This window comes from Narcine bancroftii, chromosome 13 (genome assembly GCF_036971445.1).
Source record: "Narcine bancroftii isolate sNarBan1 chromosome 13, sNarBan1.hap1, whole genome shotgun sequence".
Classification (NCBI taxonomy): Eukaryota; Metazoa; Chordata; class Chondrichthyes; order Torpediniformes; family Narcinidae; genus Narcine; species Narcine bancroftii.
The window spans coordinates 35,905,199-35,977,287 of record NC_091481.1 but is presented as its reverse complement, the minus strand read 5'-3'; the positions used below and the strand labels follow the sequence as shown (position 1 = coordinate 35,977,287).

Genomic DNA, 72,089 nt, shown 5'->3' with positions numbered 1-72,089 from the left:
GGGGGTGATCACTGTTGGGGGCGGGGCAGTGGTGAATCTAAGGCGATCACTGGAGGAACGGGGAAGTGGTGATTCTGGGGGTGATCACTGTGGAGGGACGGGGCTGTGGTGAGTCTGGGGGTGATCACTGTGGAGGGATGGGGCAGTGGTGAGTCTGGGGGTGATCACTGGAGAGACGGGGCAGTTGTGAGTCTGCGGGTGATCACTGTGGAGGGACGGGGCAGTGGTGAGTCTGGGGGTGATCACTGTGGAGGGACGGGGCAGTGGTCAATCTAAGGTGATCACTGGAGGGACAGGGCAGTGGTCAGTCTGGTGGTGATCACTGTGGGGGGACGGGGCAGTGCCGAATCTAAGTCGATCGCTGGAGGGATGGGGCAGTGGTGAGTCTGCGGGTGATCACTGTGGAGGGTCGGGGCAGTGGTGAGTCTGGGGGTGATCACTGTGGAGGGATGGGGCAGTGGTCAATCTAAGGCGATCACTGGAGGGACGTGGCAGTGGTCAGTCTGGTGGTGATCACTGTGGAGGGACCGGGCTGTGGTGAGTCTAAGTCGATCACTGGAGGGATGGGGCAGTGGTGAGTCTGCGGGTGATCACTGTGGAGGGACGGGGCAGTGGTGAGTTGGGGGTGATCACTGTGGAGGGACGGGGCAGTGGTCAATCTAAGGCGATCACTGGAGGGACGGGGCAGTGGAGAGTCTGGGAGTGATCACTGTGGAGCGATGGGGCAGTGGTGAGTCTAAGGCGATCACTGGAGGGACGGGGTAGTGGTGAGTCTGGTGTGATCACTGTTGAGGGACGGGGCAGTGGTAAATCTAAGGCTATCACTGGAGGGACGGGGCAGTGGAGAGTCTGGGAGTGATCACTGTGGAGGGATGGGGCAGTGGTGAGTCAGGGTGATCACTGTGGAGGGACGGGGCAGTGGTGAATCTAAGCCGATCACTGGAGGGACGGGGCAGTGGTGATTCTAGGGGTGATCACTGTGGAGGGACGGGGCAGTGGTGAATCTAAGGCGATCACTGGAGGGACGGGGCAGTGGTGAGTCTGGGGGTGATCACTGTTGGGGGAGGGGCAGTGGTGAATCTAAGCCGATCACTGGAGTGACAGGGCAGTGGTGATTCTGGGGGTGATCACTGTGGAGGGACGGGGCATTGGTGAATCTAAGGCGATCACTGGAGGGACGGGGCAGTGGTGAGACTTGGGGTGATCACTGTGGAGGGACGGGGCAGTGGTGAGTCTGGGGGTGATCACTGTGGAGGGACGGGGCAGTGGTGAATCTAAGGCGATCACCGGAGAGACGGGGCAGAGGTGAGTCTGGGGGTGATCACCGTGGAGGGACGGGGCAGTGGTGAGTCTTGGGGTGATCACTGTGGAGGGAAGGGGCAGTGGTGAGTCTGGGGGTGATCACTGTGGAGGGACGGGGCAGTGGTGAATCTAAGGCGATCACTGGGGAGACGGGGCAGTTGTGAGTCTGGGGGTGACCACTGTGTAGGGACGGGGCTGTGGTGAGTCTGGGGGTGATCATTGTGGAGGGACGGGGCAGTGGTCAATCTAAGTCGATCACTGGAGGGACGGGGCTGTGGAGAGTCTGGGAGTGATCACTGTGGAGGGACGGGGCAGTGGTGAGTCTAAGGCGATCACTGGATGGACAGGGTAGTGGTGAGTCTGGGGTGATCACTGTTGAGGGACGGGGCAGTGGTAAATCTAAGGCTATCACTGGAGGGACGGGGCAGTGGAGAGTCTGGGAGTGATCACTGTGGAGGGATGGGGCAGTGGTGAGTCTGAGGGTGATCACTGTGGAGGGACGGGGCAGTGGTGAATCTAAGGCGATCACTGGAGGGACGGGGCAGCGGTGAATCTGGGGGTGATCACAGTTGGGGGCGGGGCAGTGGTGAATCTAAGCCGATCACTGGAGGGACGGGGCAGTGGTGATTCTAGGGGTGATCACTGTGGAGGGACGGGGCAGTGGTGAATCTAAGGCGATCACTGGAGGGACGGGGCAGTGGTGAGTCTGGGGGTGATCACTGTTGGGGGAGGGGCAGTGGTGAATCTAAGCCGATCACTGGAGGGACAGGGCAGTGGTGATTCTGGGGGTGATCACTGTGGAGGGACGGGGCAGTGGTGAATCTAAGGCGATCATTGGAGGGACGGGGCAGTGGTGAGTCTGGGGGTGATCACTGTGGAGGGACGGGGCAGTGGTGAGTCTGGGGGTGATCACTGTGGAGGGACGGGGCAGTGGTCAATCTAAGGCGATCACTGGAGGGACGGGGCAGAGGTGAGTCTGGGGGTGATCACTGTGGAGGGACGGAGCAGTGGTGAGTCTGGGGGTGATCACTGTGGAGGGACTGGGCAGTGGTGAATCTAAGGCGATCACTGGAGGGACAGGGCAGTTGTGAGTCTGGGGGTGATCACTGTGGAGGGACGGGGCAGTGGTGAGTCTAGGGGTGATCATTGTGGAGGGACGGGGCAGTGGTCAATCTAAGGTCATCACTGGAGGGACGGGGCATTGGTGGGTCTGGGGGTGATCACTTTGGAGGGACGGGGCAGTGGTGAATCTAAGTCGATCACTGGAGGGATGGGGCAGTGGTGAGTCTGTGGGTGATCACTGTGGAGGTACGGGGCAGTGGTGAGTCTGGGGGTGATCACAGTGGAGGGACAGGGCAGTGGTCAATCTTAGTCGAATCCTGGAGGGACGGGGCAGTTGTCAGTCTGGTGGTGATCACTGTGGAGGGACTGGGCTGTGGTGAGTCTAAGTCGATCACTGGAGGGACGGGGCAGTGGTGAGTCTGCGGGTGATCACTGTGGAGGGACGGGGCAGTGGTGAGTCTGGGGGTGATCACTGTGGAGGGACGGGGCAGTGGTCAATCTAAGGCGATCACTGGAGGGACGGGGCAGTGGTCTGTCCGATGGTGATCGCTGTGGAGGGACTGGGCTGTGGTGAGTCTGGGAGTGATCACTGTGGAGGGACGGGGCAGTGGTGAGTCTAAGGCAATCACTGGAGGGACGGGGTAGTGGTGAGTCTGGGGTGATCACTGTTGAGGGACGGGGCAGTGGTAAATCTAAGGCTATCACTGGAGGGACGGGGCAGTGGACAGTCTGGGAGTGATCACTGTGGAGGGACGGGGCAGTGGTGAGTCTAAGGCGATCACTGGAGGGACGTGGTAGTGGTGAGTCTGGGGTGATCACTGTTGAGGGACGGGGCAGTGGTAAATCTAAGGCTATCACTGGAGGGACGGGGCAGTGGAGAGTCTGGGAGTGATCACTGTGGAGGGATGGGGCAGTGGTAAGTCTGAGGGTGATCACTGTGGAGGGACTGGGCAGTGGTGAATCTAAGGCGATCACTGGAGGGACGGGGCAGCGGTGAATCTGGGGGTGATCACAGTTGGGGGCGGGGCAGTGGTGAATCTAAGCTGATCACTGTGGAGGGACAGGGCAGTGGTGAATCTAAGGCGATCACTGGAGGGACGGGGCAGTGGTGAGTCTAGGGGTGATCACTGTTGGGGGAGGGGCAGTGGTGAATCTAAGCCGATCACTGGAGGGACAGGGCAGTGGTGATTCTGGGGGTGATCACTGTGGAGGGATGGGGCAGTGGTGAATTTAAGGCGATCACTGGAGGGACGGGGCAGTGGTGAGTCTGGGGGTGATCACTGTGGAGGGACGGGGCAGTGGTGAGTCTGGGGGTGATCACTGTGGAGGGACGGGGCAGTGGTGAATCTAAGGCGATCACTGGAGGGACGGGGCAGAGGTGAGTCTGGGGGTGATCACTGTGGAGGGACGGGGCAGTGGTGAGTCTGGGGGTGATCACTGTGGAGGGACTGGGCAGTGGTGAATCTAAGGCGATCACTGGAGGGACAGGGCAGTTGTGAGTCTGGGGGTGATCACTGTGGAGGGACGGGGCAGTGGTGAATCTAAGGCGATGACAGGAGGGATGGGGCAGTTGTGAGTCTGGGGGTGATCACTGTGTAGGGACGGGGCTGTGGTGAGTCTGGGGGTGATCATTGTGGAGGGACGGGGCAGTGGTCAATCTAAGGCGATCACTGGAGGGACGGGGCAGTGGTGGGTCTGGGGGTGATCACTTTGGAGGGAGGGGGCAGTGGTGAATCTCAGTCGATCACTGGAGGGACGGGGCAGTGGTGAGTCTGTGGGTGATCACTGTGGAGGTACGGGGCAGTGGTGAGTCTGGGGGTGATCACAGTGGAGGGACAGGGCAGTGGTCAATCTAAGGCGATCACTGGAGGGACGGGGCAGTGGTCAGTCTGGTGGTGATCACTGTGGAGGGACCGGGCTGTGGTGAGTCTAAGTCGATCACTGGAGGGACGGGGCAGTGGTGAGTCTGCGGGTGATCACTGTGGAGGGACGGGGCAGTGGTGAGTCTGGGGGTGATCACTGTGGAGGGACGGGGCAGTGGTCAATCTAAGGCGATCACTGGAGGGACGGGGCAGTGGTCTGTCCGATGGTGATCACTGTTGTGGACATCAATTAATATTATTGCCAATGATGTCAGTGGATGCATTAATCATATTTAAATAAGATCCTTGGCAACTTAGTGTTGGTTTAAAAGGTGTCTTCCAATTAAAAATGCAGTTGGCAGGATGGGCAAGAGGCAGTATTTTAATTAGCTCATGTAATTTCTGCCTGCTTAAAGGTTGTGTGGATTAATACTTTCATTATACAAGCTCCCTTCTCTGCCCCTCTTGGCATTGGACTTGGGCAGGTACTTTATTTATACAACATCTTCAAAACTCTCAGGATATCTGTAATGGATTAAAAATATTTGGGATTTTGGTAAGATTAGTGAGTTACATTCATACACACATTTTAAAACAGATTTTATTTGAAAGACTGGAGAATTCATATTTTGTAACGTTGCAGGATCTTGGGAGAATGTGATGCACATTTCACAAGTCGGTGCTAATTGAACTGATATCATAAAATGAAAGACCATTGTTTTGGAGGATACAAACTGGCTACAAGTACCTCTCTGCAAAGTGCTCACAGAAAGGTCACTCCTGGGTTTTGTTTCTCTAAGACAACATCTTGACCAAGGAGAAGAACTCCTGTTGTTTGCTGAAGAAGGTGGGGGGGGGGGGTTTGTAAGTGAGAGAGTCACATGGGCTTTCGGGCAGTCTCAGTTGGATAGGGGAAAAGAGAGAGAGAGAGAGAGGGAGAACACCCCTCTCAGGTAGTGTGTGGGTGACACTGAAAGAGACTGAACAGTCACAGCTGAAACAAGCCAGGAAGAGCTGTTTGGAAACAAAGTTTCAAAGCAGTGGATGGCTGGAAGTGCTATCTGTCTGGTGTTTCTCTTGGAATAAGAGGAACAGAACGGAATTCTGTGGTGGTAGCCTGAAGAAAGAGGTTACCATCTGGAAAACCCTGATGGGGCAAGTTTCATCAGCGAGATCTTGAGGTGACTAATGGTGGTACCTCAGTTGTGGAAATCCTGGAACAACAAATCTCTCTCTGCAAACCCTACAAGAACCTTCCTCAGCGGTAAACATTTACCTTTCGAGCACCAAAGCCTGGTGAACTTTATCCATGTTAAATTCTGTGCACAGTCTAAGAATTGCCTGCATTCAGAGAACTTGGAAGAAGGAGAAGTGAGATTGAACTGTGAACCAAAGAACTTTTTTAAAAATTATACACACATTACATACACGGGCACTTAGAATTAGAAGGAGGATAATTTGGATTAGTTGTATAGAGATAAGTTAAAGTTTAATTCTGTTTTCATGTTTAAAATTGATTAAAAATAACTTTTGTTTTAAAAACAACTTGTCTTGGTGAATGTCTACTGCTGCTGGGTTTTGGGGTCCTTTGGGCTTGTAAGATATCTAATGAAGTGTAGAACTGTTGGAAACATGGCAGTGAAGATGTGAACAGATAACATTCCCAAAGCAGCATTGTGTGATCATGAACTGACACTGCTCATTGGTAAGTTGATGGATAAACCTGGCTCACACCCCAGCAAAATTCCTCTCCTCCTTAGATAGTGCTGTTGTCAGTACTTGGAAGGGAGACTGCCTCAGAACACCAGGTGCTGTCAGTTTCTGTGAGGAGCGCGGAACAAAGTGATGACTCTCTGTCTGCCTTACGGTAGACAAAGGTCAAAGAATTTCATGTGCGATACATACTAAATGTAGTATTACATGACAGTAATGGAACCTTTACCTGTAGGATTGCTTACAGCCATGTGCCGACAAGCCTCATTTGGCATAACAATTAGCGCAATACCTTTACTATGCCAGCGACCAGGACTGGGGTTCGAATCCCACACTGTCTGTAAGGAGTTTGTACGTTCTCCCCATGACTGCATACACATTTAAAACTGTGGAGCAAATATGTCTTTGTCTCAAACCTTACGGAGGGCACTGTGAGGGTCAAAAATGTGTTTTGCCATGTTGACCTTCATCAGTTAGAATATTCAGTACAGGAGGTCAGGTAGGAGTTGTATTAGATATGGAGAGGCCTCATTGGGAGTATTATGCTCAGATTTGGTCACTGTGCGAGAGGAAAGATGATGTCAAGCTGGAGGGGATGCAGAGATTTATAGGATGTTGCCAGGACTTGGGGGGGGGGGGGTGGCCTGAGCTACAGGGAGAAGTTGAGCAGGCTGGGGCTTTATTCCTTGGTGAGCAGGAGGATGAGGGAGGGGAATCTCACAGAGATGGACAAAATCATGAGAGGAGTAGATCGGGTGAACGCAGTGAATCTTTTGTCTAGAGCAGGGGAATAGGTCAGCATAGGCTTAAGATGGGGGAGGATAGATTTTATAGGAACCTGAAGGGGTAACTATTTTTACATAGAGGGTAGTGGATGTATGGAATGGACTAGCAGAGGAGTTGGTTGTACCAGGTACCTTTGCAATGTTTAAGAAAAAAAATTGGATGAATAAATGGATAGGATAGGATTTGAGGAATATGCAGGCTGGTGGGGCTTGTATGGGTGGGACATTTTGGTTGGTGTGGGCGTTGGGCCAAAGGGCCTAGTTCCATTGAATTTTACAGAATTCTGAGAAGACTCAACAGGCTGAATTCGGGAGGGGTGGGGGGTTGTGTTCAGTAGGGCCAGTACTATCAAACCAGGGGCTATCATCTCAGAATAAGGTGTAGACTATTTAGGACTGAGATAAGAATAAATCTCTTCTCACAGAGGATGACAAATCTTCTCCAGAGGGTTCTACAACTCCACTGAGTTCATTCAAAATGTAGCTTGGATCGGAGGGGAATGGGCATTTTGCAAGAAAGTGGAGATGAGTTAGCTTGTGATGAATGTTGGGGCAGCTTCTGACCATGTGGCCCACAACTTTTCCCAAGTTTATGTACTTCTCTCAGTTGTAAAGATTTTGCTAACTTGCCCAGCAGGGAGCTGATGAATTAGGACAGTGGTTTGCTTCACACCTGATCATCAGTTGCTTCACACTATCCACCTGACCTTCCATTTCCAACCATCCATCTCTCTTCCATCTTAAACCTGCCCCATTGTGGCACACTGTTAGCCAGAATCAGACACACATAGATAAAGACTGTACAACAGGCTTTAATCCACAAAAACTTCCACAGAGCCAAACTAGCTGTGGCTGCAGCAACTCTGAGTGAGGCCTCGGGAGGGAGACCGGTGCAGGCTTATATCCCGGAGGGTGATTGACACCCGACCGGGTAGGGCTTGATCCATTCAGGCCGACTGATTGACAGCCGGCTAGGTGTTGTCCTGTCCCCTTACACTCCTCCAGGTACAGAGGTTTCCCCCTGCAAAAGACCGGTGGTCTACACCTTCTACGTCATTTTCAACCCAACATCTTGTGGCTTTTGTCCCCCAGACCTGCCTCTCATCCCCCAAACCCTGCTCACAGATCAGTCTTGAACTCGCGTCGCAAGTGCCCAAAATCATCTGGCATTGCCCAACCTCAAGTTATCTCTCGCTCCTTTACGACTCAAGTACCCCATTGCAATGAACAACTAATCTGTGCCTATTAATGGAAATTGTGACAATTTGCTCGCGTGGTGTTGTCCACTCATTGTAATAATACATGCATGTAGCCTCCTCTAAATGCATTCTACCCTGACCCACCTCTCCACCCCAACCTGTCTCACACACATCACATCTAAAATTGAAAGTCACAACTTAAAAGGGTCCATGGCAGAGGGATTTAAACTGATTCAGTCCTACTAGAAATAAGTCAACATTTGTGCCAGAGGCATGTATTTAGTATGTTATCAGTTTTTTCAGATGAGATGTTGGACTTGAAATATTTGCTCTGCTTCTCTCTCAACAAATGCTTCCTGGCCTGCCGAGGACTTCCAGCCTTTTTAAGTTTTATTTCAGTTCCATTTTTTATCCAGTGTTAACCAGCAGCAGACTTGAGGTGAACCATGAACCAGACTGTGCATTGCCTCGGGAATGGAATAGAGCCACGTGTTCTCACTTAATGCAAGGCGGAACATATCTTATTTCAGACTGAACATTATAGAGCTAAGTGAACCACACAGATGTCAGCAGAATGAATGTTCATTGTAAGCATTTCCCACTTTTGATGTTGATAAAAGAAAGACTGTGAACTGTGACAGAGTATATTGATAAGTTTTTGGGAGATAAATGGGGAAAGGCTTGTTAGAGTAGCTCATATACAAACATTTTAAAACAGATCCTGTTCAAAATACTGGAGCTCTGCCCCATGCTAGACATATCAGCTCCACAGCTTTTGCAAGAGATTTGAAGAGTGCTCAAGAGACTTCACTAATGGATTGTTGTTTGCAAAAGGCAACAGATGATCTTGTTGGAGCTGCAGATTGTCTGGAAGAGAACTTGTTGTTCTAAGAGGGTCATGTGATTTTTGTAAGCAGAGAGAGTCAAACAGGCTTTCTCTCAGAGAGAGAGAGAGACACACACACAGATCACTTCTACAGTCTTACAGCCAACAGAAGCAACTAGGACTAGAACAGGACAAGATGGCAAGCTTAAGGAAAGCCCCACTTGGAAGACGTCCTGGTCAAAGCCCTTGTAGATCATACAAGAGGAGAACACTGGCTGTCTAATGTTTCACTTGGAATAAGAGAAACAAAAAGACGCTCTGTGGTGACCTGAAAAAAAGAGGTTATCTTCTGGAGAACCCTGAAGGGGCAAGTTTCATCAGCAAGACACTGAAGTAACTGATGGAAGTACTTTTCTGAACTTACACACAGATTACATAGAATTAGAAGGGGGTTAGATTAGGTTAGTTAAGTCAATAGTGATAAGTTATAAGTGTATTCTGTTTGTATGTTTAAAGATAATTAAAAGCAACTTTTGTTTAAGTAACTATTTGTCTTGGTGAATATCTATTGCTGCTGGGTTTATGGGTCCTTTGGGCTCATAACATATCTCAATATGTGATCCTGCATGTTATAATATTATCTGGTTTCACAGAGCACTGTGTGATCCAATATTCCTGGATAATCCAGGTTGACTGCTGTCTGTCAACAACCGCACTTAAGATTTCATTTCAAATTCCCTAAAACATATTCTAGAATTAGGACATTAAAAAATGTTGGGTTAATTTGGATCGCAAACCAGTGTTTTCAAAGAGCAATTAACCGATGCTTGTTAATCAATGTGGCAACTCACTAGCTAATGCTACCTATTTATTGGAATTATTTCAACACCTACAGAATATAAAGATGTTTATATAGACACACATAGATAACACATAGAGATGTAGGGAACATCTACAGGGAACGCTGCCATCGGAGAGCAGCAAGTAACCAAACCACCCAGCATGGGCTCTGTTCTCGCTGCTTCCGTCAGGAAAGAGGTCTCAGTGCCACAACACTCGCACCAACGGGTTCAGGAACAGCTGCTACCCCTCCACCATCAGACTCCTCAACGTCAAGCTCAATCAGGGACACATTTAAGGACTCTTCTGCACTTGATTGATTTTTTAATTCTCCCTGATTGCAGTCAGTTTGTTATCTGTTTACAGTTCTTTATCTGTTTACATGGGTGCATTGTGTACAGTTTTTTTTGCACACCCAATTAGTGGTAATTCTGCCTGGCCCGCAGGAAAAAGAATCTCAAGGTTGTATGTGATGTGATGTATGTACTCTGACAATAAATCTGAAATATCCACCACTAAGTATCTTGCTGATCAGCTGGCATCCATTGCCAGCACCTCTTTTAACCAGGAGCGTTATTTAAGGCAAGCCTCTTAAAGAGGAGGAGTTAATGTGTCTGCAGCAGAGTCTGCCATGGAAATGGCCTGGTAACATGTGGGAGAGGTGCCGTCTCAGAGACTTGGTGAGGTTGGGAGAGTGACTGTATTTAAAGGATGCCTTCCACACAAGTGTTCAAAAGCATTGAGGGCAAATAGTTGTAGAGCTCGACACCAGGACTCCTGTAGGTGTAACAGAGTTTAAAAATTCACTTTATTAATTCTTATTCCCAACTCTTATTTGCTAATTTGATTTCCTATTTAATGATTTTGTATTTGTGAATTTTATCTCAACGAGTTATTTTTATTTACTGATATTTTACTAATGTTTCCTGTGGAGACAACTTTGCTGTGCAACACCTGTGCTGTACTTTCTAAGCTTCCGTGGCCCCTCCCCTCCTGCTCCTCACAGTGCCGATCTGCCCCTACTGTGCTGTTTTACGGGTTTCTTTGGAAAATGAACTGTCCATGTTGTCAGCCTTAATGCATATTGTTCATTGTTAATATTATTATGTTGTACAGCTGGTGTTGTATTGTTTTGACCGTTAATGTAAATTTTGTGGATGCTCTCATTGAACTCTTTTGTTTGGCGCCACGTAGCGTCACAAAGATATGAGCAGAGGCACAGGAAGAAAGAGCAGAAGGCATATTTATCTTTGTAAAATATTTTCCTTTGTAAAATATTATAATTTTCGTTGTCCCTGTTTAATCACTTATCCTCTTCCCCACCGGGTGTCACTGTTTTCACTTTCATACAGTATGCAGTTTTTCATGGCTTGAGAAGATTTGTTCAAGTCGAGTCATGTTTATTTATCATTCATACCATAAACCTTCCAGTGTACAGTGAAAATGAGATAGCATTTCTCTGAACTGTGAAGCTAGTTATTTACATGGATAAAGTACTCAAATATTTTTATAAATAACATATCATAAATAACATATCACATTAAATATCATGTTACATAAGCTGTGTTCCCGGAGTTCAGAAGCCTCATGGCTTGGGGGAAAATCCTGTTTCGTAATCTGGTCGTGAAGATCCAAATGCTTTGGTACCTCTTCCCAGATGGCAGGAGAGAGAATAGATCGCAGGAGGGGTGTGTGGAATCCTTCACGATGTTTATGGCTTTCTGCAAACAGCAGCTGTTATAAAATGTCCATCGTGGCAGGGAGAGAGACCCCAATAATCCCCTCAGCCATCTTTACTATCCACTGCGGGGCTTCTGTTCTGGGATGGTGCAGTTCCCGAACTGGGTGGTGATGCAGTTACATAGGATGCTCTCAATGCATCCCCTGTAGAATGTAGCAAGGGTGGAGTTGAACTTTCCTTGTTGTAACTTAGTTGAAGTGTTTTCTTGTCAATCTTAACAGTTCTCTGCTAATATTGTGTACACTGAGTTGCGTACATACTGAAATATTAAAATAAAGTATCTGTGCACATTTTGAGAAAAAAAGAATGAAATCAGACAGTGATGTTTCGCATTGCTGAGGGAGCAGCGGTGTAGGAAGAAAGACCAGAAGTCAACTGATGTGTTATATTTTCCTGAGTCGTCCCTTTTCCTATGCCCTATCCAAGCCTGTTATATAGGCGTGCATGTTCTGCTACAAGAACCACTGATGTTGCCTGTCCTGTTCTCACACTTTTGTTTTTATTTAACATGTCTAATATTTGCAATAACTTGTTTTAGAGCAGAAAATGGTGAAGATATTTTATAAAAATCTATAATCTCATGGACTACATCTTATTACTGTTTTCAGAGAGGTCACCTGAGCAGATTTATTTATATTTTCCGAAGTGGTGTTGGTGTGTCTGTGAAAGCAGTCTGCAAAATACTTTTTCTCTGAGGTTAATGCAGTCACTACTTTAGTTGCCCATTCAGAGCCAGCTCTTCAGCGCTTGACGTCCTGCTTTGCGGAAACTGCCAAAATGTTTGGCCTGGAAGTCAGCCTGAAGAAAACTGAGGTCCTCCATCAGCCAGCTCCCCACCATGACTACCAGCACCCCCACATCTCCATCGGGCACACAAAACTCAAAACGGTCAACCAGTTTACCTATCTCGGCTGCACCATTTCATCAGATGCAAGGATCGACAATGAGATAGACAACAGACTCGCCAAGGCAAATAGCGCCTTTGGAAGACTACACAAGAGTCTGGAAAAACAACCAACTGAAAAACCTCACAAAGATAAGCGTATACAGAGCCGTTGTCATACCCACACTCCTGTTCGGCTCCGAATCATGGGTCCTCTACCGGCACCACCTACGGCTCCTAGAACGCTTCCACCAGCGTTGTCTCCGCTCCATCCTCAACATCCATTGGAGCGCTTACATCCCTAACGTCGAAGTACTCGAGATGGCAGAGATCGACAGCATCGAGTCCACGCTGCTGAAGATCCAGCTGCGCTGGATGGGTCACGTCTCCAGAATGGAGGACCATCGCCTTCCCAAGATCGTGTTATATGGCGAGCTCTTATATGGCGAGCTCTCCACTGGCCACCGTGACAGAGGTGCACCAAAGAAAAGGTACAAGGACTGCCTAAAGAAATCTCTTGGTGCCTGCCACATTGACCACCGCCAGTGGGCTGATAACGCCTCAAACTGTGCATCTTGGCGCCTCACAGTTTGGCGGGTAGCAACCTCCTTTGAAGAAGACCGCAGAGCCCACCTCACTGACAAAAGGCAAAGGAGGAAAAACCCAACACCCAACCCCAACCAACCAATTTTCCCCTGCAACCGCTGCAATCGTGTCTGCCTGTCCCGCATCGGACTTGTCAGCCACAAACGAGCCTGCAGCTGACGTGGACTTTTTACCCCCTCCATAAATCTTCGTCCGCGAAGCCAAGCCAAAGAAAAAAAGAACTTTGTTTCAAACACAAGTTTTATTGCTTATTGGAACAAGTTCTGACCATTCCTATAGTTAGATAGGAATTGATACAGAAAGACCTAACAAAAGGGTCGTGTTCTGGGACATCTCAAGGCGCCTGGAAGAGCTCTGGGGACTTGGCACAGGACTTTCTAGAAGAGCCTGGAGCCAATTCTTTTCCATTGTATTAATGTGTCCAATTCTGTTTACAACTATGAACCCAACCTTGATCACTAACGCCACAGCTCAAACATCAGATTACTGGTGCAGCTCATTGCAAGTGGCCTATCATCCTCTCACCAGTAGATGGCACTGACCCTTGGGTGTCCACCCTTCCACCATTACCCATGCTGCGAGTGCTTACCAACCACTCTGGACAACACCATCTATCCAAGAAGAGCCCATCTAAATTCAGGCCTTTGAACTCTGAATTCTTCATTTGAAAGCAGGCCACTGTGGTGATTGAGTCAGGATTGTGTGGATGCATTAGGAAGCAAAGGGACATGGAGGAAAGACGAGGAGAATTTGTAGAAAATGATTTTACTTTTGCATTTGTATGATCTCATTTATGAATGTGTTTTGGAAAATGTATTTTTAAAAGGCATTTTGTGACCAAGGTGATCACTGGCACAAGACAAATGATGTATGGAGTGAATATAAAGCCTTCTTCAAAAAACATGGCCTCCCCCCCCCCCCCCCCCCCCCCACTGCCATCAACTTAGCCCTCACCTGCATCTCCTCCATTTCCCACCCATCTGCCCTGGCCCCCTCAGCCTCTAGAACAAGAACAGGATTCCCATCCAAAACATTATCCTCTGCAACTTCTGTCATCCCGCTACCAGGCACATCATCCCCTCTCCTCACCTCGCTGTCTTCCATAGGGGCCGCTCCTCTGTGACTCTCTTGTCAACTCATCTTTTCCCACTAATTGCCCCCGTTGCACCTTTCCCTGTGGCTGCAGGAAGAGCCTCACTTGTGCCCATACCTCCTCTCTCTCCAATGTTCATGGCCCCAAACAGTCCTTCCAAGTGGAGCAACACTACACTCATGAATCTGCGGGAGTCGTCTACTGTATCCGGTGCTCCAGTTGTGGCCTCCTCTACATCAGGGAGACTGGACACAGACTGGGAGATCACTTCGCTGAGCCCCTTCGCTCAGTGACAGGGATCATCATTTCAATTCCATGTCCCACTCCTGCTTTGAAATGTTTATCCATGGCCTCGAACTATCAAACCAAGGACACCTGTGAAAAGGGCTCTCTCCAACCGGACTTCTCCGGTTTCTGCGAGCCCACTCCCCGTTCCCTCTCTTCCCCATTCCTCCTTCCCTACAACTCTCCACCCCCTCACCTCTCCATTCACAGAGCTATCCCGTTTGCCCTCCCTCCCTTATTACCTCCCACCTGTGGGACTGTGCTCCTCGCCCCGCTCTACCCCTCCATCATTTTATTCAAGTGCTTGCCTACATTTTACTCCACAGCTTGATGAAGGATTCAGGACCAAATTGTTGGTTATGTGTCTTTATCTTTGTTATATAAAGGACACTGTTTGACCTGCTGAGTTTCTCCAGCATTGTGTTTTTACAGATGTTGTATGGGATATTTAACTTGTATTATTGGTAGTTCTTAAATTTTTTATTTTTTTTTAAATTTAGACATAGAGCACGGTAACAGACCATTTCATCCCACGGTCCGGTCCGCCCAATTTACACTCTATTAATGTACACCCCCAGCCAATCTTGAGCCAGACCCAGCCATCTGCAGCCCAGTGTGAATCCCTCAACTGCACTCACCAGCAGCCTGCAATCTGCACGGGTACTTCACCTCGTTGCCAACAGCCCACCGCCTATGTGTTCATCTGCTGCAGAACCCCTCATTGGCCCACCGCCGTCACTGTCCTGTGGGTCATCTCCTCTGCTTCTCCTTCTCAAGTGGGTGTGGGGGGGGGCATTCTCCCCATTTTATGGTGCCCTGCACCAGTCATTGCTTCCCCAGAGTCCTCAACCTTCTGTGGGCCCTGCCATCTTGGGTGCAGACCCTGCTGTCTCGTGGCCGCTGCCAACCATAGGCACCACCATCTTGGGTGCAGTTTGAATGGTGGGAGGCAACCAAAGTCCCCGGGAAAACCCATACAGGCATAGGGAGAACATGCAAACTCCTTACAGACTGGGCGGGATTCGAACCCCTGTCCCAATCGCAAAGGCGTTGCACTAACCATTACGCCAATCCTTCTGCCATTCTTGATGTTGAGGCCAGGGAGTAGCCAATTCTTCTTTCATCTTCTCCAACTCCTGCTTCTCAGCCTTTTGCCACATAGTTGGTGTCATGGGTTACCTATTCATGGTAGGAGGTTGTGCAGTGCACACGGGACCACGATAGACCTTGCACCCCCCATATCGTGCTCTTGATCACTCAGTCACTGATTGATTATGCTATGGCACAATCTTCACTGTCTGATGGTGCCCATGTGCCCTTTTTTTCTTTCTTTTAATCATTCAATAAGTACGTGTTGGCTTACTCAAATGAAGATGGCACAGTACACGGCAATGGAATGATGGACAACCAGACTGAAGTCAGAACACTGGGCAATGAACCTGCACACATTGGATGTCGATTGGTGTGGAATCTCTTTTGGTTTCCGTGCTGGGGGGAGGGGGGGGTTGGTTGATACATGGTGCCCACAATGTCCCAATACCAGCACATCACACCACAGGGAAGCCTACAATCCTGGTGTTTCATGCCTGCTGGTCTTTGCTATTGGGGTACGAAATACAGTTGGCTTTCTTTGAATATTGGGTTACAGTGCACTCCTTTACACAGCTGTGGACGGGAAACTGCAAAATGTTAAAAATATCTCCAACTCCAAGGAGCAGGATGCCAAGTAAACCGTTGTCAAATTCACCTTGGCAGCCATTGGCAATACTGCCTGGAGGTTGTGGCTGTAGTGGGTGACAACTTTCATTGAGGACTTCCCACTAAAGCTCAGCCAACCATACGGCTCAGGTAGATTTGTTGCCTGGACATCCACAATGCATTGGTCCTCAAGCTGAGCCGTTCTCCTGCTCCTTCGCCTGCTGCCAGGCAGCTTGTCCCGTTGCCTATGCCATGGGACTATTCAAGGTTCCATTTATTGTCAGGAAATAAAGATATTACAGTATTACACAAAATTTGTTTTTGTCTGCCATCATTGCCTGAAGCACCTCTCACAGTCAGAGAAAGAGAAGCAAAACGAGAGTCTCCTCAGTGTCCGTGGATTCGCCTCCAGCACTGCCACTACTCCCGCAGCCACAGAGTCCAGGTCAAACCATCGGCAACCCAAGCTTCAAATCTGGAAACCTTCAGCATCCTCGGCACCCTCTCGCAGCTCTGTTCCAATACCTGGTACCCCTACAGCCAGTCTTGAGCCAGACCCAGCTATCTGCAGCCCAGTGTGAATCCCTCAACCACACTCACCAGCAGCCTGCAATCTGCACGGGTACCTCACCTCGTTGCCAACAGCCCGCTACCTATGTGTTCATCTGCTGCAGAACCCCTCACTGGCCCACCGCCATGGTCACTGTCCTGTGGGTCATCTCCTCTGCTTCTCCTTCTTGTGGGTGTGGGGGCGGGGGGCATTCTCCCCATTTTCTGGTACCCTGCGCCAGTCCGCTGCTTCCCCTGAGTCCTCAAACTTTCGGGGGCACCGCCATCTTGGGTGCAGATCCTGCTGTCTTGTGGCTGATGCCAACCATAGGCGCCACCATCTTGGGTGCAGACCGTGCAGTCTTGTGGCCACTGCTGGTCATAGACACCGCCATATTGGGTGCAGACCCTGAGTTTGCAAAACTTTCAAAGAAAACCATTAGTTCCATTTATGGGCTGTTTAAAACCTGTACAGAGCTGACGGCAGTTGGACTAGACAGTCAGACCCCGCAGGAGCGCTATGTCTCCACTCCCGGTGGCAGTGCTGCCGTTACAGCAGCTGTGCCACCATTTTTCTATTCTCATCTTGTGTTCCAAGGTGGCACCAATGAGAGTGTTGAAGCCTTCAAGTTAAGACAAAGCCGTTCAGTGCAACAATTTCTTCTGCCAGATGCCAGAAGAAACCAATCACTAACCTGTAAGTGTTGGAGGATTCCTTCAGCTGGTTCCTGTGCTCTTTGTTATCCTGTTGCCTTGTGGTGTTCACGTCTTTCCATGTGTCATTTTTTTGCTGTAAATTAGTTTGTAATTATCCCCTGCTCTGCAGAGTTCCAGGGGATGGTTGCTGGGCACACGTGACGATTTTAGCAGTTGGCACAAGCATGCAGAAGTGAGTGCTCATAACAGATGCCATTTGGTCTAAAACATCATGTGAGTGTTTCCAATCAATGGTCAACTTGTTTTAGCACTTTTCATATCCTGCCCAAATGTCTTTGTGGAATTGCTTCAAAGAAACTGTGTGTGGTGGTCAGGGATGGAGGGTTACTGATTGGGAGGGATGTGTAGCATCATTACATCAATATTTGATGACAAGGAGAGCTAAAAGAAAAAGGTGGGGCCAGTGTTTGGAGATTCAGATAGGACAGAGGGAGCGCAGAGAGTTACCAACTAAATATTTGGCAGATTTACCTTGTCTCCTTTGTTTATCCCACATGAAAGAAAATTTAGATTTTGTTAAATTGAAGTCTCTGTGAGTTTGGAGAAGGCTTAATTCCAGGAGCTGGGAAGTCAACCTCTGACATGGACTCGTCACAGATACATTCCCACTGCTGAAGGTATCAAAACTCAGTCAAATAAAAATGATCGATCTACCATGTGGATGCAAAACATTTATAATCAAGACTATGATTCACTTTTTGCGGCTTTTCTCAAAATCCCCACCGTGACCACTCCAGTTGTCAACTGTCCCACGGCTTGACGAAAGCTTCATATTGTAAAGAGACTGAAAACTCAGCCAGGATGAAGGTTTAAGAAAGAGAGGGTGAGGCGGAAAAGCTGAGAGATCAGTGGAGGTTGGTCAATGAAAAATCAGTAAAGGGCAGGAGACCAGAATTCAAAGACGATGGCAAACTGAACAACTGAACACGGGATGGCATTCAAGCTGCAGAGTGGAGAGCTATAGAAGGGCGGGAGGGGAGGTCAGCCCACGAGTTAGTGCTGGTGAATGTTATGGCAAGGTCATCAAACTCCACATTTGAGATGGTCATTTGTGTTTCAGGAATTAGATTTGCCTCTCAGGTCAATCAAAGGCTGAATATTGTCCGGGACTTGCTGCTTGAGGGCACTGTAAATGGGGAGGAAAAGCCCGTGTGATCAGTAAACATCTCCGCTTTGATCTAGTGATGGAGAGAAGTTGATGGATGAAGGAGTTAAATTGCACTGGCAGCAAAGTCATGCTACAAGGAGAAGGATGAGATCTAGGCCCAGATGTCAGAGCGAAAGAGGGCGAGCTGGTACATAAATAAATAAGAGTTGTAGAGTTGTGCATCAACATGTTATAATATCAAAATCAAAACCAAATGATTTGTTACTTCTTTTATCCAAACACTAAAATCATTAAAGAAAGTTAACGACAGGGGTAATACTAATTAATACTTATTTTTCAAGACCTTTCTGAGGTTAGATTCCGACAGATCAGAACCAATTAACATTTTGATTGAATCAATTTTGCTTTTGCAATACCCGAACATCCCATTCCAGGTAAACAATGAACAAAACAACAGGGTTGAGAGCACCAGCCAGAGGTGAAAATTCTACCAAAATAAACAACCAGAGATGAAAAGTTAGGCCAGTGGTTCTCACCCTTTTTTGTTCCACTCACACACCACTTTAAGTAATCCCTATGCCATCGCTGCTCTGTGGTGAGTAAGGGATTGCTTATGGTGGGATGTGGGTGGAAAGAAAAAGTTTGAAAACCACTATTTTAATCGTATCTCATTAACTCGTTATGTGCCCAGTTTCTCCCAAAGGAAATGGCCCGATGACCAGTTTACTTAAGCCAAGTATTTCAGTAGCAATTGTGTCTAGAGGAGGGATTCTCAACCTCCTCTTCCCACCTGAAGCAATCCCTTACTCATCACAGAGCACCGATGGCATAGGGATTACTTCAAGTGGGAAGGAAAAGGCTGTGAACCACTGGACTAGGGGAGAGTTCCCAGCTGGAACTAAATTTCTCTCTTTGACCTCCTTCCCTTTTAAAAAAGTCTTAAATCTGATATTTGTATTCCAGCAGGTATTTCTTCAGTTTAGTTGGTAAAGGAAGTTCATTGATTTTTGTGGTTGCTTTGTGGATATTAATACGGCAGAAATGTTGCAGGGTGGGAATCTGATTGTACAATGGTTTGATCAGCTGAAGCTGCAAACCACTGTTTCGGGGATGTGGACAACGAGCATTCTGTATCATCTGACATAAGGTCACGTAGTGTTCCACCAAGTGGACCACGCTGTCAAACTGCTGAACCTTTGGTTTCGCAACAATCATCGAGTCCAGTCGAAATTTGCCATCTTGGTATTCAATTCTCAGGTTGGTTGGTCCCCAAACAGTTTTCACTGAGATGGTGAGAAAATAATTGTGATGTGAACTGTCCCTCACCAAAAACGTTCCTTCAGAGGCTTCCTTTAACTTCTCATTCGCTTCATTAGCTTTAAGAGCTCCCCAATACCACCCTGCGATAAACAAGACATAAAAAAGGTAAGTTGTATGTGTCTTTCAAAAGCCTCAAACTGATACCAGCATCATTTAGCACACAAATGAATTCAATGTAAGCGACATTGATTGGAAAAAGAAACGCACAAGATGTGGTGAGGAATTTTCACTTTGGAGCAGAGAAGGATGAGACTTAATAGACAAGATTCTGAGAGACATACATAAGGTAGACAGACAGGGTGGGAGTAGCAAACCCCAGAAGACACCTGATGCAAAGTTAAGGGAGGAAGGTTTACGGGAGACATCAGGGGTATTTATATTATAAAACAACAATAGTTGCAGGTGCATGGAATGCCTTGCCAGGGATGGTGGTGGAGGCTGAAAATAGAGACATTTAAGAGACTCTTAGGCAGGCACATGGATGCCATCGATTGTCTACCAGTCAACTCCAAACCAACCATTAAGGACCTCAGCGAGGCAATTGATAGTCTGGCATCAGGGAAAGCTTCTGGCAATGATGGGATCCCTCCAGACATGATCATAAACCAAGAGCTCACTCATCCAAGCTTTACACGAGGTCCTCTGTCAGTACTGGAAGGAAGAAGCCATACCACAGGATATGTGTGACTCTAAAATTGTCTCTTTGTACAAGAACAAGGGTGATTGGAGCGACTGCAACAACTACAGGTGAATCTCCCTCCTGAGTATTGTTGGCAAAGTCTTTGCTCGTTGACAACCTCTGGCTCATCTACAACCTCTGGCTCGTCTACAGCCTCTGGTAGAATGGGTCTACCCTAAGTCTCAAGGTGGTTTCCACACAGGGAGATCAACTGTCGACCTTATTAGCAGGGATGGGCTCTTTCAAATTCTTCCCAAGATTGATTGTCCCCCGAAACTCCATAATATCATCGTCATTCCATGACGACATAAGGGCTACTGTTCAGTACGACAGCAGCTCATCAGAACCCTTCACTATTTATAGTGAAGTAAAACAAGGATGCATGTTGGCCCCAACATTATTTGGCATCTTCTTCTCTCTGCTATTGAGGCACACACTTGGGACGTCAACAGAAGGCACCTACGTGCACTCCAGGTCTGAAGGGCGGCTGTTCAATCCTGTGCACCTGAGAGCAAGTACGAAGGTGCAAAAGATCTTACTACGCAATATGCTCTTTGCCAATGATGCTGCTATAACCAAGCAGCAACTGCAAACTCTCATGGACAACTTCTCTAAGGCATGCAAGGACTTTGGACTTATCATTAGACTAAAGAAAACAAATGTCCTTTCCCAGAACGTAGAGGAGACACCAGTCATTACCATCGACAACTACAATCTAGAAGTGGTCCATGATTTCATATACTTGAGGTCAACCACTAGCGACACCCTCTCCCTTGATGCTGTAATCAATAGGCGTATCGGCAGAGCAGCATCAATCCTTGCTTGACTCTCCTTGCAGGTCTGGGAGAATCAGAAACTTGCTGCAAAGACCAAGACTGCTGTGTATAATGCATGTGTTATCGGCACCCTCCTGTATGGAGGCAAGACGTGGACCACCTTCTCCAAGACGGAAAGGAAACTCAATAGCCTTTGCCACATCCTTGGAATCATCTGGAGAGACTTTCCCAAATTCTGAGGTCCTCTCCCACAATGGACTTCCCACAATGTTCACACTTTTAAGACAATGCACTGGTTGGGCCACATCCGTCGCAGGAAGGAGGGTAGACTGCCAAAGGACATCCTCTGCGGAGAACTAGGAATAGGCAAAAGGAACGTTGATGGACCTCAGCTTCGCTTCGAGGACCTCTGCAAGGTTGACAAGCCTTAAAAATCAGCACAGTGCTGGGAGGATACAGCAGAGAGGTAGGAGAAAGTGTTTGGCATGGACTAGAAGGGCCAGGTTGGCCTGTTTCTATGTTGTAGTGGTTATATAGCAGATGACCAGTCACCAAGAGCTAGAGGATCAAATATGTAGAGAGATGCCAATCTCTGAAAAAATAGTAAAGCTGTTATTGTAAGTCAGTGGTTCTCAACTTTTTTTCCACTCACATACCACCTTAAGTAATAATTTATTAAGCACAGACCACCAATGCTACAGGTGCTCTGTGGTTATTAAGGGATTACTTAAGGTGGCATATGAGTGAAATAAAAGGTTAAGAAACACAGTTGCAGATGATTTTAGCTTCCCAAACATTGATTGGAAACACCAAAGGGTGAGAGGATTGGATAAACTGGTTTATTCCGTATGTCCAAGTTTCGGCCTACAAGGGAAGGGGGCAATATCGGACTACATTTGGGAAATGAAGGTGGTCAGGGAACACTGTGGGACAAGTGACCACAGTTCTATTAGTCATTGAAATTGGTCTTCAAATTTAATCCTAAATTGGGGCAAAGGCAATTTTGACCAGATTAGGTAGGAGCTAGTAATAGTCAACAGGAAGTCAATGTAAACAAGTAAAAGCATGACTGCCAAATAGGAGCCATTTAAGAGGGAGAAAAGGAAGGTCCAGGACATGCATGTTCCCAGTAGGAAAAGGGCAGAAATGACAAGGTGGTTTAGTGATAGGAGTCAGACAGTGGTGGCATGGGACTTTTTTGCCAGGACCTTTGCTTTTTGTAATCTATATCAATGATTTGGACAAGAATGTTTATGGCAAGATGTGCAAGTTACTGATCATACAAAAATATGTGCTGCGGAGGACATCCAAGAAGCTTACCTGAGTTTCCAATGGCATCTAAATCAGATGGGAAACTGGGCAGATGCAGTTCAACTTGGAGAGATGCAAGGTGCTGCATTTGGGTAAATCAAACCAGACCAGACTTTCTCTGTTAACAGCAGGGCCCTAAAAAGTGTTATTGGAACAGAGGGGCCAAGGGGTGCAGATACATAGCTCTTTAAAGATGGCAGCCCAAGTAGACAGTAGTGAAGACAGTGTTTGGGAAGCTTGCCTTCATTGGTTGGGCCATTCCACTGACATGAACCCATATTTGGAATATTATGTAAAGTTTTGTCACCTAGGTATGGGAAGGAATATTATAAATTTGGAAAGAGGTTTACAAAGTTGTTGCCAGTATTGGAGAAGTTCAGTTCTCATGAGAGATTGGAAAATCTAGGCTTACTTTCTGGAGAATGCAGGAGGTAGAGAGGAGATCTTATTGAGGTCTATAAAAATTATGAGGGCCATAGATAAGATGAATAATTGTCTGCATTGTCTTAATTATTCATCTTAATGAATGTTTCTTGGAGAGAGAAAATCTAGATCAAGAGGGCATAATTATAAGGTGGGGGGTTAGAAGGATTGTGAGGGGACAGTTCTTCACTCAAAGGCTGGTGGGAAAGTGGAACATGCTGCAAAGTCGTGGAGGCAGGTATGGTTACTTCCTTTAAGAAAACCTTGGATAATTCCATTAATGGGAGGGGAGGGGATTGGAGGGTCTGGACAATGCAGACAAGTGGGACTAAAGCAGGAGGGCATATTGTTTGGCAGGGACATGCTGGGCCTGTGAGCCCGTTTCTGTGCTGTTGAACTCCACTACGTGAAAGGATGTCTGCAAGTGGCAGAGTTTTCATTTGATTGGACATCACGTTCTCATGAACCAAAGAGCTCCAGTACTCCACTGTCTTGCAATTTCTAAGACTATCAGGGAAACTGTACTCAAAACTTGTCCTTCAACCAACATTAATAAAACAAATTATTTGCCATTATCACAGTGGTGCTCATTAGACCTTGTTCCTTGTTAAATGATTGTTTAATGTTGTACCAGGATGTGCATTTACTGTATCAAGAGGATCAACAGTCATTTTCTTTGGTAAATCTTGAGGTTGTACACTGTAACCACTGTCTTTCTTCTATTCATCATCCTTCAGTCAAAATGCTTATATAACAACTCAATTTAATTGAATAAGCAGCTAGCTGAGGTGAAGTGTCTGAGAAGATTCCATCTGTCACCGAAGACTCTCATAAACTTCTACAGGTGTGCCATGGAGAGCATTCTGGCTGGTTGCATCACTGCCTGGTATGGAGATGCCAAGTCTCAGGATGAGAATAAACTCCAGAGGGTTGTTAACTTGGCCTATGACATCACAGGTGCGATAGTACAGATTCTATCACCAATGTGTATATGTACCTATGTATAGATGATAGTGTAGGATGACTGTGATTGGCTGAGAGTGTAGTCACACCTTCTGACAGGTCTAAAAGGATTGCTCCTAGCCAGACCAGGTCATTCTGGATTGGTCGACCTACTTGTGATATGCTCCAGTCTTTTAGTTAATAAAAGCCTTGGTTTGGATCAACAAGTCTTTGGTTATTTAGACGCGCATTACAACAGACACCAGATGTCACTCCATCGAGGACATCTACATGAGGCAGTGCCTCAAAAAAACAGCCTCTATCCTCAAGGAACCCCCCCCAGGCCATGTCCTCTTCGCTCTGGTACCATTGGGGAAAAGGTACAGGAGCCAAAAGAGGAGCACTCAGTGGCACAAGGACAGCTTCTTCCCCGCTGCCTGAATAATCAATGAACCAAAAACACTGTCTTACTTTTTGTGCCCTATTATTTTTATTTTTTAATATATTTATTGTTGTAAAATGGTTATAATATGAATGTTTGCACTATGATAACTACCACAAAAACACCGAATTTCGTGTCAATAAATTCTGATTATATCAACCAAAAACAACTTAAGAAAATTTCTCCCTTGACTCTCATGCAATTTAATCCAGTCCTGGAGATGACTTGGGCCAATGTTTTCCCTGAGCCACTTGGTTTTAGCAGATTTGGGGGTACAAAGTCATTAGCTTGCAAAAGTTCACGTTGAGAGACATGGAGTCAGCGATAAAAACCGCTCACTGAAGACCAGCAGTAGATGGGTCATGAGTCATGGCGGGGATACCCTGGCTGGAGGGGTCTGGGGCACGGTGGGAATGCGAGACCACCCAGAGGATCAACTAAAGGGGATTCAACTTTGTTTGAGATGGGGCCCAGCGTCGTGATAGGCGTTTTAGAATCCAGATTAAGGATTAGCTTGGTTTGCTTCTGTTAGGATTGTTTTAGTAACGATCTCATATATGACGTGGGTAATTGAACAGAGAAGTCAAAACACCCTTATTGGGTAGAGGAGGAGAGTGAATGGGCAGAAAGATCCAAAGATGACACCTTCCCCATCAAGACAGTAAGTAGCAGTTTCCAGTACAAGCTCCCGTTTATTAGTGTTATTTCTACAGGTTTCATAATCAATCCAGGCGAGTTCAGTGGGAACGAGATTCAGGTGAGGCTTTGACAAAACCATCAGATGCAACATGCAATAACTCGAGTTGAAATGTCCCGCACGCGATTGAAGTCAAACTAGCTTCATTTTAACAAACAGTAGCCAACCCAAAAGAAAAATGTCCCGGAACCAAATACTCGCTCCTTTTACGCTTCATGTTCGAGCCGTTAGCCAGGAGCCGCTACTCCAGCTTTCAGGGTCCTCTCTACCGGCAGTGGTGGGGGGGTGGGGTGGTCCCGATTCCTCCCGCCTTCCAGAAACCGGGCTCTGAACAACGGAGGAAAGGCCGCGAGGGAGATCGGTCCACTTTATTAAACGATTTGCACTTAAGTTTATTTACGCCCACTCAGGTTTAAGTGTAAATTGATCCATTCATTGTTGAGTCTTTCTTTCTGTATAGACCAGTGACCAATTCTTCACCGCCAGTCAACTAATAGAACCCCATGAAGTTGGTCCAGAATATTTTTACACTCAATGGTATTGGGACGCAAGCGCCCAGCAGAGCTGAAGGGTTCAAGCCCGAAACATTGGTTATTGCTGTATAAAGTTTACTGTTTGACCTGCTGAGTTTCTTTTACTTCAATCACGGTGCAGACTTTTCGTGTTTTCCTCCGTGTTTGGGGACGTCGGCGGTCTCTCTTCCAATAACCTCACCAAGGAAAGGAGAAGTGGAAGGGCCCCGAGTTACCTTGTGGCCCCAATGCAGCAAGTCCTTTGGACGGAGAGGGACTGAAGCCGGGAGGACAGTCGCGCTCAGGGTCGGGCAACAGATGGGCAAAGAGAGAATCATCTACCTGCCTTCAGTCGCCTCAGACGACCCCTCCGATCTGTTCCACTTACACGTGGCATGTCAGAGGCCTCCCCACCCCAACCCCCACCCACCAGAACCCATCTGGTCGCCTGGAAAACGGCTTGTCGCTGGATGGGGTGTTTCCCGAAAGCAAGACGCCGCATCCCTCAGTGGAGCCAGAAAACGTTGAGAATCAAAAATGTGAGCGCATCGTTAAACAAAAACCTTTATGTATATTTTAACATGATTCAGATTTATAGTTTGGAAGGTGGAGGGGGGGGGGGTTGATATTTTAAACTTTTACCCCAATCTGGTCAAAACAAAGCAGCAACTTGTCGGATCCGCGGGTTTGACAGCGCACCCGGCCGGGCTCCCCGCCCCCGCCCCCGCCTCCACTCTCGTCCCGTGTGCCCGTCTTCGGTCTCCGTCTCCTTTGGAAAATCTGACCACCCCTGTTTCTGAAGATCATTTGAAATATGTATTAATTTTACACCTAACCCTCACCGGCTCGTCCGAAGCCTCTGTTTTAGTTTTTTTTTAAAGATTTTACTTCTTAAACAAAGTAGTTGAGGTTTTTTTTCGTTCGTAACCCCCCCCAGATTGGAAGAGAAATCGTATTCCGACATCAAAACTCCCGTCAGCGGCTTCGACCCCTTTTCCAAACTGGGAGCTTTGAAAGGTCCCATCGTTCCCAGTCAGCCAACTCCAGCAATCCTGGACGTTTTAGCGGTCATTTTAATACGAGGGCCCGGATTCATTCTCAACGCCCAATCAGTCGGTGGTGCAAATAAAAGTGTTTCTAAAACTCCGAACTGGACGCCGACAGAGCAAAGGAGCAGAATTTAAAACCGTCTGTTGTAGACATGCCCGGGGCGGGGAATGTTGGCCTGGGGACGGAGGGCGAAGGCGAGCTTGATACCTGTCCTCTGAAGATCAGACCTGGCTGCCCACAACGCTCTCGACTCTCGCTGGGGTCCCTGCATCGAACTCGCACTCTCTGTTGCTGCCTGGACCCGGGGGGAGGGCTCCAGCGAAGTGATGTTCGCCTCGCTCGCCGCCTTGGATATCTGGAAGGAGAAAGGGACGGGGGAGAAGTTGTGTCCGTGACCGCCGGCGGGAGGCCGGGTAACGTCGCCGTTCGATGCCCGGGGCCAGATCTTCCTGATTGCGTGGGCTGCGTCTTCCCAACCCAATACACCTTCCCCTGTGCGGGGAATCGCCAGGCAGTCCCCCCATGCTCCAGTGGGGAGAGCGGGTCCATCAGCGGGCGCTCCCCCGCACCAGCCCGCGGTGTCTTGTCCTTCAACCGACTGGAGCAGAGGACACTCGCCTCCCAGTGCGTTCCCTTCCGCAGAGAACTGCGCCGAGTTTACTACAATCACGGCGTCTTTCCCTTCCTTCAAGCAATCCCGTAACCACTGGAGCTTTCCCTTTAAGGTTGGGGCCGGGGTTCGAGTCCCGGGGTGTCTGTAAGGATTTCGTACCTTCTCCCTGTGGGGGTTCCTTCAAATTGAAGTTTAATTGGGTGTCTAAATTCAAATCGAATCTGAAGTTGGGATTTTACATTTACAATGTAAGGGACCACTGGGTTTTCTTTCCCACGAGAGAGTTGAGCCCGCGGCGTGTCATTCAAATAGCAACATCGCTTCGTCCCACCCAGTCAATGGCGGGGAAGAGGCGGCGGGGGGTGTTCAGGTCGGGGGGAAGCAAATGATGGCGGGGAGGGGGCCCAGGAAAGCAGCTACTTTGGACTCGGACCTCCTGTGCCAAGTCCTGGGTTTGCAGGGGAGGGGGAAGAGAAGGGAGGGGGAAGGGAGCCCTCCACTTTCCCAAATTAAAAACACGCAGGCCACTTTCCTGGAACTTTCCAGGAACCGGGCCACGTGGCTGCGGCCACAAACCGGGGGAGAGGCGGCCCGTCCTGTCCGCTGGAGGCGAGCACGTTCACGCCCCCGCCGTCTCGGTTTCCACTGAGGTGGGGGAACCCCTGCCATGTCAAACTCCTCTCCCAGTCCAGCTTTCTGCTCCCTTTAAAGCGGGGTCCGGTCCCATGGTATTTCCAAGAATTCCTGGAGATGGGGAGGGGGAGGGGAGAGAAATATTCACAACAGCGAGGGAGGGTGGAGTGAGACGGGTTTCATTACCAGCCCGTCAGTCGAAAGGCCCGCAACTGAGCCGCCGAGTGAGACATTGGGCAGAGCTCGGACCTTCGCGCCGGTCCAGACGTCTCAATCCGCATTCATGCCCGAGTGACGAGCAGGGAGTCGGTGGAGGACGACACCGCAGGATCTATCGGCAGTGCGAGGCTGCTACCCCCCCCCCCCGCCCCCCGAAACACACACACACACACACACGTTGGGAACTCTCCGCGGGTTCTTGTGATGCAAGGTCACTGACCCGAACCGTTTCTCTGCCCCGGTGCCTCTTTGCAGCATGTTTAGAATTGTTTTTAATTTAAATTTCGACCTACTGCACAGAATCGGACCCTCGAGCCCGTGCTGCCCAATTACAGCCAATTGTCTAGGAGTTTATACCTTCTCCCCGTGGGAGAGCTACTCTTTTTAAAAATTTGTTACATGACAATAAAAAGAATCCTGTGTAATGATAGTGATCATGTTTGCATGGCCACTAGCAAGGCGTTGATTATATTTGCTGTTTGATTAGACTTAGCTGACATACAGTATGCAGAGCTGTAATGTGCAGCCTCAAGTGCTGTTTATATCAACTTTAAAGTAAAGAACCTTTTACTTCATCCATGTGTCATCTAAGAACTCACACATACGAATACAAGATGAAACTGATGTGGGATGAAGGAAATTAAAAGGAAATATTTTTAAAGGTAAAATCTAGTCAGCAACAGATCAGTGAAGAGAAACCAACAAAGTGAAAAATGGAAGGATTACATCCACCAACGTAACCTCAGCTGACAGGTAATGTGGCTGAAAATTAGAACAGATTTAAACAACGTTTTGGATTTTATTTGGTGACAATCAAGGAAAGTGATAAAGTGAAGGCATCAGTTTTCTTACATGTCATGGGTGATAAAGACCTGGATGTGTATAATAATTTCACATTTGCTGTAAAAGAGGCAAAATGAAACTGGAAAAAATAATGGAACAGTTTGAGGCGTACTGCATCCCTAAACATTGCATGATGTTTGAGAGGCACAGATTTTTCACATGTGTACAGAAAATGGAAGAAAGTATTGATCAGTATGTGACTGAATTGAGAAACTGAAGCAAAACGTAGTGGACTGACCGACTCGCTGATAAAAGACAGACTTGTATGTGGTATTCCAGTTAATAGTCAAAGGGAAAGACTGCTAAGAGAGCAAAATCTAGACCTGGAAAAAGCCATAGCACTCTGTAGGGCTACAGAAACTGTTAAAAATGCAGACAAAAACTGTTCAGTGAAACTAGCTGCAACATGAATGCAGTGAGCAGGAAGCACCCCAAAGTGGAAAGAGAGGCATAGCCAGCAAACAAAAATCAAAGGGACAATCGAAAGCCATGTCGTTGATGCGGTTCACAACACCTACCCAAACAATAACCAGCATATGGTAAAACATGCAACATGTGCAACAAAAGCAACATTATGGCCATTGCTGTAGGAACCAAGTGCAACCAAGGTTCATGCAGCAGGTGAAAAGGAGATAGAGGAATTCTATGTTGACGTTGTGACTGAAAACAAGAAAGAAAACAGAGACTGGAAGTTGAGATTAAAAGTGAATGGGATATACATTTCAGTTAAATTGGATACTGGAGCACAAATTAATGTAATATCAGAGACTGATTTTAAGAAAATTAGACCCAGATTAAAGATGTATGGAACAAAAATGAAAGTGACAGGATATTCAGGTACCAATATACCAGTAGAAGGAGAATGCATGCTCAAAGTGAAACACAAGGACAAAGAGTACATGGTACCAAAGGATGTACAAGCCCTACAAGGGTTAACAGCCTGTGAGAAACTGAACCTGGTAAAAAGAGTCCTCATTGTGGAAAGCCAAGGAGAGACACTCTATCATGAACTTATGAAAGAGTACAATGAACTATTTCAGGGTCTAGGCTGCCTTCCAGGATCAGGGTGGATAAACGTGTGCCACTGATAATACATTCATGCAGAAAAGTTCTATTTGCACTTCAAAAGCAACTAAAGGACAGGATGGAAAGACTGAATATGACTCAGAAGATAGATGAGCCAATGGAGTGGGTGAGTTCACTCGTCGTTGTGGACAAAAAGAATGGAAAGCTTAGAATTTGTTTGGATCCAAGAGATCTAAACAGAGCAATAAAGAGAGATGCATGAAGAAATTATGTCACAGTTTGCAAACATAAAGTTTTTCAGCAAGTTAGATGCATCATCAGGATTTTGGCAGTTAAAATTGGATGAAACAAGTTCAAGACTGTGCACGTTCAATAGTCCATTTGGCAGATACAGATTCCTAATGTGACCATTCGGAATTTCCTCAGCTCCTGAAGTGTATCACAAAACTATCCATGTGGTCTGTGAGCACCTGGTCAAAGTTGATACCTCAATAGATTACATCATAGTCTGGGGAACCATGAAAATGGAGCATGATGAGAGACTAAGGAAAGTGCTGGAAGCAATAGGGAAAGCAAACCTGAAGCTGAATAGAGAGAAATGCCAGCTCTGGGTGACAGAACTAGCATTTGTAGGAGATATTATTGGCAGTGAGGGCATCAGTCCAGATCCCAGAAAGGTATTGGGAACATGCCAAGGCCACAATGCTAAAAGGACGTAGAGGTTTAATGGAATGGTCAACTATATGAGTAAATTCATATCCAACCTCTCAGAAAATATGGCTCCATTGAGAAGACTAACAATGGGAGTGGAATCGTGAGCATGAAAAGTCATGGAGCGAACTAAAGAAACTGATCACAGAGGAACCATTTCTGAGGTTTTACGACCCAGCGAGACCCATCAAGATATCATCAGATGCATCAGATAGTGGGCTCAGTGCAGTTCTTCTGCAAAAATATGATGACTGGCAACCCATTACACATGCATCATTCTCGATGACAGACGCAGAGACACGATACGCTCAAATTGAAAAGGAGCTGCTCAGCATCACATCTGCTTGTGAAAGATTTCATCAGTTCGTGTCAGGACAAGCAATCGGTGTAGAGACTGATCATAAGCCCTTGATTGCTTTGTTCCAAAAGCCATTAAATGAATGTCCACTGAAAATACAAAGAATGACGATTAGGCTGCAACGCTATACACTGAATGTGGCGTACACTCGGGTAAGCTAATGTACACAGTTGTCTAGAGTTGTTGACATGAGACCCTGCAAACTCCAAAATGGATGAAGACGTGAATGCCTTCGTGGACATGATCACAAGTGCACTGCCCATATCAGATGCAAAAATGGAGCTCATAAAGTCAGAGACAAACAATGATGAAAAAACATCTTGGATGGATGGCCCAACATGAAGCAGGACTGCTCACTTGACGTTTCAGAGTACTGGAACTGCAGGGCAGAACTATCAGTGGTTGAAGACATCATCTACAAAGGAGGCAAAATCCTTATCCCAAAGAATCTGAGAAAAGAGATGCTAAAAAGGATCCATGGAGGACATCTCGGAATTGAAAAGTGTAAGAAAAGAGCAGTTAAAATATACTGGCCAAGAATCAACAATGATATCACAAATGAAGGGTCAAACTGTACAATATGGCAGAAATATCAAGTAAACAATCCTACGGAACCACTAAAGCCACATCCAGCACCACACAGATCTTGGCACTGACCTATTTGAATGTCAAGGGAAGACTATCTTGTAATCACAGACTATTACTCCCTGTAGACTGAACATCACCACTGCAGACGCTGTAATAACAGGTATGAAAATCATATTCTCCAGACATAGTGTTGCAAGCGAGATCTTCACAGACAATGGACCTCAGTTTTGCAATTTAAAGTTACGATAGTATGCTAAAAAGTGGGACTTTGTACACATCACGCCATCCTCATTTTCTACAGATCAATGGTCTAGTGGAAAAAATCAGTATAGACAGTGAAAAGACTGATGAACAAGGCAAAAGATGCTGGAACAGACTTCTACAAGAGCATGCTAGTATACCACACAACACCGCTCGAGTGTGGTATGTCACCAGCACAACTCCTTATGGGATGTAGGCTAAGATCAAATCTACCCATTCAGGAGAACCTCCTAAAAACAAGAGGGGGAGAAGGTGAGGAAGTTCAAAGAACAACAGAAAGAAAAGCAAAAGTATTACTTTGACAGGGGAACAAAAAACCTACCGGAACTCCACACTGGTGACCAAGTAAGGCTAAAAGACAAAACAAACTTATGGACTCAGAAGTTATGTGAAGTCCAACCAAGATCATGCACCATTCAGATAGATGAAGGTGCTGTTCTGTGAATAAACCATCAAGATCTTCAAATGGGACCAATCACAGTAGGTGGAAAGACAGATACTGTTGAACAACCTGAATACACATCTGAGAAGACATCATCTGAGGCAACAACTCAGATTGAAGGACAATCAATCAGGAGATCAAGACACGTGAATCCTAATAAGGGACTCATTGAGCAAATTTAAAGACTCCTGATCTAGAATGTAGTAGTACTATCTTATTCGCTCTTCACGTTTTAGTGCATGTAAAAGCGATGAACACACAAAACAACTTTAAAAAATGTTAATGTTGATAATAATGAAAATGCAAGTTCTTGGTGTTAAAGTTAAAATTGCAGAGTTATACAAAGAAAACATGTTAGTTAAAAGTAAATTACTTTTGTTTTAAGAAAGGGAGAAGTAATGACAGTGATCATGTTTGCATGGCCACTAGCAAGGCCTTGATTATAGTTACTGTCTGATTAGACTTGGCTGCCAGCAGACGGCTGACACACAGTATGTAATGGAGACTTGCAGCCTCATGTGCTGTTTATATCAGATTTAAATAAAAGAACCTTTTCCTTCATCCATGTGTTGCCTAAGAACTCACACATACAAGATGAAACATCCTGGATGACTACGTCCTGGAACTATGGACATTGAAGTGTCATTATGAAGCGGTCTCAGCCCGGGTGAGGGAAAAAGAGCAAGTCTAGGACGCACTCATGGCTGAAGTGAGTTCGAGATACATGAGGCAGTAACTCCTAGAACTGGGGAAGAAGGACCTCGATGAAATGGAAAAGATTATACAAGTGTATGGAGAGGTAATAGGGAATGGGTATCTATGGAAATCAGACATGCCTGACTTGCGGACAATTAATTTATCTAGCTGTTTAAACATAGATTACATTTGAGTTTCCATCAGGGTTTGTAATTGCATCTGTGTGAGACCGTATTAGCTCTTTTTCTTGATCACTTTTCGTTTAATGTCAGGCTTTTTGCCATGCAGCTGCTCTTTTTAAATAAAACAAAAGTCTTTCTTATAAAAACATATTTTGAGTTAATACTTTGCATGTTAGTTGATTGTTCATTTTGAGAGGTGAGTTGCGGTTTTGCTTTTCTTCTTTCTGTCTTCAGATCTGAGATTCGAGAGCATTCAGTGCTGAAAGTAATGTTAGAAAATGGTTATCACACTATGACATTGTGTAAAGTATTTCAAATGAATAAGTCATTTGACATTTTTTTAAAATGCCAAGATATTGAATGAGTTCTGGAACTTTGCTGTGGAAATGTTGCATGGTTTAACTCTGTAGTTTCCTGTGTTTCAGATTAGATGGGCTGAAGGGTCTGTTTCTGTACTACAGTATAGTATAGTTCTATTGTTCAAAACTAAATACTGCTGTCCATTTTTGAAATATTGAGTTGCAAAATGTCACCTGTAAATATTGTGGGAATTTTTAAAGAATTTATTATTTCTCCAACAACTTTCCCCTAAGTTATAATTATAGTTGAGTGTTGTTAATATTTAAAAGGTGTTATGAAATTGCAGTCTTTTATTTACACTAGATGCTATTTCATTTCATGTTTACAGCTCACAAATGGGATCTGCCAGCTGAACATTTAAACTGCACCCAAGGCTGACAAAAGTTTTGCCAATGAAGATATTTAAATTTTAAAAAATTTTAAATTTAGACATACAGCATGGTGACAGGCTATTTTGGCCCACGAGGCAGTGCCACCTAATTACACCCAATTAACCTACAATCCCTGGAACATTTCGAACATTGGGAGTAAACCAGAGTCTCCAGAGGAAACCCTAGCAGACACGGGGAGAACATTCAAAACTCCTTACAGACAGTGCAGCATTCGAACCCTAGTCCCCATCACTACGGCTGTAAGGGGATTGCGCTACCCGCTATGCTCTCTTGTGCCACTCCAGGTTGAAAACTTCTTATAATCAAATAGACTCCAGATATGATGGCAAATCTGCCTTGTGGCCCAAATGGCAGCATTGCAGTTCAAATATTGCTGTAAATTACATTTCAAAATAAATAAATAGTTCAATTATAAATAGGAGAGAGTGAGGTAGTGTCTGTGGTTCATTGTCCATTGATAATTCTGATGGCAGAAGGGAACAAGCTGTTCTTGTGCCATTGGGTCTTGGCTTCAGGCTCCTGTATCCCTGATGGTAGCAGTGTGAAGACACCATGGACTGGGAGGTGAGGGTCTTTGAGAATAAAGGCTGCTTTCTTCAGACACCACGTCTTTTTACTGTACTGTACATTGGGACCTCCATACCAAACAGATCCAACCAGCCACAATGCTCTACACCTGTAGAATTTTTTCGGTCTTTGGTGACATGTCAATTGTCTTTGATCTCCTCACAAAGTATAACCGTTGGTGAGCCTTCTTTGTGATTGCATTGACATGGAAGCCCCAGGACAGATCTTCAGAGATGTTGTCACCCAGGAGTTTGAAGTTCTTGACTCTCTCCACTGCTGACCACTTGATGAGGACTGGTTCGTATTGCCAGTGCATCTGACCTCCTTCTGTGATCCTGACATGTTGATGTCCACCGGCGGTTTCTAATCAATGAGATGCCAGAAATATACTTTATTTAGCTTATCCATTTTATGCAGCCAGAGCTGCAAAAATAAATGAGCAAATGTATTGCTTTCAATCAATTTGTATGTTGGATATATTTTAATCATATTGGCACTCTAGTTCTACATGCTCCACAGTGGTGCAGTTAAAAATGTTGCTGCCTCACAGTAGCAGTGACCTTGGATCAATCTGACCTCGGGTGTGTCTGTGGACGTTGCACATTCTCCAAGTAACTGCACATTTCCTCCCACATCCTAAAGATGTGGTGGTTGGTTAATAAATTGTGAAAATTGTCCCTCGTGTTGAGTGGTATAATCTGGAGAGAGTTGAGAATGTGGGAGGAATTAAAAAGGATTATTGCAGGATAGGTTTGAATGGGTGGTTGCAGATTTGTTGAGTGGAAGAGCCTTTTTTCTGTGTGGTGTAAATTTACGACAATTTTTTTTAAGATTGTATAAAATTATTTACTTCTACTGTAATTTCTCAGATCACCAGAAGCATTTAAAAACAGTAGAAAAGGCTTTCTGACAGCAGAAATATTACTAAGTCACGCCAATTGTCTTGGGTAAACTTATACCTCTCATTTTGTTCATTTTATATTGGTCACAGTGTTTGAGCTACCGAAAGAAAATACACACACACCGAGAGCAGTTCAAATTATACAAATGTTTATTACAAATTCAAAAGCTGATTTCACACTACAATATGCAAGCCCTTCCCAACTATACTTATCAACGCTTGGACTGGTCCCAACTGCCGAAGCGAGGCAACGACTGCACACTTGTAGTAGGTTGTCAGGGCGCCAGTAGCAGCTTCTCCACCTCCCCCGACCAGGACGTTGCTCGGACTCTGGCTGTTCTTCCTTCTTGACAAGGGGTGTTCCCACCCCTCGGAGAGTCTAAACTTCAGCAGCAGGACCACAGGCTTATATTCCCCAAAAACAATTAATCATGCGCCTACTCCTTCTAATATTTGTCAGTCAAAATCAAAGCTGAACATACTATCCTACAATTTAGAAGATTAATTATTATGGAACCAGGATGCTATGATTTCCTGGTTTATCTCGTAGATACAAAGACTTATTAAAACTTCTCAAGCAAGACAGGTTGTGACCAATTCGTCAATTTCAGAGTGTCGCATTTGACAACTGCTTTCCCTGGGCCTCACAGTGGAATTCCATTTCAAAGTGTATCTTCAGATAAATCCCCATGGCTGAGTTTAATTACATCTGCTAGTTCTGAAAGTAAGGTGACCTGAGTGTGGCCCCAGTGTCGTCAGTTCCACATAAGCAAAAAGCATCTGGGCACATGGTTTTAATCCTCCATTACACAGGACAACCTGGCATCTGGGGCCACCTGAAGATGAATTTGCCTTAATGGTTGTGGCTACAATTCCTGGACACTGGGAGGCACATGACTGGAAAACCAAGAGGCAACCCTCAGGGACTCCAATCCGTCAAGATATAAACCAGTTTATTCAAAATCGGAGGATTGCAATGTACATTGTTTAATTTTCATCTATATGATATGCAGTTTTAATTTTAATTTGCTTTCTCGTGTAGGCATTTCCTGGGGGCTCTAATCACAGGCATCTTTCTCACTTTACTGGTTGCTGGCATTTCACTGACTGTCTTCATTCTATACTTTATGGATAGAAAGATGCTTCGGACAAATGCCATGTTTGCAAACAAGTTTTCCTTGCTGAACTTCAATTCCAATAATGTGATGTCTCTGTCGCTCTCCATGTCATTTTGCTACTGGATTTAATTCACTGAGTCTGAAGGAGTTAATTCTTTAGCGATTCACTTCTCTTTGGATTTTTTTCTTCCATATTCTGTATTTGGCTTATATCCCTACCTATCACTCAATTATGATAAGAAATTAACTTGAATTAATTCTTGTTTTCCTTCTTCCATTGCTTGATCTCCAAGGAGAGTGCAGTTCCATTGGGTGATATTTGCTCATTTGCCAGACATGATTTACATTTCTCTATTTGGAATTTCCTTTCAAAAATTTGTAATACACAGGATGCCACAAAACATAAAAAACAAACAAAACATAAAAAAACTACATATAATACAGGAATGTTAGCCTCAAGGCATTGCACCCAAGGATACGATTTAACATACATTATATAATTGTGTGTGCGTATTTACTTCATGTGAATATTGGATTTTTGCTGATCATTTCCTATGAGAGCCTATTTGAATGAATAATTGACTGAAGTTTATTGTCATATATACTTATTCCAGCTTCAAGGATAAGCTCACATCACCACTATCAGAACAAGGGACACACAGACTGGGACGGGGGTGGGGTGGGGGGGAGGAAACGGACTGGGACGAGGGGGTGGCGGGAGGAAACGGACTGGGACGTGGACAGGAAATCAGACTGGGACGGGGAGGGGGAACGGACGGAGAGAGGGGAACAGACTGGAATGGGGAGGGGCGAACAGTGGGGTGGTAGGGGGGGGGGGGGAAGAGACGGGGGTAACAGTCTGGGACCGAGTCGGCCGATTGGAGGCAGTTGACGGGGACTCAGGACTACGCATGCGCTAGAGTGCATTGAGGTGGCGCGGTGGTGAAAGGCGCCGCCTGTGTTGGAGGGGAGAGCGGCCTGAGATCAGCCAGAGGCCGGGGTCAATTTCACTCAAGGCCGCCTGCGCCCCTCAGACGCACGTCGGAGCCCAGGAGCTGTCGGTACCTCTGGCCGCCAGCGCCGCGTCCCTCAGCCACAGCAACCACCCGACGGCCGACGCCATGATGCCGTCACTCCAAACGGCCAGGGCTGTTCCCTCGGACAATGTAGTCCGGGTGGCTACAGGGCGGGTGCAAAGGTTCCGGGACCGGGTGGAACACAGAAAGCGGCTGTGGTCCGAGGAGGTGGCGGAAAGGCTGGAATGGGCGGGTTGGGGAGAGGTTGAGGCCTGAGGCAGCGCCGCTGGCTGCAGTCACGGAAAACCATTCCATTTCGATCTATTCCATCCGGTCTCACCGCAGTCCCTGCAGTATCGATGTCCTCAGTTCGGGGAGAATTGGCCCGACATGAAGGTCTGAGCAGAGACGGAGCCCGGACCCCGCTTCCCCCTCGGCTCCCAGGGAAGATGCTGGATGTCGGGGCCTGGCAATGAGACACAGGAGGAGAGAGAGAGAAGGAAAAGGGCTGGAAACAGTCGAAAGCAGAAAAAACCTGAGCCAAAAGGAGAAGGGACCACGGAACGGACGAAGCAGCTCAATTAAACCCTTCCTGCCCCCGACAGAAGATCGGCGACCAACAGACATTATTTCTCATCTCCGAATATTCACAACCATTTACACAAGGAGAACCAATTCCCGCCCTTAGTTCCGATCCCATCCCCTCCCATTATTATAGATTCTCCAATCCCACCGTCACCACCACTGTGACACCTTGTCCTTTCCCTCCCCTCTTCTTTCAGGGGCTTCCCCTTCGTCTCTCTGGGATGTCGGACCTTCATTGGCAGAGGGATTACATGGAAGAGCAGGGGGTTCTGTTGCTACTGTACAGGGTACTGGTGAGGCTGCACCCAGAGTGCAGTCTGGTCTCATTAAACCTGAGACCTATAGAAAATTACAGCAAAGAAGCAGGCCCTCCTAGTCTGTGCCAACTCCTTTATCTGCCTTGTCCTGTGGAGATACAACCACTACACTGGCCACCCTCCTACCAGCCTACTGCAGGGGACACACTGTACCTGTAGGTGGAAAACCCGGGAGGCTGGCCTCACCTGTCCACTGTCAATCATTGGTCCAGATAAAGACTGGAGCTGGCCCCTTTGGGGACAGAGAAGTGGAGCCAGCTGTATATTGGCAGCTCGTTCCAGTGGTAATTTCTCAGCAACGCAACTTCTTGAATTGAAGTTATATTTGTGTTTTTGACATTTTCCACTTTTTTCTTTCTTTTTTATTTTAAGGGTTTATGGGTGGTTGGAGAGTTGGGGAAGGAGGCAGGGAGGGATAAAGGGATATACCACATATGTATTTTTTCTTTTAATATTTGTAGATGTGATTTTTAAAACTTTTAAATACAATATCAGCAACTGAGTGTCTCCAGGTTACCACAAAGAGTTCTTCTTTCCCCCTATTTCAGGAGAAACACAGCAACTATGCCCTACAGAGATTTTGAATAGGATGAACTCGGAACTCAAAACTCATCTTGAAATGGGGTCTTCAGCAGCCTTTTCACATGGCCAGTCTTTCACTGACTCCAGCAGCTATTATTTTTCTCTCTCTTTTTTGTTTCAAGTTCAATTCCTGTCCCTGTCTCTGTAATGTGATGTTTCCTCAAGAAAGACGTTCTAAACTATTTAATCTATTCCCCCTTTTTAAACATATATTTTATTAAGTTGTTCCATTACACTCTCTTTACAACCCTATCCATCTATGATGCTACTTTCAGGTCATTTTGTAATCTGTATCCCAGATCCCTCTGTTCTACTGCACTCCTCAGTGCTCTACCATTTACTGTGTCTCCGTACATGAGGAAGGATATACTGGCTTTAGAGGTGGTACAGAGGTGGTTCACCAGATTGATTCAGGAAACAAGGAGTGATTGAGTAACATTGGACAATACTCCTTGGAGTAGAGAGATTTAAGATTCAAGATTTCTTCCTTGTCATGTAATAGTATTTTAACCAAAAATATACTTTATTCACAATAAATTATTTACAAACATTCAAAAGATTTTTTTACACCCAAAATATCAGTCATATCAATACATTCTCATCAATGTACTTTGTTACATTTGTTCTCTCTGTTACCACCACTATGGCACCTTGTCATTTCTCCTCACCAGCCCCCCACTTCCCACCCCATCCATTGTATGAGGGGCTTCCCCTCAATCTCAGCCCCTTGGTGCTCTGTAATGGGAAGACTCTAGACTGTGGTCCTTCCCCACAGTGCCTTAGTGTACTCCTGCAGCCTAGAATGTGTCACCTTGGTCTCTTCCCACCAGTTCACTGGGGAGTCAAAGAAGGTTCACAGTTCTCCAAGCAGAGTACTTTTTTTATATCCAAAAATAGACTTTATTCAAAATAAATTATTTATGAAAACTGTTTCGTATCCATACATTTCCATCCGTTCCTATTGACACCATTACCACCTCTGAAGCTTTCCCTCAGTGCCGAGTTACGGAAAGGACTCTGGACTGTCACAACATCACGCTCTCCTTGGCTGTACCCAGCCTCAGTTCATCCCTCAGCACGTACTGCTGCAGCATTCCATCACTGATATCTCTGTGTGCTGAAAGACCAACAGGTTCTGGGCAGGTCAAAGTGTGTCTTCCACCAAGTTGATGTTTTTCCAGCACTTGTGGATGTCTGTGTGGTGCCAATTCACACGCTTCTTTAGTTCCTGCACGTTCTCTGGGATTAGCAACTTCACTTTCAGATTCCACGTTCTTCTGGACATTGGAGTTGCGAAGGAGGCAGTGGTCAGAGAAAACACCAGCATGACATTGGTGGTTCTGATCATGAGAGCCTCTGACATGAAGACTATCTGGGAAGGGTTGAGCCATCAGAACACCGAGTGACCTGCAGCTGTGCTCCACCTGCAGGGTTGCTGAAGGTGCTGCAGAGTTGTATGTCCTTAACTGACTTCGTGTCCAGTCTGCTCTCAGTCCTGCCAGATCACGTAGCCACATTGATGATGCAGTTGAAACGACTGGGCAGAGGAATGCCAGTTCAGTTCTCAGCTCCAATATTCAGAGTGAGTTATATAATGTACCCACTTCTAGCATGTGGGAAGTAATTAATTCTATTTTTGGTTGCGTTATGAACCAAACCACTCAGACTGCGTTTCCTCCCTCCACAACTCCTGCAATAGGAGAAGGGAACGGTCATCAATGCCCGTGAGCCCTTGTATAAAACAAAGCTCACAGACCCCTTCGCGCTCAGGAGGAAACGCTCCAGCTCCTCCTCGTGGTTTGGGAGTCCGTACTTTTTTAGATGAGATTTCTCAAGTCAAAGACTATAGAAATGATCCTTAAAAGTATGGTCTTAACTTGATTCTGCTACCGCGCTGCTCTCCATTCACAACCACACACCTTCAACTCACAGCGGGACTCCTCGACCCCCCCCCCCCCCCACTCGGCTATTCAGAATCCACAAGAAAGATTTGTGTGTAAATACTAGAAATCATTTTCAATACTTTCTGAAATGCCTAACATTCAAAGAAAATACACTTTTACTTCTACTATTGTTACCCAGAAGGCATGAATATTTGCATAAATTAGCAACTAGACTCCAGCCATTGGTTTGTTCCATAGGGGAGGGGGGTGTATGTACTTCATGTGAATATTGGATTTTTGCTGATCATTTCCTCTGAGAGACTGATTTGACTGAAGTTTATTAACAAAGTGATTAGGAAATGAAGCATGGCCCGAGGGAGGGACATGGAATTGCTGGTACAATTGCCAAAGCTGAACAACTACTGTGGCAAAAAGAGGCCTCTAAGAAATGGAAAAATAGAATTAGAGAATGGAAGGAGGAGGCTCGCAAAAAGAGGGATGAGGGAAGGAATAAGAATAGGAGGGTTAACGTTAATAGAGGAGGCATCTCAGTTAGCACTTAAAATGGACAACATGAGACAGGGCAGGTTCTGCAGTCAGTGCGACTGGCATAACAACAACAGAAGAGGGAGAAGGAAAATAAACAAAAGCGCCTAATAATTAAAAAGTAACAAGAAAATCGTAGAAGAAAAAATGGGGGATGATGTAGGGTATGGGGCAGAAACAGTAAAAGCTTGTCCAAAAAGACACAAATTGAACTTTTCTCCAGCTAGAAGGTGCTAAGTGGAGGCTTCCAAGTGTCTAAACAGAAGCCCCATGGAAGACATTAATTAAATGGGGGGGAGTCACGTGATGGAGTAGTGGCCGGACGGTGAACTCCAGCCCTCTCCAGAAAAGTCGGGAAAAACAAGAGAAAATACAAAGGCACAGAAATACAAGTTAAAGAAAAGTGAGTATAAAGGTGGAAAGAAGATGGAGACAAAAGGAGAAAAATCAAAATCAACGGAAAGAAGAGAGGAAGAGAAGACAACGGAGGAAAAAGGTGAAGGCCTTACCTGTCCGAAGAGGCCCGCTGTGGAGAGAGGGCCCCACTACCTCAGGTCGGTAGAAAAAGAACTACAACAATGGCTCACAGAGCCGAGTAAAAGTGCGCAACCGCGCATGCAAAAAAACACACCGACGGGAGGGGGGACCAGCTGGGGAGTCGATCTCCACAGCCGGCAACGACAGCTGCAGGACACCTGCAGCAAGAAGAGACCACAGAAGACAATGGAAACAAGAAAGAAGAGGAGGAAAGGGCAGCAAAGAAACAACAGATGGTCAACCCAGAGGAAGAAGAAGAGGAAGAGTACAGTGAAATAGATAAAGGGAAAGGCAAGGTAAAGGATATACTTGCTCTTGTTAGAGGATACATGGAGTCATTTAAAGAATGGCAAACACAGGAATTCAATGATTTAAGAAGAAGAATAAACAACACAGAAGAGAAAATAAATAAAATGGATATGACCTTAACAGAAATGGGGAAAAAAATGGACAAGATGGAAGAGCGGGCAGTAGCAGCAGAAATGGAGGTAGAAGACTTAAAAAAGAAATTGGAGGAATCTAATAAAAAAACTAAAGAGACACAAGAATTACTAGCCCAAAAAATAGATATAATGGAAAATTATAACAGAAGAAATAACATAAAGATAGTGGGCCTTAAGGAAGATGAAGAAGGCAAGAATATGAGGGAGTTTATAAAAGAATGGATCCTTAAGGCCCTAGGATGTCCAGAACTACAGCAAGAAATGGAAATAGAAAGGGCACATAGAGCATTGGCCCCTAAACCACAACCACAACAAAAACCAAGATCTATTGTAGTAAAATTCCTAAGATATACTACAAGAGAAAAGGTACTGGAGAAGACAATGGAAAAAGTAAGAGAGGGCAACAAACCACTGGAGTATAAAGGGCAAAAAATCTTCATTTATCCAGATATAAGCTTTGAACTCCTAAAGAAGAGAAAAGAGTTCAATACAGCAAAAGTGATTTTATGGAAGAAAGGATATAAATTTACACTGAAGCATCCTGCGGTATTGAAAATATTTATTCCAGGACAACAAAACAGACTATTCTCGGATCCAGAAGAAGCACGAAAATTTGCAGAACAATTACAAAAATAGACTGAGGGATGAAGACGGGTAATGAGAGCAAAAATTATCACGATTGATATGTATGGGGGTAAAGACAAAAATAGACTGAGGGATGAAGAAGGGTAAGGAGGGTAAAAATGACCACGATTGATATGTATGCGGGTAAAGAGGTATAAGAGTGAATAGAGACAATGGGCATATGTGAAAGTATCTGTAATTAGAGGAAAACATAGAGAGTATAGACAAGAATTAATAAGAGAAGGTAATGGAATAGAGAGAATAAGGAGGGAATTAAAAGAGTGACCTTTGTGACATATAAAAAGCGAAATCTTTTCTGGGGGGGGCTGGGTGGGGGAAAAGAGCGGTCACTGCAAAATCAGTTGACGCTTGCGAGTGGATTCGCAAATCCAAATGGAGAGGGGAGATGTGGTTGTCCGACAAGGGATAAAGGGCAACTCAGGAGGGGAAGGGGAGACTGGGGATAAAGAAGATAGAAATAGGAGAATAAGGAAAATGTTGGATGTTGTAGGAATGTTGTCTGGTAAAGAGTTGAAAATAAGAAAACAGAAATGGAAAAGGAGGAAAGGTAATGATGGAAAAACGGAAAGAGAAGATAAACAAAATATAAAATGGCTACGCTGAACTATATGACTCTAAATATTAATGGAATACATAACCAAATTAAAAGGAAGAAACTACTAAATTTACTGAAAAAGGAAAAAATAGATATAGCATTTGTCCAAGAAACACACTTAACTGAATTGGAGCACAAGAAATTAAAGAGAGATTGGGTAGGACATGTAACAGCAGCATCGTATAATTCAAAAGCAAGAGGAGTGGCTATATTAATTAGCAAAAATGTGCCATTTAAAATAGAAGAGGAAATAATAGATCCAGCAGGGAGATATGTTATGATAAAATGTCAGATATATTCAGAGCTTTGGAATCTACTTAATATATATTCACCTAACGAAGAAGATCAAAAGTTTATGCAAGATATCTTTTTGAAGGTAGCTAATACGCAAGGGAACATACTAATAGGAGGGGATTTCAATCTGAATTTGGATCCAAATATGGATAAAACGGGGAAAAAAATTAACAGGAAGAACAAAGTAACCAAATTTATAATTAAATCAATGCAAGAAATGAAACTTGTGGACATATGGAGGAAACAAAACCCAAAAGAAAAGGAATACTCATACTACTCGACTAGACATAAAACATACTCAAGGATAGACCTATTCCTGTTATCAGCCCACATTCAAGGGAGAGTTAGGAAAACGGAATATAAAGCTAGACTATTATCGGACCACTCACCCCTGTTATTGGCAATAGAGCTAGAGGACATCCCTCCAAGAATGTATAGATGGAGATTAAACCCCATGCTACTTAAAAGACAGGATTTTAGAGAATTTATTGAAAAACAATTAAAAATGTACTTTGAAGTAAATACGGAATCAGTGGAAGATAAGTTTATACTATGGGACGCAATGAAAGCATTCATTAGAGGGCAAATAATAAGTTATGCAACCAAGATGAAGAAGGACTATAACCAGGAAACAGAGCAGTTGGAAAGGGAAATAATAAACATAGAAAAAAAATTAGCAATAAAGGAAGATACAACCAAAAGAAGAGAATTGGCGGATAAAAAAATAAAATATGAAACATTACAAACATATAAGGTGGAGAAGAATATAATGAAGACAAAACAGAAATATTATGAACTAGGTGAAAAAACACACAAAATCTTAGCATGGCAGCTTAAGACAGAGCAAACTAAGAAAATGGTATTGGCAACAAGGAAAAAAGACAAACAAATTACATATAATCCAAAAGAAATTAAGGAAAACTTCAGAGAATTCTATGAACAATTATACCGAACCGAAAACGAAGGGAAAGAAGGGAAAATAGATGAATTTTTGACTAAAATTGAACTACCAAAACTACAAATAGAGGAACAAAATAAATTAACAGAACCATTTGGAACAGTAGAAATACAAGAGATAATAAAAAATTTACCAAATAATAAGACACCAGGAGAGGATGGACTCCCAATAGAATTCTACAAAACATTTAAAGACCTAATAATACCGCCCCTCCTGGATGTAATCAACCAGATTGATGAGACACAAAACTTACCAGATTCATGTAAAACAGCAATAATTACAGTGATACTAAAACAAGGGAAAGATCCACTCTCACCAGCGTCATATAGACCAATATCTCTGCTAAACACAGATTATAAGATAATAGCTAAACTATTAGCGAACAGATTAGCAGAACAGGTACCGAAAATGGTAAATTTAGACCAAACTGGATTTATCAAAAAAAGACGCACAACAGACAATATTTGTAAATTTATTAACTTAATTCATGCAGTAGAAGGAAATAAAGCACCGGCAGTAGCAGTTGCTTTAGACGCAGAGAAGGCCTTCGACAGAGTAGAATGGAATTACTTGTTCAAAGTATTGCAAAAATTCAGTTTACCGGAGAAGTATATTAATTGGATTAAAGCATTATATAAGGGACCGTTAGCGAAAGTGACAGTAAATGGACATGTATCAAAGCAATTTAACTTAAGCAGGTCAACGCGGCAGGGATGCCCACTATCACCATTATTGTTTGCGCTAGCTATAGAACCACTAGCAGAATCGATAAGAAGAGATAATAATATAAAAGGAATAAAAATAAAAGACAGGGAATATAAAATCAGTCTGTTTGCGGATGATGTGATAGTGTACTTAACAGAACCAGAACTATCAATAAAAGAACTATATAAGAAATTGAAGGAATATGGAGAAGTGTCGGGATACAAGATAAACGTAAATAAAAGTGAAGCAATGCCTATGAATAACGCGGATTTCTCAAAATTTAAGGAGGAATCCCCATTCAGATGGCAAACGCAGGCAATAAGATACCTAGGTGTGCAAATAAACAAAAATCTAGGCCAATTATATAAACTCAATTACAATCCACTAATGAAAAAATTACAGGACGATTTAGAGCATTGGAAAGAGCTACCACTAACACTGATAGGAAGGATAAACTGTATTAAAATGAACATTTTTCCAAGGATACTATACTTATTTCAGGCATTGCCAATACAACTGACAGAAAAATTCTTCAAAGAGTTAAAGAAAATAATAAGGAGATTTTTATGGAGAGGGGGGAAACCGAGGATAGCACTAGATAAATTAACAGAATGGTATAAACAAGGAGGCTTACAATTGCCAAACTTCAAAAATTATTATAGAGCCGCACAATTAAGGTACCTATCAGATTTTTATCAAACAAGGGAAAAACCAGACTGGACGAGACTAGAATTAGATAAAATAGGGGAAAAGATACCTGAACACATATTATATAAATGGGACGGAAAATTGGTACAACATAGAACTTCTCCAGTATTACACCATCTCCTCAATATATGGAAGAAGATTCATGTAGAAAGAAATAAAATAAATTACCAAATACCAAAACTAATATTGACGCAAAATAAGCTACTCCCTTTTACAATAGACAACCTTGCCTTTAGAAAATGGGAAAAAAAAGGGATTAAAAGAATAGAAAATTGTTTTTCAGGAAGTAGATTCTTATCCTTTGAACAAATGAGAGATAAGTACAATATAACTGGAGATACAGCGCTGGCATATTACCAACTGAGATCCTACTTGAAAGATAAATTAGGAAGCAACTTGAGTTTACCAGAGGGAAGTAACCTTGAATATGTGATTACAGATACAATGTTAATCAATAGATTTATAAAAAATATGTATATTAAACTGCAAGAAAAGGAGAATGAGGAAACAAATGGTAAAACTAAACAAAAATGGGAACAAGATTTAAATATAAAGATAAAAAAGGAAACATGGGAGAAGTTATGCTCTGGAACGATGAGAAATACAATAAATACGAGGCTGCGTATGATACAATATAATTGGTTACACAGACTATACATTACACCGCAAAAGTTAAATAAATGGGACCCAACAGTATCTGATAGATGTTTTCGATGTAAAAAAGAAAGGGGAACAACAATTCATGCAATCTGGACATGTGAGAGAGTAGAAAAATTTTGGGATGATCTCAATCAGATATTAAATAAAATAACAGAAAACAATATACCAAAGAATCCAGAGATCTTTCTCCTAAGTAACATAAAAAATAAAGAATTTGGAATTGACTTGGAAGATGCACAAAAAAGATTTGTCAAGATAGCCCTAGCCGTAGCAAAAAAATGTATTATGTCAACCTGGAAAATGGAAGATAATTTGAAAATACAACAATGGTATATAGAAATGAATAAATGTATTCCATTAGAAAAAATAACATATAGTTTAAGAAATAATATTGAAATATTCGAACAAGTATGGGAGCCTTACATTAAATACAATAGCGAAAACCTACCGGGAACAAACATTACCTAAGTTGATGGAAGGAGAAGAAAAGAAAAGAATGGACTCAGTAGAATTTCTGGTGTATTTTTGTTGAATGACAACATTGTCTAACTGAATTAATGCAACCTAGATTGTATACCTAAAATGGATGAGAGGGGGGGGGGTGGGGGGGTGGCTTGGGAGGAGGGAGGGGGGAGGGAGAAAAAGTCATTGTAAATGTGTGGAAAAGAAAAAGCGTATATCATGGCTATTGTGATTTATGGTGTGAAAAATAAAAAATTTAAAAAAAAAAGAAGACATTAATTAAATGGGATATTTAAAGACCACAAATTATCATTTCAGATTAAAAACCTGGTAGTTACAATTAATATATTAACGAGCTTGAGAGAAAAAAAGTGCACGATTTATAGCGTGAGAAAATACAGACACGAATGATTTATAAAAATGAACAGGAGCAAATTGTATCAGGGTTAAAATATATAAAGTTCAGTCCACTTATACACAAACCCAGAGCCCCACCTTTGAGAGAGAGACCCACTTTTGTTGTACCCCAAGTTTACTTTCTCCTTTGTTCTTCTGCTAATTTGTATGTACATTATTAGCACTATTTTAAATGCTGTTGCAATGAATCCATGTTAAGTTTTCCACTGACACTCTGAAGATGAAACATGAAACAAATGCAGGCTTGTAATTAGCAGTTTGTGGCGGCTCACCGCAAGGCAGGCGAACCGGCCCTGCTTGTAAGCCACGTGGCGGGGCAGCCGGCCAAAATGGCGTCGTCGGGGGTTTCCCTTCCTTCCAGTTCAGGGCTCAGAAACCCGCACTTGGGGACCACGTGACACCCAGATGACGTCAGCGCCCACCAGCGCGGTTCTCAGCCAGGTCCGGGCTGGGAGTATAAGTGCAGCCCAGCAGCCTGCAATAAACTAGTCTGCTCACTGAGCTCAACCCGTCTGGTGTGTTATTGCAGGACCAGTCTAGCCGCCGCTACAAGTTCTTAAAATACATGGATAAAATTTAGGCATTTAACAGTGCACATTTTTCCCACATTACTTCATGTTAGCAGGGAAGCACCATTATTGATTGTTTTTTATGTATTTAAATACGTTATTTAATTGCTTTTAGAAGATTAACCACTTTTTAGAACTCTTTTTTAAATGGACTCTTTCTTCTTGAATAGGTGCAAACGACTCTGGCTAATTACTTAACGGTCTTCAAACTTATTGCTTAAAGTTCAATCAGGCTGGTTGGGGCTTTTATCTCAGGAGATTAACTAAGGAGGTATTTGTCCATGGTCAATAAATAAGGTCAGAATGGTGTATAGAAAACAAGTAAAATTGAAGATAATTTAAAGTAGACGTAAGAAATAAATGATCGTGAATAAATTGAGTAAGAAATTCAATAAAACCATTTTCTGGATAAAGAGTTTTAAAATACGAAGAAGTTGTGATGAGTTGCCAGGCTCACAGTAAAAACAGATACAATTACAATATTTAAAAGGATTCTAGGTAGCCAAAGGCATATGGAGAGGATGGAGGGGTGTTTAAACAACAACTTTTGTTTGATTTGCACATTGGGTCTGGCACAGACAGGTGGAGTTAGACTGTTCCTGTGCAGTGCTATTCCATGACTGATTTTAAGGGGAGGTGAACTTAGGAGCAATAAAGAACTATAGAAGGATGTGTAATGTGAGATTGGAGACTGCTCTAATGGACTATAAATACCAGCATGGAGTAAATAACAACTTTGTGACTTAAATTCTCTCATTTTCATTGAGTTTCAGAAGCTGAAAAAAGGTCACCTGCAAATTGGAACAACACCCCATCTTCCGACTGGCTACCATTGAGGACAACTTGATTCTTTTTTTTATTTCAGATCTAACTGCATGCTGTAGTATTTGATGGTTTAGAAGCCTTGGAGGAAATACCTTATTCCCCAAAAAATACCCCAAATAAGGACATTAAGAAGTGGTTCAGATTGAGTCATACATGACAGAACATTTGTTGAGAAAACAGCGCTTCAAAATGCTCACTGCAGTGTACATTTTTACTGCTACCTTTTTAACTCAGAATATTCACTTTCAAACCACCCTTGTTTTTTGGTTAAAACACTCCAATTTTCTTTAAGCTGAGGACTCTTTAATCTCAATCATAAATTAACCTAGTGTTCCCGCAAACTGAAATTCAATCAACAATTGGTTAAATTGAAAATTAACGGAGAATGCCTGAATATTTCCATCCCATTGAACTGCAGCAACTCACTGACAGACAAGATACCCAAGTGAGCAGGTAGACAGCAAGTTTCTGGACAACTGGGACAGTGAGAAAATTAAAAGCTGGTTTCTTACAGCAGAGGGACGTCTCTGCCACTGAGACCCAACCATGGGAATAGAAGGATCATGCCCCTACATCCTGACATCCAAAATCCCCCATTGTAAATTATGCCGCCCGGGCAAACGTGTACAGTACCTGATATCTTTGTTACTTGCTTATGTGAACAATTACACCACATTGGCAAGGAGGGAATGATAAACATTACTGTAAATACCTCATTACAGACATGGTGGCATCCAAAATTTTAGTGAAGCTGACAAGAGAAAAAAATCAAGAATTGCTGCATACCAATAAAATAATATCGATAAAGGGACACCATGCCAGAAGAAATGTTCCTCTTGCCAAGAGGCCATTTTTTCATGTTTATAATCTGTTTACTGAATTATTGGGAGTACATTGCTGTAAATATTGCTGCTTTAATTGTTAAAATAATACTTTTTTGACAATTAGTTTAAAATTTATCAAGAGAATTAATTCCTTGCTATGGACTACCTGAGGTACTGGTCCTCACTTTTTAACTGAGATAAATAAAGAATTGAATAAGGAATTGGGGATCCTGCAATATTTCCACTACTCCCATCAAACCCAGACAGCAGGAATGTGTGAGCAGAACATTAAGGACAAAGAGAGGTATCTGGAGGATGGAGCAGGTCTTTATGATTCTATTCCCCTGGGGCAGTATGAGAAGACATCCTAAGAGCTGATTCGGCAACTCAGTGTTGGGCGGTTATTGGCTAATGAAATGGCTAAGGGACTCCCAAGTAGCTGGGAAGATGGATTCTCAGCTGTCAGTGGAGATGGTTGCCATCTGTACCATGACAATGCACCCTGATTTTATTCTGGCTGGTCATGGGGAGACCTGTAAAATTATAGGTCAAGGTTGCTGTACGCATAGTTCTGACAACATCACTAAATGCTGAACCACATCAAAAAGGGAGATACAGGACTTACATAAAATTGGTGTGAAATGCCTGACTGCTCCAGCTATCCCTTTGCACAAAGCTTTGGCACTGGATTTAAAAAAAATTCTTATGCCCCCAGCTACTGAGCTGTTTTTAAGATAGCTACAAAAATAAATATTTCTCAGTCAAGAAGCTCCCACAGAACAGGATATAAGTATAAAAAATAACAAACCTCCCAGACAGGAATCAATTCTCACCTCTTCTACAGAACCCCCAGGCTCCAGATAACCTGATTCTTGCCTGATCCTCCTAACTGACTACTGATCGAATCAATAGGCACTTTCAGGTGGCCAAAATCCCCCATTGTAAAGCTGCATATTATGCCAATATGTGGCTGTCTGGGAGGCCATTTGAAAGCGCAGGAGGAGCATGCGAGGAAAGCAGGGAGGTCACCCCCTGCACATGAATGCAGCCGCCTGAAAGCGGCTGCTAAGGGGATGACAGTCAGCTGGCGAGCGTCTGACAGCTCTCCTCCCAGCTGCCCCTGCCCCCACTGCGTGGGATGGCAGGGCAGAGGCATCTGGCATGGGCTGTCAGCGCAGGGTGGTCCTGCAGGATGTTCCCATACTGATACCGCAACCCCGGTCTCCCAATGGCCCAACGTGGGTACCCACACTGCGGCCTGTAGGTGTGCGGACCTCCAGTGCGGGATGTCCCCATGCCACTGCCCAGCTCTCCTGGTGGGCCGATGTGGGTCCCCATGCTGTGGGGCGGCCTGCGCGGGGTGTCGGTGTGGGGACGTACTGCACAGTGTCTCCATGCTGGCTGTCCACGTTGGCTGCCCTGCGATGTGGGGGCTCGTGTTAGGCTGTGGGAGGGGCAGATGTGAGGGCTCGTATCGGGCTGGTGGGGGTCGGGTGTGGGGGCACGTGTTGGGCTGTGGGCGGGGGGGCTGGTGTGGGGCTCGTGTTGGGGAGCGGATGTGGGGGCTTGTGTCAGGCTGTTGGGGGGCTGGTGTGGGGCTCGTGTCGGGCTGTTGGGGGGGTGGATGTGGGGGTTCGTGTTGGGGGGGCGGGTGTGGGTCTCGTGTTGGGGGGGTGGATGTGGGGGTTTGTGTCGGGCTGTTGGGGGGCGGGTGTTGGGGCTCAGGTCGAGCTGTGGGGGGGTGAGTGTGGGGGCTCGTGTCAGGCTGTTGGGGGAGCGGGTGGGGGGCTCGTGTTGGGGGGGCGTGTGGGGGCTCATGTTGGGGGGCGGGTATGGGGGCTCGTGTCAGGCTGTGGGGGGGCGGGTGTCGGGGTTCGTGTTGGGCTGTTGGGAGAGCTGGGTGGCAGTATCAGTGTGGGGAAGTCCCGCGCGGAACGTGCCTGCGCCGGCTGCCCCAGCTCTGACAGCCAGCCATCCCAAACCTGACAGCCCGAAGGGGCAGGAGCCGGAGTGAGGTCAGAGGCGCACCCAGTGCAACTGTCCCTTCAGGTGGCCAGCACTGCGCTTTTAGCACTGCCAGCTGAGTGGCAATTCAAAGGGCCACTTCTGCTTCTGCAGGCACATTCTTGGCGGAGAATACACCTGAAGAAGCCTAACAGGGCATTTCAGTTCGGGCCTCCGCCTGGAGACCGGCTTTGGAGAGGATAGAAAATTTGGAACTCACCATTCAGAATGTAGCCCATAAAGGCTGCTCCATTCAAAGGAGAGGTGGCTCACAGCACCCTTTGGATCCCCGTGGAGGTGAGCCGACTGCTGCCATTGCACCACCCGCCGACGTGACAACATTAAAGCACGCTGAAGAAGAAGAGCCCTATATACTGGATCAAGGCGGCCCCGGAGCAGGCCAGGCAAACGCTTATGATGTTCTCAGCCTGTGTTGGTGCTCAGATTGAGATCCAGCACACCCTAGGTAAGGCCAGTAAATTAATGCCATTAAAACTCTGATGTCTGTGAGGTCTGAGAATCATGTCATGGAGATTAGAAAACTATTCCTTCAGAGGTTATGGAGAAGCAGGAGGCAGTTTGAGCTGGAAAGGCCAGCAGAGTTTAGGCACTGCAGACGAAGGCGAATGCTGCTTGTTAGCTGAATAACTCTAATAACAAATTGGACTCTGCGGAAGTTGGACAGGACCCAGGGGGGATGAGTTTTGGAGTAATGTCCTCACCAAATTTGATGATGAAGAGAGGAGGCATTTTCGTTTGTTGCATGCTACCTTTCACTTCTTGCTGTAACTCATAGAACCTCACCTAAGGCTTCAGACAAAAAACTGGCAGCGGCCATTCGAGCCTGGACTCCGATTGGCTGTTGCCTTGTGGTGGTATGCCAGTCCTTGTGTGTATCTTTGGCATAGGTGTCAGCACTGTGTGCATGGTGGTGCGGCAGGTGACTGGTGCTTTGAAGAAGGTCCTCGGTAATCATTTCATCTCCCTGCCAAGTGGAACGGGTCTCCAGCAGACAAATGATGGCTTCACAGAAAGGAGCTACCCAATGTGTGCTGGTGCCATTGATGGGTCACACATTCCCATTATTGCCCCCCTTGTGGATGCTGCGACCTACAACAATCGCAAAGGGTAGCACTCTGTTGTTCTGCAAGCAGTTGTTGATCACAAGTTCTGGTGAGTTTATGCCTTTGATGTTTCCCACTTCACGTAGATAATTTGACTCTAATTTCTGTACACCTTCAAATGTGTTCGTGGGGTGGCCCGGCCGCACGCACGATACGTGAGTGCTTGTCAAGTCTCTCGTGGCAGAAAGGTAGAGGACGAGGGAGGATACCTCTTCCCACGTGACTTGGGTGTGCTCCCTTCAAACCCCTTTGCACCACCATTAATCAAGGTTCCATTTCCCTTGGCCAGGTGGCTGTTGTGTTTTCAGTGCACGGCTGGTGACTGGGGTGTGAGGTAACATGGGCAGGTCCCACAATGCATAGGCCTGCAGCGTGGAGAGCAGTGTAGCACCTGATTGGTGAACGGACATCTTATCTGCATTGTTGTGACCACAGGTATCCACAGAGGTGAATGGAGTGGAGGTCCCAGCCCACCTTGTGAGCGACAAGGCATACCCCTTCAGAACGTGGATGAAGAAGGGGTTCACGCAGCACCGCGCACTGGATCCAGGACAAGGAATATTTAACAAAGCCCTGAGTTCCACAAGGATAGTGGTGGAACGTGCCTTTGGCCGTCTGAAAGCCGATGGCAGTGCCACTCCATGCACCTTAATATTTGTACTGCATTTTGTTCCGAATGTTGTGTTTGCTTGCTGTTTACTGCACAATATAGGTGAGCTCAACAAGGATCATTTGCAGCCAGAGTGGACGTCTGTTGCGACAGATGTCCCGGCACCAAACAGTGAGGTTTATAATGATCAGCAGGCACATGGACACCAGGCCAACCGTTAGGCATCTATGTCCATCATAGATGGACATAGATGGGAGGGAGGTCTCAGGTGTTATTGGTATCAATGGGAGTTGTCCCTTCCACCCACCATTCCCACTCATTCCCAAAAGCGGTGCCATGAGCCCGCTGCATGGTGTGCTATTTGTTCTTGTAAGCTCCTGATGAGAGAGAGAAATGAAGCACAGGAGCTGATATGACATTTTGGAAGTTTAATAAAAATTGTTTTCCATTGCACATGTATGGTTTTTTAAATATTCAAGTTACATAAATATGCTAAGGGCCACACATGACAGGACAAGGGAACACATGGCTGCCTTCTTCAATCCCCTGTGCATTTCGCATGCATTGTTACAACTGACAGGGTCATAGCTTAAACCCATCAAAAGTGACTACAATATATATATAGTGCAAAAAGCTATCACTGCGACCCACCACCATGTTATCACACTCAAGAGTGTTATTCCATTGAAAAGTGGACAGCGCATTGCTCACACCAGGGTTTAATTCATCGTTATGCAACATTAAATACAATGTGTCAAATGCCTGAGCAGCATAAACATAACGCCTTTCCGTAGTCATTTCAGAACAACACATCAATCCAGCATGGGGAGGAAGGAGGTGGAAGAGGGAAATGACCCAGCCACCTCACTCGTCTCCATGTGGCCATGATCAGAACACACCGGTTTGGATTGAAACGGCACGTTGGCTGCTGTGGAGGGAAGTGATTGTTAAATCGAGTGACCATGTTGTGGGAACATGGAGGACTGAGCACTGAGTTGCCACAGACCAGATGACGAGGCATTCACCACCTGCGCCTGCCTGTCAACTTCAGGCCGGCGTGCTGTATTCTCTTCCTCCATTCGAATGGCAAATATAGTTCTCTCCTGCTCCAGCTGCGTCTCAATACACAAGCAGGCGATCACCCTCTCTGTCCTCCTTGTCCAGCGATGGCATCATGGCCTCCAGCTCCTTTGAGAGAACCTGTGCCTTCGTTAACCTCTGATGGTTGCGTCTCAGACAGGGTAACTGTAGATCATAGGGGACCGATAGTGAAATACATGCTTTTTCACACATGAAACATTTATTGATGATACTATACCTGTCTTATCAGGTGTCCTTCTTGCCTTGGCCCTTCCAGTACCATTGATTTCATCCACCACCTCGTCACGTTCAAAGACGTCCATATCAGCACCTGCAGATACATCAGAAGTGACCGCCCCTCCTCGGCCAGTGGATCTCCACCATCAACGCTGCTGGTTGCTGTATGAGATGACTAAGGATGAGCACTGGGGAATCAGGGCTCTCCAATGCACTGACCACATTCAGTGGTGTGGCTCTGCAGCTTGTTCCCTAGATGCTGTAGCATTGATCAAAATACGGCTAGTCTAAACGTCCGCTGCCACTTCCTGTTATGACCCAGCACAGAGTGAAACTTCTTCCTCAGGCTCTACAGCTTTGTGACTACCTGGCCTTTACTCCGCCTGTGACCATGTGGTGAATGTGCACTGGCCAGTCGTTGAAAGGTAGGACCATCCCTCACTGTCCCTGTCAGTTCCTTTTCCTGGCCTTCCTCAAACAAGAGAACAAGAAGCAGTCTGATTTCTCCATCTGTCTAATGACCAGCCATTATCCCTCTTCCTAAATCTGAACACACCTGGAATGCTTCACTGCCGTGCAGACAGTCGGGGTTTTAAAATTTGCACGTCTGGGTCTCAGGCTGAGTACGTCACTGCGACATCATGGCCCCGCCCCCAAACAGCTGCCTAACGCAGCTGCCCATTCAGATCGATCGGAGGAAGGACAGGCTGTGAAGATTATCCCTCTCGGAGAAAGGTTGGATTATGCGGCTCAGAGACCCCTCCGCACATTCAGAGAGGTAGGTGATTATGCGTTTTGGTGGCTTTTCTCCACCTTTACATCCTGACTTTTGGCCTATCTGAAATAGCCTAAGTGAGCCCATTCATAAATTGGCGTCCCACCCAAATGCAGCTGATTGAGTTACCACTTGTCAGACACAATGTAGATTGTAAAAGGATGCAGTAAACATCCAGTCCCTGGATGGCGTTGCTTTTGATCAGAAGTTTTGGTCAGAATTGTTAACTTCAATAATTTAAGATGAGAGTGAAACTAGCCATTTGCATGTGTTAATTGGAAACCAGAAATCAGGCAGGCGGAGAAAGGATATTGATGTGTTCGAAGAGCAATCCTTCCAGACTGCTGTTGATTTTTGTATACAAGAAGGATATCTCTTAATTATAAATTGTACACAAGATTAAATGACAAACAACAAAATTAAATATACAATTCCAGCAACAAAGACTGTTGAACTTGTTGGGAAACTTTTATAACCCCATATAACCACTTACAGCACAGAACAGGCCAGTTCGGCCCTACTAGTCCATGCCGTAGCAAATCCCCACCCTCCTAGTCCCACTGACCAGCATATACTACACTACGGGACCACCTGGCTGATAATCATTATAGTTAAGGTACTATTCAAATTTGCTTACAATTTGGTAAAATGTGCGCGACAGGTGAACATTATGATTGGTTACCATGGAATGATGAACAGGAAGGAATGTAAAAGTTTATAAGGATATCACTTAGAGGTTAGAAATAAATCTGATTTCATATAGGACTGCAAATGTTACATGTTCATCTTCATCATCGTGGCCCATCCCTTCGCGAGCAAAGATGAACACGGTGTCTTGTAGTTCTTCTGCCCTCACAGAACTTTTTGTAGTTGTTGGCACATGGCAGAACGCCATGCAGTGCGATTTTTTGCGAAGTCGTCCCAGTCAGTATGGTTGACATGAAATGACTGGAGATCGCGCTTGATTACATCTTTGCAGTGAAGACCTGGGCAGCCAACAGGGCGGGGAGCATCTGGTAACCCACCGTAGACGACATCTTTGGGCAATCGGCTATCCTCCATACGGACAATGTGGCCAGCCCACCTTAGGCAGTGAGCGCAGATGATTGAGTAGAGGTCCGTACTTCCAGTCTTCTCCAGGACTTGAACGTTTGTGACTCTGTCGTACCATGAGTAGCCTAGGATGGATCTGAGGCAGCAGAAATGGAATGTGTTAAGGCGGTGTTCTTGCTTTCTGTATGTGACACAGGATTCACAGCTGTAGAGAAGAGTACTCAACACGCAGTCCTCGTAGACTCAGATCTTCAACTTGGTTGAGAGGTGGCAGTTATCCCACATGCGGGCACAGAGGCATCCGAAGGTAGTGGACGCTTTTCCCAGGCGAGTGTCCAGTTTTGCGTCGAGTGAGTTCGTTGTTCTCATGGTGGAGCCCAAGTAGCAGAATTTCTCTACGTTGGCGAGCATTGACCCATTGATGGTAATTGATGGAGTGTTGTAGGTTTGTTGGGTAAAGACAACCATCTTGCCCAGGCTAATTTTCAGATCAAATTCAGTGCAGGCAGATGCAAATGCATCACACAACGCTTGCAGCTCTGGCTGGGAGTGAGCCACGAAGGCAGCATCATCTGCATTGAGTAGTTCTCGAATCATAGCTCTTCTGATTTTAGTCTTGGCCCAGAACTGTGACAGATTATAAAGTTACATGCTGCCACTATACTAACTGTGTCCTATTGAATCCAACACAGCTGCTGGAGAAATCATTCATATACTAAGGAATGGGTGTAATTTGGGGGAACGTCCATAGGTTGGAAGGTCCTGTTACTGTGTTGTATGTCTAAAATGTATATATATTCAATGTTAGAAATAGTGCAAAAATAGTGCAAAGTGTTGCAAACACTGTGTGCATTCTAGTATCCTCATGACATAAGAGGAATAGGCTGTTAGTCTCTCAAGTTCATCTCTGTGACTTAAAAGCTGATTTACGTATCTTTCGGGATGACATAACTACATTTTCCCAAGTCCCTTCATACCTTTGCTTAAAAATCATTCAATCTTAAATTAAAATGAACATTTACCCTTTGCATTTATTGCCATTTGCAGGAGCACGTTCCAAATGTCTAGGACCGCACACATATAGTTATTTCCCTAACTGGTTTCCTTCCAAATACTTGTTGAGTTAAGATGGCCATTTTGAACTATATGACTATAAACATTAATGGAATACATAACCAAATTAAAAGGAAGAGGCTACTAAATTTATTGAAGAAGGAAAAAATAGATATAGCATTTGTACAGGAAATGCATCTAACTGAAGAGGAACATAACAAACTAAAGAGAGACTGGGTAGGACATGTAACAGCAGCATCCTATAATTCAAAAGCTAGAGGTGTAGCCATACTAGTTTACAAAAATGTGCCAATCAAAATAGAGGAGGAAATAATAGATCCGGCAGAGAGGTATGCAATGATAAAGTGTCAGATATACACAGAATTTTGGAATTTGCTCAATATATACGCACCTAACGAGGAGGATCAAAAATTTATGCAGGATATTTGTTTGAAGATTGCAAACGCACGAGGAAATATATTGATAGGGGATTTTAACCTTAATTTGAACTCAATGTTGGATAAAACTGGACAAAAGACAAGAAAAAAGAATGAAGTAGCCAAATTTATGGTTAAATCAATGAAGGAAATGAAACTTATGGATATATGGAGGAGGCAGCACCCAAGAGAGAAGGAATATTCATATTATTCAAGTAGGCACAAAATTTACTCAAGGATTGATATGTTTTTGTTGTCAGTCCATATTCAAGGGAGAAGTCAGAAAAACTGAGTATAAAGCTAGATTGCTATATGATCATTCACCCCTATTATTAGCAATAGAACTGGAGGACATCCCACCAAGAACATATAGATGGAGGTTAAACTCCATGTTACTTAAAAGACAGGAATTTCTGGAGTTTATTGAACACCATATTAAAACATATTTTGAAATAAACACAGGACCTGTGAAAGACAAATTTATATTATGGGACGCAATGAAAGCCTTCATTAGAGGGCAGATAATAAGTTATGTGACTAAGATGAAAAAGGATTACAATCGGGAAATAGAGCATTTGGAAAGGGAGTTAGTAAATACAGAAAAGGAATTAGTAAAAAGGGATAATATAACAAAAAGGAGAGAATTGGAGGACAAATAAATTAAATACGAAACACTACAAACATACAAGGTGGAGAAGAACATAATGAAAACAAAGCAAAAGTATTATGAACTGGGAGAAAAAACACATAAAATATTAGCCTGGCAACTTAAAACAGAACAAGCTAAAAGAACGATACTGGCATCAAGGAAAAAGGACAAACAAATTACATATAACCCAACAGAGATTAATGAAAATTTTAAGGAATTTTATGAACAATTGTATCAAACTGAGAATGAGGGGAAAGATGATAAAGTAGAGCAATTTTTAGCTAAAATTGAACTGCCGAAATTGCAAGAAGAGGAACAAAACAAACTAATAAAACCATTAGAAATAGAGGAAGTAAGTACAGGATATATTAAAAAAGCTGCCGAACAATAAAACACCAGGAGAGGATGGATTTCCAATAGAATTTTATAAAACATTTTAAATGAGTTATTAATTCCTCCTCTCCTGGAAGTAATGAACCAGATTGTAGAAACAGAAAACTTGCCAGATTCATGTAAGACAGCAATAATTACAGTAATACCAAAGACGGGGAAGGATCCATTAACACCAGCATCATATAGACCAATATCTCTACTTAACTCAGACTATAAGATAATAGCAAAATTATTGGCAAACAGATTGGCTGATTGTGTACCTAAAATAGTAAAACAAAATCAAACTGGATTTATTAAGAAAAGACGAACAGTGGACAGTGTCTGCAAACTTATTAATCTAATCTATGCAGTTCAAGGAAATAAGAAGCCAACAGTGGCTGTTGCTCTAGACACAAAAAAAGCCTTTGACAGAGTAGACTGGAACTACTTATTTAAAGTATTACAGAAGTTCAATCTACCAGAAAAATATATAAATTAGATTAAAGCATTGCATAATGGACCGTTGGTGAAGGTAGCAGTAAATGGATATGTATTGAGTCACTTTAAATTAAGTAGGTCAACTAGACAGGGATGTCCAATATCCCTCTCATTGTTCGCCTTAGCAATAGAACCTTTGGCAGAACTGATAAGAATAGAAAATAAAATAAAAGGGATAAAAATAAAGGAGAAGGGGTATAAAATCAGCTTATTTGCAGATGACATCATGGTATACCTAACAGAACCAGACGTATCAGAAAAGGAATTACATAAGAAACTGAAGGAATATGGAGAAATATCGGGGTACAAGATCAACGGAAATAAAAGTGAAGTGATGCCAATGAGTAATGTGGACTATACAAAATTTTAAAAAGAATCACCATTTAAATGGCAAACACAAGCAATCCAATACCTAGGAATCAGGTTAGATAATAACTAAGCCACTTGTACAAACCAAATTATCAGCCACTAATAAAGAAATTGCAATAAGACTTAGAACATTGGAAAGAATTACCGCTAATGTTGATAGGGAGGGTAAACTGCATTAAAATGAACGTGTTCCCAAGGATACAATACTTATTTCAAACATTACCAATTCCTTTAACAGAAAAATTCTTTAATGAACTAAAGAGAATAATAAGGAAATTCTTATGGAAAGGGAGGAAACCAAGGGTAGCAATAGATAAATTACCAGAGAGGTGGTTTGCAGTTACCAAATTTTAGAAATTATTATAGAGCTGCACAATTAAGGTATTTATCAGATTTTTACCAGACAAGGGAAAAACCAGACTGGACTAAGATAGAACTAGATAAAATAGGGGAGAAGGTACCGGAACATATACTTTATAAGTGGGATGAAAAGCTGGTGCAATATAAAAACTCACCAGTACTGCATCATTTACTTAACATATGGAACAAGATCCACTTAGAAAGGAAAAAAAAGAACTATCAAATACCAAAATTACTATTGACGCAAAACCCATTAATCCCTTTTACAATAGACAACCTTTCCTTTAGAGAATGGGAGAGAAAAGGAATCAAAAGAATAGAAAATTGTTTTTTGGGAAATAATTTATTAACATTTGAACAGTTGAAATACAAATATGGAATAACTCATGGTACAATGTTTGCATATCATCAACTGAAAGCTTATTTAAAGGATAAATTGGGAAACAGACTGAGATTACCTGAAGGAAGCAGCTTTGAATATGTGATTACAGACACAATGACAATTAAAAGATTTATAACCATCATGTATATTAAGTTGCAAGATAAAGAAAATGATGAAATAAACTATAAACCTAAGCAAAAGTGGGAAAAGTATTTAAACATAAAGATAAAAAATGAAGTAAGGGAAAAGTTATGTTCTGGAACTATGAAGAATACAATAAACACAAGGTTACACATGATACAGCTCTTCAGCGCTTGACGTCCTGCTTTGCGGAAACTGCCAAAATGTTTGGCCTGGAAGTCAGCCTGAAGAAAACTGAGGTCCTCCATCAGCCAGCTCCCCACCATGACTACCAGCCCCCCCACATCTCCATCGGGCACACAAAACTCAAAACGGTCAACCAGTTTACCTATCTCGGCTGCACCATTTCATCAGATGCAAGGATCGACAATGAGATAGACAACAGACTCGCCAAGGCAAATAGCGCCTTTGGAAGACTACACAAAAGAGTCTGGAAAAACAACCAACTGAAAAACCTCACAAAGATAAGCGTATACAGAGCCGTTGTCATACCCACACTCCTGTTCGGCTCCGAATCATGGGTCCTCTACCGGCACCACCTACGGCTCCTAGAACGCTTCCACCAGCGTTGTCTCCGCTCCATCCTCAACATCCATTGGAGCGCTCACACCCCTAACGTCGAGGTACTCGAGATGGCAGAGGTCGACAGCATCGAGTCCACGCTGCTGAAGATCCAGCTGCGCTGGATGGGTCACGTCTCCAGAATGGAGGACCATCGCCTTCCCAAGATCGTATTATATGGCGAGCTCTCCACTGGCCACCGTGACAGAGGTGCACCAAAGAAAAGGTACAAGGACTGCCTAAAGAAATCTCTTGGTGCCTGCCACATTGACCACCGCCAGTGGGCTGATAACGCCTCAAACCGTGCATCTTGGCGCCTCACAGTTTGGCGGGCAGCAGCCTCCTTTGAAGAAGACCGCAGAGCCCACCTCACTGACAAAAGGCAAAGGAGGAAAAACCCAACACCCAACCCCAACCAACCAATTTTCCCTTGCAACCGCTGCAATCGTGTCTGCCTGTCCCGCATCGGACTGGTCAGCCACAAACGAGCCTGCAGCTGACGTGGACTTTTTACCCCCTCCATAAATCTTCGTCCGCGAAGCCAAGCCAAAGAAGAAAAAGAAGAAGACACATGATACAGTATAATTGGTTACACAGGGTATGTATCACTCCTCAAAAATTAAAAAAATGGGATTCAACATTATCAGATAGATGTTTTCGCAGTAAGAAGGAAATGGGAACAACATTACATGCAACTTGGGCATGTACGACAGTGAATACGTTTTGGGAGGAACTAAATCAGATACTAAATAAAATTACGAAAAATAACATACTAAAAAAAAACCAGAGATATTTATTTTAAGTAGCATGAGAAGTTGAGAATTAGGCCTCAAATTGAATAAAGTGCAAAAAAAAAATTCATTATGATAGCCTTAGCGATAGCAAAATAAAGTATAATGTCAATTTGGAAAATGGAAGAGAGCATGAGTATACAGCAATGGTACATGGAAATGAATAAATGTATTCCATTAGAAAAAATAACATGTAATTTAAAAAATAAAGTCACAAGGTATGAACAAATTTGGGAACCGTACATGGAACATATCAGAGAGAGCTTGTCTACGACCTCCATCCCCTAAAATGAGAATGAAAATGATAAGACAAAACTACTAGATTCAGTTTGTAATAAATAGATGATGCATTTTTCTTGTTTATTTTCCTTTGTGTGAACATATTGTTTTATGGTTTTATTGTATGGTATATGTTGAATATTTATGGGTTTTGGAAGAGGGTTGGGTAGAGGGAAGGGAGGAAAAAAGGGAGAAAAGACCACTGTAAAAATTTAATGAGAAACGTTTGTACATATTTTGGTTGATATGGTTAATAGTGTGAAAATAATTAAAAAAATAAAAATAATAATTGATAAATGTATCCCTTAATCTTGCAAAAAAATATAATACTGACCATCTCCATCAATAAAAAAGGAAGTGTTTGGAAAAATAAATGTGTTTTATTTCAAGGCACAAAGAAGAGAAATTATGAAGTAGAATAAATAAATTGCTGAATATTTTAAAAGTATTTTTTTTATCTATAGGACAGGCAATATGTGGAGCAGAAGTAGGAAAACAAAGACACAAAGTGACAAACTTAAAGTAATTACTAAAACTTTTTGAGGACTGTAAGCTGACAAGTTCCATCAGGATTGTAAAATAGGTGGGTTGTATTACTGCTCATTTAAAAAATTTGTTGAATCTGAACACTCTCAAATGAGTTGTAATTGTAACATGTTAATCATTGAAGAATTTCAGTAGAATTAGTGTTGCTTAACAATAGTAAAATTATATTTGACTTGTCTAACTGAATTATTTGAGAATCTAATCAGCAATGGCAAGACTTGAAGCGAGGGTAGGAGTGTTTAAATGTGCCAGTAAAGCTTAGTCTGAGATTGGCTTATTGACTGCTCAAGTGGAGCGGCCTCCGTGCAAGTGGCCAGTGAAAAATGGGACATAAAGGACTCGACTCGAGAAGCATTGGCAAACAGAGACTGAGGAAATGGTGCATATGACAGGGGCCTACAGGAAAAAGGTTTCTGTAAGAAGGCACAGACAACAGCAGGAGAATTCAGGTAAGGAGGAAGAGGTGGTAGGGAGGTCCTAAATTAAGATGTTACCTCAGTATTCACTAGTGAGTGGGACCATGGTGAAAATTAGGTCAGTGTACAACAGGCTAATGAGCTGGTGCATGTTGAGTTTACAAAAGGAAGTGTCTTCATTATTCAGGAGATTATTCAGAGGATGGAAATGCATAAATTAGGATGCTAGTTATCGTCTACAGAGCACCACATGGCTGCTCTACTCACTGTCTGTGAGGATTGTATAAAAAAGGGTGATGACTCAACATACAGGAGGGAGATTGAAAACTTGGCTGAATGGTGCACCAACAACAACCTCACACTCAATGTCACTAAAACCAAGGAGCTGATTGTTGACTTCAGGAAGGGAAAACTAGAAGTGTACGATCCAGTGATCATTGTGGAGCAAATGTAAGTTCTTGGGAGTCACTATCTCAGAGGATCTTTCCTGGAGCCAATAAGCTAATGGCATTGTGAAGAAAGCACATCAGCACCTCTACTTCTTCAGGAGCTTGCAGAGGTTTGGTATGACTCCAGAAACCTTGGTAAATTTCCACAGTCGTATGGTGGAAAGTGTGCTGACCAGCTGCATCACAGTCTGGTAGGGGAAACCATTACCCCTGAGCATAAAGGTCAGAAAAAGGTAGAGGACACACAGGCAAAACACTCCCCACTATTGAGAATATCCACAAGGAGCGCTGCTGATGAGAGCAGCAACAATCATCAAAGTCCCTCACCACCCAGCACATGCTCTGTGCTTGCTGCTGCCATCAAGAAAGAGGTATCTGGAGGCTCACACCAGTAGGTTACGAAACTGCTGCTCCCCCTCCACCATCAGTCTCCTCAACGACAAACTCAATCAGGGACTAACTTTTGCACTTCATTGACCTTTTCTCTCTGTAATGCTTGTTTACATTCACTATCTGTTTGCTGTTCTTTTTGTCAAGATCCATCACTTGGAGAGGCTTTGTTCAGGAAATGTTGATCTCTTAAACTTTATAGCTCAATAATTTTGCTGTAATTAAATAATAGGTAAATGTTGAACTTGATCTAACCCTAACCCTATGCTGTGAATTAATTATGTCAACTTTGACAAGTCATAGAAAGCATGACGAACTGTACAAAAAAGTTTTGGAGTACAATTTTGAGGTTAAGATTTTTACCAGAGTGGAGTGGAGAAGAATAATCCAGTTAAAGCAATTTTCTCCTGGACTGTTCCTTTTTCTCATGTGAGGTGCAATTGTCAGATGTATTGTGCTGGTAAACAATAATTTGATTTTTTTTTTAACCATTTCTACTCCATTTCAAGGCTGTGTGGTGCTCATTGAAAGGAAGATGAATGTGTTGATGAACTTGCCCTGTGGGCAACATAATGTAACATTTATTTGTTGGGATTCACATAGATAATACAAATTCTGATTCAGTCAAAGCAGTTTCAGAAGAAGAAGCGATTCAAAAAATTAAAATAAGTGGCCTTTACTCATTTTATACCCTGAATTAGTTGGCAAGTCACTTTTAGGAATGGAAATTGCCATCCATGCCCTTTATTTGATTTCAGTCTTACACTTTTGCTGCTCTTAGTTCTATTCAAATTTTGGGAGGCCAAGCAATGCCATTCTTATTGGTGATCTACACATAATGAGTGATTTTTAAAATCCAGTATTTAATGTATTTTTTCTTTCTCTTTCTTTCTTTCTTTGGCTTGGCTTCGCGGACGAAGATTTATGGAGGGGGTAAAAGTCCACGTCAGCTGCAGGCTCGTTTGTGGCTGACAAGTCCGATGCGGGACAGGCAGACACGGTTGCAGCGGCTGCAGGGGAAAATTGGTTGGTTGGGGTTGGGTGTTGGGTTTTTCCTCCTTTGCCTTTTGTCAGTGAGGTGGGCTCTGCGGTCTTCTTCAAAGGAGGTTGCTGCCCGCCAAACTGTGAGGCGCCAAGATGCATGGTTTGAGGCGATATCATCCCACTGGCGGTGGTCAATGTGGCAGGCACCAAGAGATTTCTTTAGGCAGTCCTTGTACCTCTTCTTTGGTGCACCTCTGTCACGGTGGCCAGTGGAGAGCTCGCCATATAACACGATCTTGGGAAGGCGATGGTCCTCCATTCTGGAGACGTGACCCACCCAGCGCAGCTGGATCTTCAGCAGCGTGGACTCGATGCTGTCGACCTCTGTCATCTCGAGTACTTCAACGTTAGGGATGAAAGCGCTCCAATGGATGTTGAAGATGGAGCGGAGACAACGCTGGTGGAAGCGTTCTAGGAGCCGTAGGTGATGCCGGTAGAGGACCCATGATTCGGAGCCGAACAGGAGTGTGGGTATGACAACGGCTCTGTATACGCTTATCTTTGTGAGGTTTTTCAGTTGGTTGTTGTTCCAGACTCTTTTGTGTAGTCTTCCAAAGGCGCTATTTGCCTTGGCGAGTCTGTTGTCTATCTCATTGTCGATCCTTGCATCTGATGAAATGGTGCAGCCGAGATAGGTAAACTGGTTGACCGTTTTGAGTTTTGTGTGCCCGATGGAGATGTGGGGGGGCTGGTAGTCATGGTGGGGAGCTGGCTGATGGAGGACCTCAGTTTTCTTCAGGCTGACTTCCAGGCCAAACACTTTGGCAGTTTCCGCAAAGCAGGACGTCAAGCGCTGAAGAGCTGGCTCTGAATGGGCAACTAAAGCGGCATCGTCTGCAAAGAGTAGTTCACGGACAAGTTTCTCTTGTGTCTTGGTGTGAGCTTGCAGGCGCCTCAGATTGAAGAGACTGCCATCCGTGCGGTACCGGATGTAAACAGCGTTTTCATTGTTGGGGTCTTTCATGGCTTGGTTCAGCATCATGCTGAAGAGGATTGAAAAGAGGGTTGGTGCGAGAACACAGCCTTGCTTCACGCCATTGTTAATGGAGAAGGGTTCAGAGAGCTCATTGCTGTATCTGACCTGACCTTGTTGGTTTTTGTGCAGTTGGATAATCATGTTGAGGAACTTTGGGGGACATCCGATGCGCTCTAGTAATGTATAAATAATATATATTTATATATATAAATTTGTGTGCCCGATGGCACACAAAACTCAAAACGGTCAACCAGTTTACCTATCTCGGAGGCACCATTTCATCGGATGCAAGGATCGACAACGAGATAGACAACAGACTCGCCAAGGCAAATAGCGCCTTTGGAAGACTACACAAAAGAGTCTGGAAAAACAACGAACTGAAAAACCTCTGTATAAGTCTTGGATGTGTGGCATGGGGTAACGATCTAGCATGGTGGCCTCATTAAGACAGTGGTAGTCACCGCATGGTCTCCAACCCCCAGTGGTCTTGGGTACCATTTGCAGGGGAGAAGCCCATGGGCTGTCTGACTGCTGTATTATCTTCTTGAACTCCTCTTTTGCTAGTTGGAGCTTCACTATGGAGAGTCGTCTTGCTTGTGCATGGAGAGGTGGGCCTTGAGTAAGGATGTAGTGCCTCACGCCGTGCCAGGGAATCTATGTGGTGAACTGAGGGGGGGGGGGGTAATGAGTGCCGAGAACTCTGCAAAGATCTTAGCGTATTCAACCATGGATCGCTGCATCGCCAAGGTGGGGAGCCCAGAGCCTGGAGTACTAGCATATACAGAGCCGTTGTCATACCCACACTCCTGTTCGGCTCCGAATCATGGGTCCTCTACCGGCATCACCTACGGCTCCTAGAAAGCTTCCACCAGCGTTGTCTCCGCTCCATCCTCAGCATTCATTGGAGCGACTTCATCCCTAACATCGAAGTACTCAAGATGGCAGAGGCCGACAGCATCGAATCCACGCTGCTGAAGATCCAACTGCGCTGGGTAGGTCACGTCTCCAGAATGGAGGACCATCGCCTTCCCAAGATCGTGTTATATGGCGAGCTCTCCACTGGCCACCGTGACAGAGGTGCACCAAAGAAGAGGTACAAGGACTGCCTAAAGAAATCTCTTGGTGCCTGCCACATTTACCACTGCCAGTGGGCTGATATCGCCTCAAACTGTGCATCTTGGCGCCTCACAATTTGGCGGGCAGCAACCTCCTTTGAAGAAGACCGCAGAGCCCACCTCACTGACAAAAGACAAAGGAGGAAAAACCCAACACCCAACCCCAACCCACCAATTTTCCCCTGCAACCGCTGCAACCGTGTCTGCCTGTCCCGCATTGGACTTGTCAGCCACAAACGAGCCTCCAGCTGACGTGGACATTTACCCCTCCATAAATCTTCGTCCGCGAAGCCAAGCCAAAGAGAGATATATATAAATACTCTAAATAGCAATATATAAAATGATGCACTGTAGCGGCATGCCACAACGGCAGCATCGCAACCAAGGGCCAGCAGACTGCACTGCGGATGGGAAGTTAAGGTAGCATAGGGGTCAGCATCCCCATCATGGCGCTGGTCCCGCTGCACAGCCAACAGAGAGGGACAAAGCATACAGGGAAAAAGGCATTGTCATGTAAAAATGTACCCCTGTGGGGGAGTCCCACTATTGTTATGCGAGCAGTGACATTAGCAAACAGGGGTAAACGGCAGGAACATGAACGATATAAAAGTCAAGCTTTCAGCCTCAATAAAGCAGAGCTATACCTGACTACACCCGTGTGAGCGTCTTTACTTCAAGTAGCACGCGGCTACAATTGGTGACCCTGATAGTTTAGACGGCATCTAAACCACAACCATGAGTGAACCGGCAGCCCACACAGTTGCCCTGAAGCTGCCAGCCTTCTGGACAAATTGGCCACGTGTGCGGTTTTATCAGGTTGAGGTGCAGTTTCACATCCGCCAGATCACAGCAGAGTTCACCTGGTACTACCATGTAGTGGGTGCCTGGGACCAGAATACAGCAAGCAAAGTGGCCAATTCATCCAGGGCCCCGTCGGAAGCTGCCTACGTCGCTTTCAAGGCCCTTCTCATCTTTGGGCTCTCAAGACACGAGAGAGGAACATGTCTGCTCCACTTGGATGGGCTGGGGGGCCAGGACCCCAATGGACATATGAATGACATGCTAGCCCTCAATGGGAAGCATGATCCCTGCATAATGTTTGAGCAGGTGTTCGTAGAGCAACTACCTGAAGACATCCAATTGCTCCTGGTGGACGCAGACTTCAGTAATGCCTGGAAGATCGCAGCACAAGCGGATGTCTTCTGGAAACAGAAAAGAAAATGCTCAGCATCCGTGGGGCTCATCACCAAACCCTGTGGCCAGAACCGGATCAAGCCACCAAGAGAACAGTAATCCCACAGGGAGGCAATCCCAATGACCAGTGGTGCATTTATCACCAGCGATGGGGTTCCAGAGCACACCAATGCCGACCCCCATGCACGTTCCAGGGAAATGCTGGTGCCGGTCATCGCTGATGACCACGATGACTGGCCAACAAGACAGCCTTCTGTACATGATGGACAGTCATTCCAGACAGCGGTTCCTGTGGGCACGAGGGCAGAGGTCAGCATCCTAACCTCATCAGGGCAGGACACCAGAGACAGACAAGTGGGCCCCAAGTTGAGGGCTGCCAACAGCAGCACCATCAGGACTTATGGCACGTGCAAGGTCCAGTTACAGTTGGGAGACAGCCACTTTTCATGGGTGTTCTCGTTGGCAGGAGTGGAGCAGCCATTCCTCGGGGCAGACTTCCTCCATGCCCACAGCCTGCTGGTAGACCTGAAAGGTCAGAGACTGGTCCACACACAGAATTTCCAAACTGTCCACCTCAAGGATGCCAGACTCTGGGTTCCCCACCTTGGCGATGCAGCGATCCATGGATGAATAAGCTAAGATCTTTGCAGAGTTCTCGGCATTCATTACCCCCCCCAGTTCACCACATAGATTCCCTGGCACGGCATGAGGCACTACATCCTTACTCAAGGCCCACCTCTCCATGCACAAGCAAGACGCCTCTCCACAGTGAAGCTCCAACTAGCAAAAGAGGAGTTCAAGAAGATAATACAGCAGTCAGACAGCCCATGGGCTTCTCCCCTGCAAATGGTACCCAAGACCTCTGGGGGTTGGAGACCATGTGGTGACTACCACTGTCTTAATGAGGCCACCATGCTAGATCGTTACCCCATGCCACACATCCAAGACTTTGCAGCCAACCTGCACGGGACAAAGATCTACTCAAAAGTGGACTTTGTGCAAGGATACCATCAGATCCTGGTACACCCTGATGACATCCCCAAGAACGCCATCAACACCCCATTCAGCCTGTTTGAGCTCTTGCGCATGCCATTCGGGTTGAAGAATGCTGCGCAAACCTTCCAGATGGATCTGATGGGCCGAGACCTGGACCTATTTGGATTACATCCTCATGGTGAGTAAAGACCAGCAACTGCTACACCCAGCTGAGTGAGTTTGGACTGACAATCAACCCAGCCAAATACCAGTTCAGGTTGGAGACAATCAACTTCCTGGGCTATAGGATAACCAAAGAAGGGACTACACCACTGCCCAGCCAAGTGGAGGCTATCCAAAAGTTTCCTAGGCCCAGCACGACCAGGGGACTGCAAGAGTTCATTGGGATGGTCAACTTTTATCACAGGTTCATCCCCTCAACTGCTGGAATCATGTGACCCTTGATAATAAAATTGTGTTTTAATTGATCCATATAGGCTACAAATGAATTATTCCATACATGTGGGGTGAGTCTTCTGATCTTGAGTTCTTTCTGTGAACCTTTCCAATCAGATAAGGGAGAGATTTATTTCTTGTTGATTTTAGTCCAACTATTCAGTGGATGAAAAAAAATTATTTCTTTCATGATGTGCACAGAAGGCAGAGCTGATCCTGATTTAACATAGCATGCAAAGGAATTGCACAGCAGATTAAGTATTTAATTCTTATAGCATGGTTTGAAGTCATAAAGTTTGTGAAATAAAAATTATATCTCTAAAATTCCCATATTACTAATTACTATGTTCTAGAAGTACTTTATTGGCTTCCAAGTCATGACCTGAGGCTGTAAAGGTTGTAAAAATATGCAAGTAGGTTGTAACCGATACCTCACGTGCAGATATCATTCCTGTGATACCCTTTTCTCTACAAAGGAATTTAAATTGGCCAATGACAAGGTGTGCACTAATGGGTGGGGCGAGGTCAAACCTTGGTTGGCAGGTGGTGTGTCTTCCAACCAGGTAGGGGTCAGTGCTTCACGTGACAGCCTCAACCCTTCACAATATAATCCACCCCTTGGAAGTCACACCACTCATAAAGACAATCTATAGCTAAGTATAAGTTACAAGTAAAAAAAAAAACACATGCTTAAAAAAAAGATACTAACCAAGCGGGTCAATATATACACCAATGACTTCTGTATGCTGGTCAAGACACATAGTCAAATTCAATAACAACACCTCACCAGCCTCCCACCCCTGACCAAACAGAGTTGCTAGGTTACTGATGGAGCAGGGTGCTGTGGGAGCTGCTCCCCAGCGTCAGAAGGGAGGGTAGAAAAAGGAATTTGGTCACCGACTTGTAGGCCTGGTTTCTCAGGCTTGGCTGTCAAATACGAGTACCCTTACCACCAATGTCTGTGAGCAGGCAATGCAAGGCTGAAAAATAATTACAAAGTTATTCTTAATTGTTAATGAGCTTATATTTCATAATTATTTGATCCTGGCTGCCGCTGCTCCTCAAGTCGCTTAACCTCTCTATTCTAATCGGCTTCTAGCTGCTGCTTCGTGCCTTTCTTTTGAATTCTAACTGCTACCATTTTCAGATTATAACTGTACAATTAAGTCGAGTAAAGCTTGGAAAGCAGCCACCAAATTCTTCATTCTCATAAGAATTTATAACCAAGCTACTGCGTTAGACATAGTTCAATGCAATAATGAGGCATACACCAACCCAGCGGCCCATACAGCTGCAGTAGTGAACCCTGAACCATCGCCGGTACCGCAGGTATGTGAGAAGGATTCTTTAGCAGGGCTGCCTGATAACCTTCCAGTTGCTCTTGAGAAACCGGCTGTGGCTGCCACTTGTAATACAAAATGGAAATGTTTCTTTTGTGGTTTCTCTTACCATTCATGGGATAACTGTCCAGCACGCGAGGTTACTTGTAATAATGTGCCAAAAAGGAATATTATGCTCGAGTGTGTAAATCCAAGGGCTCATCAAGTTCAGTGGCAACAGTGGTAACTTCTCAGATACTAGCTACACTTACTAATGTGTCACAAGGACTTGCTGAAGTCACACCTTTGTGATTGTGAATGGTAAAAGGGGGTTAAGTGGTCTGTTGGATTCATGCAGCACTGATAGTTACATGAGCGAGAAAGTCACGCGGGAACTAAAACTAAGGTTCACCCATCCAGTAAAGACATTATTTTGGCTCAGAAAACTTTAAACACTAGTTCCCAAGGATATGTTGTTGTTGACATAACTCTTAGCTTTAATAGCCAGTCAATACACTACTTGGTGTATTGA

The 72,089-nt window shown here is 44.7% G+C and overlaps 1 protein-coding gene and 1 non-coding gene across 4 annotated transcripts; both read right to left on the bottom strand.

Annotated features, from left to right (window-relative positions):
* Positions 1 to 17,932: 17,932 nt before the first annotated feature.
* LOC138749042 (suppressor of cytokine signaling 2-like) lies at positions 17,933 to 71,791 on the bottom strand. 3 transcript variants are annotated; one of them, XM_069910075.1, is made up of 4 exons: positions 71,688 to 71,791; positions 68,740 to 68,815; positions 26,629 to 26,776; positions 17,933 to 19,669 (listed from the first exon to the last, which is right to left on the bottom strand). In XM_069910075.1, exons 3-4 carry the CDS (start codon positions 26,690 to 26,692, stop codon positions 19,209 to 19,211), a joined length of 525 nt encoding a protein of 174 aa, XP_069766176.1. In that variant the 5' UTR covers positions 26,693 to 26,776; positions 68,740 to 68,815; positions 71,688 to 71,791; the 3' UTR covers positions 17,933 to 19,208. The 3 variants fall into 3 exon arrangements, with proteins under 3 accessions (XP_069766176.1, XP_069766177.1, XP_069766175.1); XM_069910074.1 differs by lacking the exons at positions 68,740 to 68,815; positions 71,688 to 71,791 and adding exons at positions 33,158 to 33,252; positions 37,397 to 37,663 and having other exon boundaries at positions 17,935 to 19,669; XM_069910076.1 differs by lacking the exons at positions 68,740 to 68,815; positions 71,688 to 71,791 and adding an exon at positions 27,194 to 27,423.
* LOC138749100 (small nucleolar RNA U3) lies at positions 40,488 to 40,705 on the bottom strand. Its single transcript, XR_011348413.1, has one exon. It is a non-coding gene; the product is annotated as a small nucleolar RNA U3 (small nucleolar RNA).
* Positions 71,792 to 72,089: the final 298 nt, after the last annotated feature.

Excerpts from the sequence above, each read along its gene's own strand:
- LOC138749042 (XM_069910074.1), bottom strand. The coding sequence starts at position 33,181 with ATGAACAATCAACTAACATGCAAA. Across the intron at positions 26,777-33,157 it reads ACAATCAACTAACATGCAAA|ATATCCAAGGCGGCGAGCGA; the intron begins GTATTAACTCAA and ends TTCTCCTTCCAG. Across the intron at positions 19,670-26,628 it reads GTCTGATCTTCAGAGGACAG|GGTGGTATTGGGGAGCTCTT; the intron begins GTATCAAGCTCG and ends TGTTTATCGCAG.